Below are 60,948 nucleotides of genomic sequence, written 5' to 3'. Positions count from 1 at the left end.
TGACGATCAAATAGTAACTTCCATTCAAATATCCTAAAAAAGGGGAGAGGCATCAGAAAGGAATGTGTGAAGTCCCCATGATTAGCAAAATGCCATTGTGTGATGTTTGAAATTTTCATTATTTCACAGCGTAATTGCCTCACTGTTGGACTTAGATGCAAGGAAAGCAACCACAGCCAGCTCCGGTGATTGCTGCATTTTTAGAAGAGTGCACATACAGGACACTTGTTTACTCCTACAGGGCCCCACAGAGTTATGAAAATAGTTTCGTAATATCAGAAATAGCTTCCTGCTTTTTGTCAAACATCAGGAGAAGTACGCCTGTGTGATAAGGCAATGTTTGACACACAATTGTAACGTCAGCATCCAAGGGAGCAATGTCAACCTTGGTATGAATCTCATGGCTCAATACAAGAAGTGTTAATATCCAAGGAGAGTCTCAGAAGTTGACAGATTTGAGTGCAGTGTCATTTTCTTACCACTTCCAGGAGCCTCTTAACGATACAGCCATATCTGCAGTGTTAATTTCTTGGGAAATTCAGGTAGTAGCAAAGTGTGGGGGCTAGCAGAAAGTAGTACAGATCTAGGAGCAAGCAAAGGAAACACCACACGATTTTCTTGTGTAAAGTCTAGTGAAAAAACAATCTGTTCTAACATTCAGACCCCATCTTGTCCTGTGGAGTTCTGGGAGCTGTAGCAGTGCATACCTGGTCACGGTTTCACTAGCTGTAGCTGGGAAATAGATGGGAGCCACTGTGTTATTGAAACCCATGTTGATATACCATCCTAAGCACAGCCTTGGGCTTTATGAAGACCATTCCCAGCCCATGGGGCACATACATCCTCTCGTGAATGCACTGAACCACGACCACCACGATCACTGAACCCCTACCAAAAGTTAACCTTATATTAAAAGAAGAACAGGGGTGTTAAGCTTCCCTTCAGAACTAATAATGTGGTAGTAAACGGAATGAGATGCAGGTGATGCCAAGTGCAGGACCGCAACACTGATGGGGTGACGCTGAATGACACGCATAGAGAAAACAGTATCTACACTGTATTGCCATAGGGTGATTGCTGGCTTGTTAAAGTCAATGAGAATATTCTTGATATTAAAGGGTGGGGCAGTGAAGAATTTTTTTCTCTGTTTTTGCATGTCCCAGGTGCCCATGTTTATAAAATTTATAACCTTGGTCTAAGGACAAAGCCAAAAGAGTCTCATGAGCCCAAATTGCACTGCATGGCAGATAAAATCCACAGCATTTGCAAATGGGACTGCCTGAGTGCTGCTTTGTCGTGTTTAGTACAAAACCTTTTTCAATGTGTTAGGGCACAGCACCCCAAAGTCTCATGCTAAAAAGCTGATATGGTGTTTGTTAGCAGACACAGAGCTCAACTCTCATAAATGAGAGAACCCATCAAAGAGAGCTTCTAAGGTAAATACATCCTATTAGCAGGGTCTTATCTCTGCACTGTTAGATCAAAGAGCACTCCTGCACAGCTGTGCAGTGTGCAGGCACGGTTACTAGCCCTCTACAAAACACACTGGCTTGGTGTTGACTTGCAGGACTGTGAGACAGGCATCACACGTGAAACTCATGATGAAGAGTTTGGGAATTTTTAATAAATGGATATCTAATGTTAGACTATCGTTTAGGAACCTAAATGAATACCCTCACTTTCAGAACACAAAAAGTTCCACAGCACCCAAGGAATCCAAGTGAAGGGATTTTTCAAATATATAAATTGATTTTATCTGGCACCAAAAAGGGACAATACAAAAATGTGTTTGAAAATGTCTCCGGAACTTCATATGCCCTGGAATACTCACTGGCCACCAACACTATAAAAATGCTTTCAATTTGAAATTTTTTTTCTATGGCTACATCTGCTAGAGACATATATACACATATACATATAGAGACACATATACACAAAAAAAGACCAAACAGGAGGAAATGATGTATATTTGACAGCACTTCTTATACTTGAAGTGCTGTCAAATATACATCAGGCTTGAAGATCACTTCTAAAACCAGTGATTTCCAACAAGGATTTGATTCTGAAGGAATAATGTCACATCTAAGAGTTTATGAAAGCAATAGCCGTTCCTTTGTTGGAAGCAGAAACTACCCACTTGCTAGCCTATTTCAGCAATTCGATGTACAATTTGTTGTAAAAAACCTACTCTGCTGACAGAGAACAGGTGACCCTTGTAAAAGTACAAATAGTTAGTTACCTTTTACTTTCAGATTCACTGGGTACGTGATTTGCTCTGACTGTCCTCTTTCATTCTGGAGTGACGGCTGGAATGTTCTGCTGTGAACAAAAAGCATAATAGGGATCACAGGGATCAGGTGAATTCAAGGCCACAAACAATGTCACGTAATCAGGAATGGCGGACTCTGCATCAGTCAACTTCTCATGAAGTCAAGGTGATGGTATCAGCAGGAATATTTTATCCCCTCCTGCTTTTGCTGGAGACCGCCCAGGGATCAAAGCAGACTGGGTCAGGGATCCCCTTCCTCTGTCTTTTGGGATTCAGTGGGGTCCCCTACTGCCTCAGACACTGAGCACCCACAGTCTCTAACTGGTGTACCTCCTGAACCTACCTGGGAATTAGGACAAAGCTGCTGTCCCCTTCTTACAAATGGAGCACGAAGGAACAGGCAGACTGTTGCATAAATTCTTAATTGTGCTTGGTTGTGTTTTGGCATTTGAGTATGAGCTCCTCCTCAGCATCATCTCCTCTTCAGCTGTGGGTTAGGCACTTGGGTACCTCTTTGGCTTTTGGCATAAATGACTTCTTCAGTGCCACATACAGACAACATGGAAAGCCTGGATCTGACAATGACATTCTTGGGCTGATTTAAAAGGAGATTCTGTCATGAAAAATCTCCCCTTTGAGATTATGTGCCTCACAAAATACTAGTAATATAACCAGAAAGCAGGATTTTCTTGCAAGATTGTGTACTACATTTAAAAAGATTCATATGTTCTAATAAGATGAGAAGAGAGGGGTGAAAAAGCAGAATAAATAAGACTTTCATGCATTGTGGTATTCAAAAAAAGCTCAGCATCAGCTTAACACAGCTTTCAAATTTGTCAGAGGCAGAGAGGAGCTGAAATAATTTTAGCCATTACTCCCCATGAAGGCCACACCTTCATGGCAAAAAAGGCACGTTTTTACACTGGATTAGTTATCCAGCTTGAATCAGGCACACTGTGCATACACGTTATCCAATCTTTACTTACATGATCCCATGTCTGTCCTCTGCAGAGGCTCTGCTGCACTCAGTCCACAAGGCAGAGATGCAGAGGAACTCACTTGGACTCACCAGATTGGATGAGTCTATTAATTCCAAGTCAAGAACACAGAATGAATCCAAGTGCCTTTTTCAAGCAGAACAGTGGGAACAAACAATGTTCAGGAGAAAATGAAGCTCAAGGACTGAGCAGGAATATTATTAAGTTAATAGGAAAAGCAGAGAGGTTCAGGGGAAAGAGGGGAAGGAATTTATTCATTAACTTGTCCCACCATTGTGGGGTTTGTCCATTTGTAAGCACTTGGACCACAGTCCTCCTCCCCTCCCTTTGATGCACTGACATAGGGTCTGGCCCTGCATAGCAATTTATGCCTTCCAATGTACAAGGTAATTAATCCTTCCAGTCTTGGTGAGGCAAGAGCTGTCTACATGGCTCAAAGGCTCTCTCTACTGATGGGGAAACTGAAAAAGAGAGAACTGACTTTCTCCAAGTCACAAAGTACATCCTTAGCAGAACTGAGAAGGGTTCAGAAAACTGTAGGGTACAGAAATCCCAGTTCTGAGCTCAGCCCACACATACACAAATCGTATTTTTTAATGTCTTCTGCCAGTCACACTGACAGAAGGGTTCTGGGATCTGCTGACTTCGTGTCCTGGCAGTTCCTCTGATAGGATTGGTGCTCCCCTCCCTGTACCATCAATTCATCTGGTAGTAGGATAACTGTTTCAGGGTAATGATGACATACACAAACAAGGTCAGCAGCCTTACAACTAAGAGATTATTAAATTAAAGCAAAGCAGGAGCTAACACACCAAGTTACCACAGTGTCCCAGGTGCAGACAGTGCAAGAAGCTCCTCTGTGTTTGCTAATTGGATAGCAGATATCTCTGTTTATACAGGCTGCCAGATGCACCTAAAATAGACATCTATAAATTATTCTCCTGCCTAAAATGAGACTCAATGACACTCATCTGTGCAGGTATAATTTTATTTTATACATACTTGGAACTAAACTCAGCCCAGCTGCATGTCAACATAGATAGTCTGCCATGAAGAGTCCTCCTAGAACTCATAGGATGGGAACAGTTAGCCTCATCCCAGTCTGAATTTGTTCAGCAGTGAGATACAGGGACCTTAATGACAAACACACCCTGCACTGGGAAGGACAACTGGGACATGTTGTCAGCTAGGATGTCAGTAACACTACGGAGAAGCAATCATTTAGCAACACGTGAGCCCACAGGTGCCAGAAGAGCTATCATCTGCCACTGTATTTAGAATAGGAAGTAACTGTGGCAAGGTTTGTTTGTATTTTTTAATAGCAGACAGTATAGATAAAACCACAGAACACAGCAGAAGAAAGCCCCTCACTCTAATACCTTTATCTCTTCCCAGATATCACTGTACAATTTAGATGCTGCCGTTAAATCTTTGCTTGCACACAGCAAGCCCTACACAACAGCCCATATAAAAACAGGGATGCTTTTCATTCCCTATCATTTATTCCACTCGACTGAATGTCCTCCACGTGCTTGTCGGTCTCATCCCTCTGTTGGGTGGGCACATATACACACAGAGAAACTGCAGTATGTTCTTAGCCTATTCTTAAGCAGCCCACCCTAGACACAGACACACAAAGGGCATTAATAGCACAGACAATAGGAAAAAGAATCCCATTTGCTGCAACTTTCTGAAGTTTCAAGTGATTTGTGAGCTGTTTCAGCAGATGGAGCCATTGCAGTATACACCATGAACTGCCAACTAGGCCAATTCAGCGTGTTCAAAGGAAAAAAAAGCTTCTTCCTGCTGTGAGGGTATTTTCAAAAGAATCCTCAGCTGTATCCTCTGTATCCAGGCAAATGTGTGTCATCCAGGCAGCTACATGCTCTTTTAGCAAATGGTTTACCTTGTCCTGAATGTCCTATGACTGATTTTTAGATCTATAGGATCATTAGTAAGTATACTTTAGTATTACAACTTAAGCTTATGGTTTTAAAGTGCATTTGAAAGCTGGCAGGTCCCCAGATAATGCCCACTCAGTAATTCTGGTACAAAGAGACCAGTCTTTGGCATGATAATCAGCTGCTTCTCATTGGTGCCAAAATCCATTTTTTTTAAAGGTCAGATGTCACTACCATGTGGAAATGGCATATAGCTGCAGTTGCTGAACTTTTACATTGCAGGATACCCCTGGCTGGTGGAGTGAGGAGGTTTTCAGAATATTTACACACATGCACACACATATTGAGGAAAGTAATACAAGTCAAGTTTCCAGAAATATATTCATTTATGAGTATGACTCTTTAAAGGATCCAGAAAGATAACTATGGTCATAAACTTAGGCATAAAACAGTGAGCAATTCATCGTCCAATCAGAATTTGAGGTAAATGGATTAATAATCTCCAGCTCAAGCATCTAATTAAGAAGCTGCATTCATCAAAGTCTTCTGTTGACATTATACGTTACTGAAGGGGAATTGGGATTGAATATCTCCTTGGGATGCAGACTCATTACCATTTTCCCTGACGGAGGCTACACACATATACAAGGAGCAGAGATTATTACATGTACTATAAAGGACAGAATGCCTTCAAGAACTGAGCCCTTATGCTTTGCATGCTGTGTAAGACCCGCTCATAAGCTACAGGAGAGTAACTTATCAAGTCTGTCCCATATACTTTTAAATGCTTTGTAATTTTGAGTGTTAAAGATGGTACAGCAGCTCTTCCATAGTGACAATCACATCAGTTCTGGGACATGTTGCCATGATACTGCTGGGCTGATGGTAAATCAGGGTAACACTTCTAGCCCAAACCAAATCTCTCACCTAGAGATAGGGCTTTCACTCCAGAGATCACCACAGCAGGGAACTTCACACTGAAAGCAAGTGAAGAGGCTGCAATAGCAAGTCTATACATTCAGCACCATGAACCTATGAAGGACACAATGGCATGCTATCACATTGCCCAGGGACAGCTTGGCCTTATGAGTAATGTGCTGTAAATCAAGGGGAATTTGGTGAAATTGAGAGCTCATGGAAAGGCTGGACACCAACCAAAGTTAGGCATGCAAGGCATTTCTGCCATGCATTTCCACTAAAGTCTGGAGGTCTAGCTTCTAATGTAAAATTCAGTCCCAGGCTCCAAATCAAAGCCTTCTCATTGCACTAACTCCTGTGGTAGTTTTGGATTGCAACAGCTATTGAAATTGAGGCCACAAAGCCCTTCTCACTGGGGAATAAATCTAAATTTAGACCCTAATCTTCAAATGAACATATGAAGCTGATCTACTTCAGTGCATTACTAACGTTCTTTACAAATATATGATGTCTTAAAGGCATTTTGCTTCCATCAGTGTATATGTGGCAAAGAGTTGGATTAAAAGGATGGATTCTGTTAGAAATATCCATCATTATACAGTGCAAGCACAATCAATAAGGAATCAATTCACCCACCTTTTTAAAATACCTTTCTATAAAAACTGCTGGAAGTGCAAGCAAAAGAGAAGTTGAAAAGAAGGAAATCATAAAACATTAAGAAATAACTGTATCATACACTGGTGTGAAGACGCTGTTGGTGTGTATGCTCAGAGGCTGAGCTTGCTGGCAGCAATGGCAAACTAGAACTTCTTTGGGGATCATCAATCAGGCTGCTGCAAGTCAGGAGTTGCATTTATGGAGCTGAAGTTTCCGAGCCCAGGCACTCAGAAGAGGTTACCTAGAAGTGACAGAGTGAAAAGGTAAGACTGCAAATAAGACAAAACATATTCCTGGCCAGCTGCTAAGCCATCCTCCTGGGGAAGTCTGAGCTCTCTCATAAGAAGACTTCTGTGGATGAGGCAGCTTGCAATGGCATCACACGAAAAAGCTGGGCAGAGACTCTATAAGAATCCACAGTTTTAAACTGCTCCTGTAGAGTTGTCTGTGTAGTCCAAGAGTGTCTCTTCAAACATTTTTGTGTCAGCCTGCTGAATTAGGGAAAGGAATCAATACCACCTCTCTGACATCTCAGGAGGCTGGGTTTCCATGAGACATTAACTCTGAAACCTAAATGCAAATTTAAATTCAGTGCTTTTAAGGGTGTCATTCCTAATCAATTTTGTAGAAAGAGCTAACTGTTTTGGTGTGGACCGTCAGAGTGAACTGTGATGATGCCATTACCTCCTCAACTAATTATTCAGAATAAAACAATGCAAAGGAAAATTTAAAAGTAGACGAACATTCATGCAGGGAAACAAGATGAGCAATGTTTATTAGGAATGGGAGCTAAGTGTCTATTTTCTAGTGCTTGTGATGGTTTGACCTCAGCCAGCAGCCAAACACCCTCCCAGCCCCTCCCTCACTCCCCTATCCTGCAGGATGAAAACAGAAGGAAAGTGAAAAGACTCATGGATCAAGTTTAATAGGGAAAGCAAAGGCAAAAAGAGGAATTCATTCACTACTTCCCATCAGTGGGCAGATGCCCAGTCACTGCCTGGAAAGCAGGGTCTTAGCATGTGTAACCATTGCTTGAGAAGACAAATGCCGTGACGATGAATGTACCACCTCCCACCTTCTTTCCCTGAGCTTTTATTGCTGAGCACAATTACATATGGTATGGAATACCCCTTTGGTCGGCTGTTCCAGCCATATCCCTTTCCCCATCTCTTGCCCATCCCCAGTCTACTCACTGTCGGAGGGAGCAGAAAAAAGCCTTGCCCCTGTGTGAGCACTATTCAGCCATAGCCAAAACACCGGTGCATTATCAACACTGTTTTAGCCACACACGCAAAGCAGAGCACCATACAGGCTGCTATGAAGAAAGTTAACTCCATGCCAGGCAGGTCCAGTACAATGCTCCGTAATAAAATATTCCTAATGTTTAAAGTCAAAGTAGGCTTGAATGCACAGGATGTTATAAACAACCTATTGCAATTTTAATCAATTGCATTAGACCTTTATTTTCAAGGTTTGACTCATGCATTTCATATTGTTAACATTTCAGATATGCTAATCACCTCTGTGTTTCCACCCTTTGTGGAAAAGGGGCAACAAACTGCTGTGTGCACCAAGAAGTTCCCAGGTGCACCCGAGTTCACCACCCGTTCTGACACTGGCCCAAACCCTCAGCTGAGACACATCAGCAGGTCTCACCTGGTTGAGATTTTCATCTCCTTCACTTGGTTCTATTCCAAACAAAATTTCTACCATGTGAACAAAGTTTGTCTGTACAGGAAACCAATAAGCCATGGCTACAGTGCTGTGAAGTCCCTCTTTGGTACCTCATGTCCCATTGACAATTACCTCCTAAAAACTGTTGCAGAGCCGAGCCTTGGTCTGTGGAATGAGCTCATCAGGAACCACAAACCCCATTACGCTTCACCTGAAGTAAAAATGACTATCATCCAGTCTGGCATCTCTATTAGAAAGCCACAGAAGTGTGGGCATTTAGAAATGAAGCAGAGAAACAACTCTGCACTGCATACAAGCCTCAGAAAGGACGTAAGGGAAAGGCTAAAATGTAAATGACACATTACTTAATGCACTCCGAGGCTCCAGGATGGAGGGCATTAGTCAAAAGCAAAGCATTTGCATTGAAGCACCAATCAAAGAAAGTTTAAATCTTTTTAAGGACTGTTCATTATAATATTGAGAGATGCTATAAACAAAAAAAAGTCACCATTGGTGAACAGATAAAACTGCACTTCCTGTAGTGGATTTACATCTATTTATGCCATGGAGATATTTGGTCCTGAAATTCTGTGAGATGATACGTTTTTGAACTCCATATTTTGCAAATAAGGTCTAAAACCATCACTCATCTCAATGAGATTATTCTGGGTTTGCCAAACCTTCCCCACTGAATGTGCTTTTCTGTTATTTTACTAGCTCTGCTTGTAAATACAGGATCATAAGAAAATGAGAAAACTGGAAGATAGGCAGTCTCTCTCGGAAGAGGTTAAAACCCTGCCAAAAATCCACATCTGGGATTGTGTGATAAAGCCTGCCACTGAGTATAAGCTACAAAATCCAGAGAAAATACATTTGCTTTTAAAATATCTCATGGGGTTTTGTCACTTCTGAATATAGCATTCCTGGATATTTAGCTGATGACACTTGCACACTGCTGACTTACTGGCAATGAGATACATGGCTGGTTACTTACAGGGGTGTGTCATGAAAACCAAGATAAACTTTATAGGATCAAAGAGTAGTCCATGCCTGAAAGCGAAAAGCTGTCAGATTCGAGGATCGACTGTGACAGGGTGTTCTCAGAACTACAGAGCCACTCAACTGCCAGATGATGCAAGCTGCCTGTCTTGTCTCTTCTTCGCATTCCCCCACACCATGAATCACTGGACTGCTTCCAGACAGGATGTTCAAAATGAACTGCATCATCCCCTTAATCCTTTGACTCCAAGGGTTAACATCTCAAATTCTCCCCAGACGCTGCGCAAGCTCCCACTACCTGGGATCGCTCGCCTGGTCAGGCAGGTGATAGCGGGTAGGGAGGGTGGATCCTGCAGGACTCCAAAGGCATGCTTTCAGCAGCTCAGAAAACGCTGCTATCAACCCACCTCTTAGATGGCTTCCTCTCATTCACAGCAGCTACCTCTCTGCCTCCCAAAGATGCCAGGAATGCAAGCAAGAGACTCTGGATTTGCTCTGCTCCTCATGGACCTCCTGGCTGTTATCATATTAATAGGCTTTTCCACTGGGGCACAGAATTTTTGGTGTGCTAATTCTGACTATAATCACATTGTATTAGCCAAATTCTCATTATGTGTTCAGTGTAATGTGACACTTCTATAGTGGTTTTTTACATTGCAGGATGAAAAAAACCTCTTCACAAGCTACAAACAAGATTCTCTACTTTTTGGCCCAATGTAGTATGCTCCAGCAAGGTGCTGTTAGATTTCACTTCCCATGTGTGATCAGAATAAAAACAGTGCGGATCTTTTCCTATTCTAGCATGCCTCAAAAACATGGGACAGCCTGACCAGGTATCCACAGTCCAGAAATGAAAAGCAGCAGATTTAATGTATTCAGAGATTCTGCTGGCCAAAGACAACAAGCCATGGGCCAAAAGGAGCATTCACACTCTGGCCAAGCAAAGGGAGATCCTGTTCCTAAGAACCCTGGAATATCAGCATTCTGCTCATCCAGCGTGGATGGATGAAGGGCTGGAACAATGCTGGTAACACTGAAACCATGGTTCAAAGAGCACAGGCAGTTGAAAATATGAAATGTAGCTGACTGCCATCCTCTCCAGCTATTGATCCTGGGTCACTGATATAGACAACATGGCAGATAAAGGGAGGAGAAAAAAAAAAAAGGAAAAAACCACCAGATACAAGAAATCTGAATGAAGGCAGTGAAGAAACTGGTAGCATTCATGTTTTGGTAACTTAATGAATTCAAGCGCTTAGTCTAGATCTTGAGAAATAAGTAACATTGCCTTTTTTTTCAGTAACTCACTTAAAACTCTCCAGAGTAACGTGGAGAAAAGTGAAAGCCTAGAATGAAGAAAAAAATTACCAGGATATAAAGAGAAAAATATTCAGAATATCTGTAGTCAGCTATTACAATTGCTTATCCAAGTCTGAAAGACAAAGAATAATATTTACTTTTTTACAGGGGTAAAATTTGTAAGTTTTAGCTTGCTTTTACTGGAAATGTCCTGGATAGCTCAGAAAAAAAGCCCAACATAATTTAGAAAGTGAAGGTCATATAGCACCCCACCCCTCTATCTTCCTTTCAAACCAGTCATCAGTTTCTAGTTTTTGTGTAATTACTTAAAAAAAATAAAATAAAAAAAAAGCTTTCTTCTGTAAACAAATATTGATTATTCATTAGATGTTTTTTTTGTCTCTGGGCATTGAGCAGCCTTTTGCTGAACAGAATTGGAATGCTTGCAATTAATTGGAAAAGCATAATTTCCAGTATCTCCCTACAATATTTACTGCAAATGGTGAGACATAAGAAAAAGGAAATTGCTGATATTTAATGTTTTATACTGTGGAAATTATTCACTGTTTTCTTCAGCAGCTTGAGTACTTTACAGGTAGGAATGGGTCTCTCTCAAGAATGAACATGGTACTTGTCTTTCATCCATGTCATTTGAATGGATGTAAATGGAATAAATTTTTTTTTTTCTACTCATACTATCACAGTGACCCACAGACACCGAAAGTTTGAGAAATGCCCCCCCATTTGTATTTACTGCAGATATATGATTCTGCCCAGTAATAATCTGTTTCCTTAATTTCTTGCTGAAGGCAGTTATCACAGTTATCATTTTCCTACACTTCTAAGCAAAAACAATAATAAATTGCCATCAAGGGAACCCCAACTGCAAGAAAACACCAACAATTTTGCAGTATTCCCATTTAAATCATAAAAAGTTTTAGCAACATGGCACCACTCCTCAAAACAAGAAACCTTCAAATTGCTGCTGCTGACTTAACTGTGACTTTCCACTTACCAGCAAAACTACACAGTGGTTAAAAATGCCTTCAAAGTTGCTGAATCCTCTCCTGCATAGTAACAGAGATTCACACAGTGAATGACAGCTGCGAAAAAAATAGAGGAGTTCTAGAAATGCTTGTATTTTCACTTTAGTTGTCAAAAATGCTGTTTGCAATAGCAGCTCTAGCATCTGGTTTATCTTACCACTTCAATACTCCTTTTTAGTAGGTGATTAAAAGATTTTGAAATTCATTCTACAAGCTGGCCAGAGTCCCTGCTAACCTTGCTGCCTTCTTGCTTGACTAGAAGCTGGAAGCCAGAGACCCTTCCCATAGGATGACTGGCTACCCTAAATCCCTTCACTTCTTGTGGCTGTTCTCCTACATGCAAAGTGTGACACAATCCTCCTCCTTTCCTCTACGTGGAAAGGAATGATAACTTTGAGATGTAAATATGAATATGGTGTATCATTAATACTACTGCTGAATCTTTCACATTTGCAGCTAAACTGAACAGTGAAGTGACTACCTCCTTGGTTTAACTTTTGCTGCTACCCCTTTTCCTTCAAAAAATAAAGTTATACTAGACTGTAGAATCTGTCTCTTGGAGAGCAGTATTTATTCATATGACACAGCACTTAACTCTCTGATAATCCTACTGAAGCCACTTGGTTTGCTTGATTCATATGCCCGTATTTGCACAACAAAGGGGTTGAAAAAGCTTGTATCAAATATACAGTAGGGCATTACTTGCAAATAAGAACTCCCACTGCCCCTGTCGAGTCAACTGATTAGGAAATGCAAATTTGTTGAGTGAAAGCTCCAGGGAGGAAAGGAATGATCTAAGTAGCATCAGAAAGCCTGGGGACATGGTCAAAGGGTATATGCTACAATGTGTTGCCTCCTATTAGCTGGACACAACAGAACAGAAAGCTCCTCTCTCAGAAGTGTGCACACCACATGCCTGATTTTACTCCTGAACTCAGGGGCCTTCAACCAGGATTAGACAGTGAGATTCTGGCTCCACTGAAGTCAGTTGTCTCATCTCGGGATCTTAAGACAGCCAAAATGTCTGCCAGCATTTCTGATTACCTGATAACAAACACAAATAAGAAAAGCAAGTCATCCTACAATCCTATCTGGTAATTCAGATCCTATGTGACAGGGGACAAAGGCTCAATTATCAACCTTAGTTTGTGCTGTAGTTCAGTCCAATACATTGAGACTGATGATTCCTCTCTCACTGTGACCTTAAAAAGTAAGGTGAGGTCACAGAGAGTGGTATTTCCTGCTCCCATCAACATCCTTCAGCTTTTTCAGTTGTCCTATTTCCTGCATTTAATGTTATTTAAATTACCCATGATGGCAGTATCAGCTGACTCTGTCGTAACATCACATACACATGCTGTCATAACACATCTCAGCAGCTGTGCAATACACATAGACATCATCTTGCTCTGATCAAACGGAAGTCCCTAGAAGAAGCAGGGAACATAATTTTGCTTCTCTGAATTTATCTGAGATATTAAATTAGCTGAATTTTGTGGTATTCAAGATTTAAGGCATACATAGATGGAATGTAACAGCTGTCCCTTTATTTCTAAGTTTTCATTCTTTCCCATACTTTGAAATCCTCTCAATTTATCTATTGTACCTGGGAAGTAATTTGGGTTTTAACCATCACAGCTCAAGCTTACTTCTGTCATATTTTGCTCTGTCATTACTCAGTTTTTGGCATATGCCTTCGCCTCCTGCCTCTTTTGCTTCACCTCTGCCTTCTCTCAACATCTTTTTCCCTGTCTTCTTCTTAAGTACTTTTGCTCCTCTCTTTACTCTGGTTATTGAGGAATTCTGTTATTCTTTGTCCCTGTAAAGCTACAGGTTCTGATTCCCCTCTCAGAGTACTCCTGCTAGTGTAGCTGCATGTGACTCATTACATTTTCACCTTACACAAATGCAGGAGGACAATGAAGTCTCCAGTTTACAAATCCTCCAAGTACAAAGAGGTTCATTTATGACATTCCTTTTCTTCCAGGAAGGTCTTGAAATCATATGTATGAAAATATAATATGGTTTAGGATGCTGAGATCATTATGAATATTTTTATACTAAATTCACACACAGGCGTTCAAGAATAAGAAACCTGCCTAATACCTTTCTCAGGGTGAGAAGGCAAACATACTACAAAAAAAGGGTGACATAATTTTGTCTACCAAACCCATCATTCTTTAAAATTCTCACAAAAGAACAACTTTTCAACTGATTTTACATGAGCATAAATGTCTTTCCCTTTGTGTTCTTTCAACTTTGCCCAGTACCTTAGGCTTACTGCACCTCTGTGCCTTATTTCAGTATCACATGCTACAGGCTGAGGCATCTTCAGACACAGGCAAGCAGTACTTTTCTTTCTTTTTTTCCAGATGTCTTACTTCTGCACCCTAGAAAATGAGCATATTCCATTTGTATAGTTCTCTCTTCTCGTTCACAGTGCAAGCTTTCATATTTAGCAGAGATTTTGTTTCCTAAACCTGATTAAGCAGGGAATATTTTTACTAATCCAATTCAGCAAATTATATTTTTATCAGAACTGCCCTTTAGAAAGAGCTTTTGGAAATTGCTCTGGAATTAATTTGGAAAATGTGCACAAATAGAGGGATTTCTTTTCCAAACAGAAAGATTTAATCTCTCCTTAGGAAAAAAAGTGAAAACAAGACAGGGCAATAGTTAACATTGCTAACTCTAATATAATGTCTGTTTTCTGTGCCATAGGTAGAAATTCAGCATCTTACAAGAGATGACCTCTTATATTAAATATCTTTTCAGAAGCATGCTTTTCCCTTACAGCTGTTGTCAGGATTTAATGCATCTGACTAATGGAAAAAGGGACATTCTAAAATCAGCAGTGTGCAGGCATCGCGTTACAAACACACATGCATACATTCTTCTGCTCCTGGGTTACGATTTCTGACACTTGTCTAACAAAGTATTTAGATTTTTGCAAATCCAGCATGCTACAGTTCACAAAAAGCTTGCCATTTTTCTCTTGGCTGGATATTTAAAGCATATACTGTCATACTACCCAAGGAATGCATAGGTGATGGAGGTACATCATCCTAAGGTCTGTCTCCACTGCCTGTGCTTTATTTTTCTTAGTACAAAATAAAATAGCACAAAATTTAATTAGCTGGTGAAAATTTGATTATTTTGACTTTGATCAAGATATTAAAGAACTAGCATGCTAATTAATGAAGACAAAATAATATCAAATCCCAGTGGATCCAGCTTGAGCAAACAGCAGCATGAAGAATGCTGAGGTTGTAAGAATCAAAACATAATTGAAGAGGCACTGCCTTACGCCTTAGTCATGGATGGAAAATGTCACTGAACCACCAAATCCCCTATAAATAACTCCATCATTATTTTTCAGGGACACTGTCAGGTCTCTGGAGTTTCAACCCTGCTCAATTGTTTGTTTTTCTTCCTTAGTGGAATAAAGACTGAAATATTTACTAGATTATTTAAATGTTATTTTGTAGACCACTGTATATAGAAAGAGTAATGTTTTCAGCATATACAGCTTATTGAATACCAAGAAAACTTCAATGTGATGAAAAATGAACTAATTTTGTAACACCAAAATGAGAAATAAAAAAAATATCAGCACGTCAGGTTCTAATATGAAGTGAAATTCAGGTAAAACTAGGAGGTAACCACTTCTCTTATGCTTATACAATCAAACCCAGAATTTAGCAGAGGGTATTTGATTCTGCCATCAAAATATCACTTCATTTCTTATTTTGTAGCACTAAAATACTTTGGGATGTAGCTGTGGTATACATAGCTCATTAACACCAAGTCCTGCCTGGTCAGCACAGCCACATCTGTCAGCCTGCTCCTGTACTCTGCAAACGACGCACACCCTTAATTGCCCAACACACAGGGGTAACTAACCGCGCGAGCAGCACTTGTTTGCCTTTTCATACAGCCAACTGGTAGGTTCAGTTGAATGTGTTTGAGGTGCAGGGTGATCCCTCACCTGCCAGGACAGCTGTTCCGAGGCACCTCACTGCTGCTCTGCCTGCGGGCCCTGCCAGAGGACAGGGGCTTTGTCAGCCAGCACCGCCGGCCCTGAGACGGGAGCAGGCTGCTGCGGGGGAGCGCTGCTGCCCGTTCAGCCCGGCCCGCCTGCCGAACGCCCCCAAGGCACCGCTTTTACCGAGGCCTGCCTGCAGGGCAAAGGCTGGCGGCCGCAAGGAACTGCCCAGGGCGCAGTCGGGAGCCGCCGCCACAGCTGTCCCTTGCGGTAACGGTGCTGGCGGAGGACAACCGCCGGCAGCGGTAACGGTGCTGGCGGTGGACAACCGCCGGCACGGGCAGGACAAGGCCCCGTCAGGCCCGGGGCTCGACAGCTCGGAGCCTGGGGCTTGGCCCGGCAGCGCCTGCCCGGGCCCTGCGGCCGCCAGGCGGGAGGGCGGCGGCGGCGGCGGCGCCAGTGCGGCCGCGAGAGGAAACGCCCCGCCGGGCCCGGGGCCGACCCCGCGGCGGCGGGCCGTGTCACAGCGCATGCGCGGCGGCGGCGGCGGCGGGCGGGCACGGGGCGGGTTTGACTGGCTGCGCGGGAGTCCCGGCGCGCTGGGGCCGCTCCGGCGCTCGCTCGCCCGGCCATGTCCGAAGCGTATTTCCCCGTGGGACCCGGACTGGGCCTGGAGGAGAACTTCCTGTCGCTGGACGACATCCTGATGTCGCAGGAGAAGCTGCCGGGCCGCGCCGAGAGCAGCCTGCCGCGCCTGGCCTTCGCGCTGGGCCAGGGGGCCGGCCCTGGCGACGCCATCCCTGAGGTGACCGGCGGGGGAGCGGCGGGGGGGGAAAGAACTACAACTCCCAGTAGCCACTGCGCGGGGGCGCGGGGGGCGCTGGGAGCTGTAGGCGCGCCGGGCTGGGCCGGTGGGGGCTGCGCGGCTGCCGCGCCCGGGGGTAGCCGGGGGTCGGCGGTCGCGCCCCCCATCTCTGTCCGCGCGTCCCAACCCCCAGGTTTTGGGGTCACTGAAAGGAAACTTATGCTCCTAGCTCCTTTTTAAGTTCTTTTTGCATAGTGTTTTGTTTTGTTTTGTTTTGCTTTGGTTTTTTTTTTTAAACTTTTTTCTTCTGGTGTTTAATAATATGACAATTATTGGATTATATAAAATAAAAAAATAATCTGCTGTGAGAGCATTGCAGTAATAACCGGTGCCTCTAAAGTGTGTCTGGTTTATATTACAATTACAATAGACTGTTTTGTAAACAGAACTGACTGTTTCTAATACTGGATCTGTATTAATAAAGTTCACTATCTTTGGGGTCGTTTTACATGTATTTTCATGGCAAGGACAACTTCTGGTTTTTTCTCATTCTTGCAGGGATCAAAGCTGGAAATACCTTTGTGGCTTGCAAAAGGTCTGCATGACAGCAAAAGAAGAATAATTTCTGTGGAACTGCCAAAGATTTACAAGGAAGCCTGGAGGACAGTGTTCAGCGCTGATGCCAATGTGGTTGATCTGCATAAAATGGGGCCATATTACTATGGATTTGGCTCCCAGCTCCTGAATTTTGACAATCCAGAGAATCCTGAGATAGCTCAGACTATCCTGCAGGTGAGTATCTGAACTAAGTCTTGAAATTTGGTTTTACAATTTTTCTGTCTTCCTCCTGTTCCCAGGCACTCAGCAGTCTTCAGGAGAACTACCCAGTTTTAATCCAAATGATTTCTGGTTTGAGTGTGGATTTCTAGGTCAAGTTGTAGGATGACCCTTTTGCCAACGGCACAGTCTAGTGGTGGAAGCCTCTAGTCTGCATCCAGGAATGTAATTTTAGCTGGCAGTTTCCACACTGTATATACAGTATTTCATAAAATCCTCCTAGAGGAGACGTAAGATTATTTAATCATGCCCTTGCTTCAAGGCAGAATTAATTCACCCTCTGTTATTTCTGGTTTTCTACCTTGTTTTTAAAACTGTAGTGATGAAAATTCACACTGCTCTTGGCAATCTGTTTCAGTGCTTTGCCATCCTAATCTTAGGTTTCCTCTTATGTCTAAACTAAAGCTCCTTCGCAGCAATAAAAGTTCTGTTCTGTTTGTCTCGTACAAAGTAAATGCTGAGGACAGATTATTCTCTTCCTTCCTGCAGCAGTCTCAATTCATTTGGTATCTCTTTGTGGGTTATGCTTTCTAACAGTAATTGTCCTTACTGTGCATGGCTGGTATCTTTCCTCCACTGTGACGTGCAGTGCCCTGAAGTCTGCTCAGGACTTGTGCCAATGAAAACAAAAAGATTACTTTGTCAGTTTTGTAGGCCATGATGATCTTTGCTCAGCATGGTGCAGCATCTTGTTTTTCACGATAGAGTAACAGTGATATGTATTCGGTTTACAGCCCACAGTAAGACGGTAGGTTTCATATGCAATTGTTCCTGCATTTGTACAGTTCCCTATTTCTGCCTTCATGTAAAATTAACATTAATCCCAGCTGAATTACATCCTGTTGTTTTCACACTATCTTACTAATTTGTCAGGATCATTATGAATTAAAGAGTTTTGCTGCCCAACTTGCTTACAGTCATCCCTCCTCCTTCTCCTTCATGTTGTTTCCTAATTCAATAAGCATACCTTCAGTTCCTTTAGCGAGCGTATTAATATATCAAATGGTACTTGGTTCCAGGTAGACCCCTGTTGAACTCCACTTGATGTATTCTTCTCTCCTGACAGGAGCAGTGGGTAATTGTCTCTACTGACCACCTACACATGGTTTAGCTAAATCTTACAAGAATGCCCCATGGCAGATACCTGGCTGCTGCTTTTCCTCCCTTTGTAAGGCCTAGCATCTTGTCATAATAGAGCTAGGCTGGTCTCTCAAAGCTTCATCTTGGCAAGTCCATTCTCTTTATTTTCTCGCAGAAGTTAATGTATAGTTTATTTGTTCCATTCTGTTTCCAGGAATTGATACTCATGGATTTATAATCCCCTGGCTCTTCCTTCCTTCCTCTCCATCTCCCCTTTCTCTTTTAAAAGATAGATACCATCTTTGCCAGCTTCTGGTCTTCTGTGCTTCTTGAGCTTTTAAAGATAACCACTAACAGCTCTGAGATTTCTTCAGCCAGCTCTCTAAGTAGTCTGGGATGATTGCTATTTTTTTTTTTCTTTTTTTTTTTTTTTTTTTCCCCCTCTGTTCTTTAAATGAAGGCTGATGCGGAGAGGCTTTCAAGCACTGCTGCTTTCTTGGAGTTGTCCACTGAAAGCTTTCTTTCTGCATTGAGGAGGTGACCGCACCTTTCCTTATCTTTTCTTTTTCTGCTGATGGACATCTTAGGAAAAAAGCCATATTAACACACATTACTTGTTGACAGAAAAATCAAAGCACACAAAGTATACTTTATTAAAAGCAAAGAAGAGGGGATTTGTTCTGATTTAAAAAGTAAACAGAACACCAAAAATAAAAACTCTCTCCCAATTATTTGGGAACTATAAATGTGTAGTATAGCTGTTTTGTGTCAAGGCCGAAATGAGAGTTATTAATATATTTATTCTGTAAGTAAATCTCAAAAATACTGCAGTTCTGATAATTCTGAAATAGCAAAGCACAGTTTTCAAAGTTTTAACCTTTTTTTTTTTTTATTATTCCCAAAAGCAAAAATGAGGAGGGAAATAAAAATCCTTAAATATTTCTTGGTGCTTAGCTTTTTAAAATCTTTATTAGTTGTAGATTTGGTTTTTTGACTTTTTTGGTGTTTAAGTGTTTTTTCAGCATATTGAATCCTTTACATTGGCTGTTTGGCTTAACTTCCAGGCTGTTCACAAGTCGCAGCTTGTATGTTCCTGCAGCAGCTGCTGTGGCATGAGATTCATTCCACCCGCTCTAAAGCAATGATTGCTTGTGAAGTGAGATGAAATAGATCGTAATTGTGTTATACCTTGTGGTCTGCTCAAGCCTGTCATTAGGAAGCAGCCAAAATCTAATTCCATGTTTGCTTCTCATCCAGTGTATCAGGCACTTGCTCTCCCAGCTTGGGCAGGAAATGGTTTGTCTTTGTGTCCAAGGTTAATAGGTGCTCTGCTGTTTGCAGACCCTTGACTAGTTGTCAGCTAGAGCCTACACCTTTGGCTTTTCAGTTTTGAAAGGTCAGGCCTCTAGCATTTGAGCTGAAGAAGCCTCTGTGTTACCTGTCAGTAATTCTGCTTATCTCTGTTAGACATTTATTAGCCGTTTTCGTCGTATCATGGACTCCTCTCAGAATGTCTACAACGAAGACACATCAGCGCTGGTGGCTCAGCTGGATGAATTGGAGCGAGCCTTATTTCAAGCTGGCCAGAAAGGGCTGAATGACTTCCAATGCTGGGAAAAGGGACAGGCTTCTCAAATCACAGCTTCCAGTCTGGTCCAGAATTACGGAAAAAGAAAGTTCACAGATGTGGATGGTTAAAAGCCTGAAGAACATGCAGCTATGATGAGGGACACTGAGAGATTTACAGTCAGTCACAGAAGAGAAAGATGAATCAGCTTTGGAGAAGGACAGGCTCTCTGTTCGTTAATGGGAATTCTTCTCTATAATATTTTTGGATTACAGTAGTGCAAATTTTAAAGGCAGATGGCAAGGGTATAAAAAACAGATCACCTTACATCACTGAATAGCTTTGCAAGTTACTCATACCACTCCTGAAGATTTGCAGTTAATGTGTTTACTAGGTGGCTGAAAAGGCATGACAGGATTTTCTAAAAGGGTGATTAATATTTATTATTCTTTATCTTCCAAACTGATATTTACAATAATGGATCTGTTTGGAAAAACGTGTAACTCTGTATTTTGTGTATTATATTTCGTGTATTTCATCATGCCCTTCCCATTCCAACCTCCTGGGATCAGCTGTTTCCAGGTTCCCTGTTCTTTGGAGAGCCCCAACGATGTGGAAAAAAATGTGGTACAAACCGCTTTGAATTTTTTCCCATTTCTTACACACTGAGGTGCAACAGGTACCCTTTGTGAGGCAGGAATGTTTTCTTTTTTGACTTTTGTACACAGTGTTAGTGCCTCGGAGAAAAACTTCTCTTCTAACCCATGTAGCAAGCGAAGTGGCTGTGCAGGTCTCGTGCTGCCTCATCCTCTCTCCCTTTTGGCCCTCGTGGGCTTGATGCTGTGTGAGGTGGGGGATGTTCTTGTTTGATGTCAGGGGCTTTTGTGATGGATGCGTCTCTGTGATGGGTGTTAAGCTCCTCCGTGTGTTTTACAGAGGAGGCAACAGAAGGCAACAAGGAGTTCGTCCACACCAGATCAGAAGCAGCAACTTTAATGGAAACTCTGACCCATTGTCAACCCATGAGCCATCTGTTTTCCCATGAGAAATTCCGATTACTAGATTTGGTTAGTAGAAGGGACAAAGCAAATGAACTGAGTTTCCTTCCTTCTGATCAATCTAAGTGATCCTAGCAAGACGATCCTAGTAAATGTCATTCTTGCCAGTAGGAGTGACTGGAGTTGGAACTTGCTGAACAGCATTGTGGTTAACATCCTGTGTGGATTCCCTAAAAATTAGATTATCTGAAGTCCCATTGAATTGGAGACAGAAAACAGATGGTTATCTCTCTAGGACGTAGTTCTCGCAGTCCTCAGAGCGGTTGTCCTTTGGAAGCAGGTATTAGGCATCTTACAGGTGCTTCTAAGCCTCTAGAAGTTGGACTTTGAAGAGTACCTAAGTGGAGGAGCCAGATCATAACGATACTGAGCACTTCCTCTGCTGTGGGAATCACTGGGAAGCGACAGCCAGATCCAAGTCTTGGAGGTGTTCTTCCTGGGCTTGCGGATGCACCTGGATATTGGATACTTCAAAGTGGAAACCTCAAGTACAAAGGGTGTGTGGCCATTCCTTGGCCAGAGGAGTGAAAGCTCTCCCTCTGGAGGTGGTGAGAGGGGACACCATGCTGACTTCGCAAGCACACTGGTACCTCTGCCTCAGCTGCACAGGGCCACAGGAGACAAGTTGGAAGCTGTGCCTAACAAAGTATTTCAAGTACATGCAAGACCAAATGCTGCTGCACTTAATGACTTAATGCCACACAATAGCCTATACATTTTGACGCAGCTTTTGTCTATTGTCTGTTTCTGGATTTTTATATCGAATAAATATTTTGTAAGGGGACACTTGTAATGTAAAATGTCTGTTTTTAATTACTCTGCAGCAGAAAAATCAGTCATAGATCAGAAAGTGCAGGTCTCTACAAAACTGTGGCCATGATAGATAAATCATTCCTGCTTATGTAATTCCTCTTCTCTTACAGGTAACACAGTTGGGAACTATATTCGTGCAGTCATGGGGCTGTAGAAGTAGTTCCTGTCTGGCTTTTCCCACGTGGGTAATAGCTGTTTGCTCAAGTTGTGAGAGAGATACTACCAACCAATGAATAAGCTATTGATTTTATAAATTGCATTTTTATGAAACATGAGACGGAGGGAGGTGGTTCTGTGTTACCTTTGTAGAGTGGCGGGTAGTGGGTGGAAGTTGGCTGTTTCTGTGCTTGTACCTTCCTGCTCTGTGTGCTGTAGCATAGATTTCATCTAGCATGTCAAAGCTGCGTTCAGTGCTTCAGCTGCAAGGGAAACAAGTTTAAGTGCATCTGTCAAGAGAAGCATTTTTGAATTGGAAGGATGATTTTACTAAGATGGTGGCTTTGAGATCTAGTTGGTTTATAACCAAAATCACTAATTCCGTCAATTTCTGGACTGGTTTTGGTAACTATCCAAACTCATTTTCCTACATTTGCAAGAACATTTTTCTTCTCTACTGCTGGGTGTAAAATCCAAGCAGACGGCTGCTCATTTGTAAACATTTTGTGCAGCTACTTTCAGAGTGGGGAGAAAAAAGCCCCCTGAAGTAGTCCTCAATGTCACTGGCTTTTTGCAAGTAGGCAGTGTAACCCTGAGTGTTTAGGAATAAACACTAGTTAAGACCCTTAAAAAATCTGGTCCTGTAATTTTAAATTACAGTATTTGGTGAGTAGATTTGATATTCTGTTGATTTTTATTTTATTATTATTTATTTTTTCTTTTTTTCCTTGCTGGCTGGAATGCTTTTTTTCTGTCCAGAAATACAACAAAAGAGTGCTCTATACTCTTTGTGAACACAAACTGTCCTTGATTGCACCACAGCAAGCTCTAAGTTAGAGGAGTTTGAACGTGTGTATTTTCCGAATGGCACAATAAATCCCCATTACAGAACTATTCAAAAGAGGTCTGAAAAGGACTTCTAAGTGTCATTTCTCCCCATGTCCCTCAGCTTTTAAACTGGAGGACTACTGATGTTTGAGAAAGCAGTCCATAGATACATTTTACAGTATTGCCACAATGGTTTTCATTGCAATGAAATACAAAATAGGCAAAATTTGAGATGCTGATTAGTTATATGTTCACATAAGAATATTTGTTTGGGTTTTAATTGCCTGTTTTTGAAATGTATGAGCTGATCTGGCCCAGTCCTTCCCCTAAAGTGAGGAGTTGGACTCGATGATCCTTATGGGTCCCTCCCAACTTGAGATGTTCTGTGATCAGCCCCATCTCAGGATGATGTTCGTCCAGCCAGGCCTTTAGAAGCCACCTCTGCAGCAGAACCCACAGTGCACGGCTACAGTGTATGATGAACAAAGTTGGAGCTGCACACCAACTGACACAGCAGAAAACACAGTCAGTCGAGGTTCCCGATGGTGAATTCCTGTTGGAGTGGTTAGTGAAACTGAAAAATTTTCCTAGAGTTTTACACTAACTTCTTGTGAAACTCACTTCCTCTTGCTTCTCTCTTCTCTATATTTTTTTCAAACAGGTGAAGCAGCTGTGGAGGGTTGACCTCCAGTTAAATACAAAGAGCTCTGCAACCAGCACACACATTCTTTCTCACCTAAGTTATCCCTTTACAAAATATTCATGTCTCTTCCTTGGTCTTCTTTGCTCTAAACAATGTCTTAGTTTGTTTTCTGGCATTGATTTTATTTTCGGTCAGCAGAATGAAGTGGTTGATTGCTTCTGCCAGCCTGGAAGCAATAGGTGGTGTCATTCAGACAAACAGCAACCAGGAGGAACAGCAGCAAGAAAGGTTTTTACAGCTGACATACTGTAACACCACATATTATTTTTATGAGAGAAATACTGGCACCTAACGGAGCACAAGCCTTTCTGATCTTGATCAGTGATTTTCTACCCATTTTCTGGTGACCAGCTTCATTCCAAATTTTAATTGAACCAGTTGCTTGGCAGAAATGTGATGTAATTCAGTAGAGGCACAGTGTGAATGCTTTCTTCACACAGAGCTGCTTCTGTCTCCAGATGTGCTTTTTATAAAACACATTGTCTGGTAGCACAGCATAGGGCTCAGGAGTTCATAGTTTTACTGAAAAAAAGCTATTCATCTAGGGCTGCCTCTGCCTGGCAGCAGGCAACTCAAATCTGTTCCTTGCCTCAGTTTCCTTTTCTGATGAACGGAAGCGACAATCCCTTATTAAGAGTGTGTTTTGTCCTCTGGGTTGTAGGTGGCGTCTTTATGACAGCAGATACACCAGCCAGATTTCCCAGCTCTGCTGCATCTGCCAGAGCTCAGATGCTTACTCGGTAAGTGCTTGTCAGAGCTAAAAGATTCCCCTTTTCAGAAATGGCTTTGGTTTCCTTGATCAGTCCCATTAAACCTTTATTGTTAAGCTTCTTCAAGACTGCCACGTATTTGATAACTTACAAGAATAAGAGAAGTGCTTTTCCCACTCTCTGCCCTTCTCTCTTACCTGAACAGCCACTTGACCCTGCAGAGGCTGGCCAGGTGTGCAGTGCTAACTCTGTGTTCCAGATCTTACCTGCTCAGAAGTGCTTTGGCTGGAGTTGCTGGCAGCCTGAGCACTAGATACTGAGCAGAATTGTTGGCGGGACTTTGTGTAAAAACTGATGGAAGGATGACAGATTGCCCTGGTTTCATCATGTCACATGAATAATGGGGGAAGACCATGCACACTTCCAATTTACATCTGATGGGTTTGCTTTGCAAGACTGGCGTTGGGAGCTGAACCCTAGTAGGTGTAACATGCTTTTCTGTGTTTGGTGCTGATGAGGCAATGTGATTCAAGTCTGGGTCAGGCAGGTGATGGTTTTGAAAGAAGCTGTGCCAGTTTGGGTTTCCCTTGAACATGTCTCCTGGGTGAAGACCATCTGAGTACTTGCCTTGAGTTGTATCTTCAACCACAGTGTTGCTGAGTGAGAGCTGCTTCCTACATCTAGGTCCAGGGGGCTTTTGGGTGTGGAAACAGCTTGATGGCCTTTGTTCTGGAGCTGAACCTGACGTGGTGTCAGCAGGACCCTGGGGATGTCAGCAGGAACCCGTTAATGTCATGCACATGTCACTATGGAGAGGATGCCAACCTACTGCAGCTGGGCTGGAGCTGAATATTGATGTTACTAGCATATTGAGTTTTTATCTAGTTGTTGTCATGTCCTCTGACCCTATGTGCACACAAATCAATCTGATCTTTTCAGCACTAAGATACTTCTGCAGTGAATCAGGGTCAGTGAAGCTGGAAGCTTCATACTGTGCTCTCTGCTCCAACCATATTGTCATCTCAGCCTGCCTTAGATGCACAGTTGGGTTGGAGCTTTATACCCTGCTGGTGTTAGGTAGTTTTAGAGACACCGTCTTCCTCCATTTCTGCCAAAGTCTGTAACCTCTGCTGCGGGTTGAAGTGCACGTCAGATTTCCCCAGTAGTTCCTAGGAGGGGTTGGAATGATGACGACAGGAAGGCCGTGGCCTGAGAGGACCTGTGTATGCACTGCTTGTCGGCAGCCAGGAGGGAGGGCATGGAGCTTAATACCTTGTTTCTGTGCAGGTCCTACTGTAACTGCTTTAAGGTTGTAGGTAGTGAGAACCCTGTTTGGCTTGTGAGATCAAACTAGGCGTCTGAGTGACTTTCTGTTGTATCTGCCAGGCGAAACACAAGTCAAATGAGATGGAGTTTAGGTTGCTCGACCTTGTCCTAGATTATGCAGACAGGAAGAGTTAATATGGTTGGCAGAGACAATGAAAATGAAGTTTTACTGATCGCTGCATAAGGAGGGAAGTGGTGAGAAAGCTGCCAAGAAAGAGTAGCAGAGCAGGAGATGGACAGACACTTGGCTGTGCCACTTGAGTCAATGTGAGATGTGCTGGGTACTACCTGAGTGGGTGTGGAATGTGCCTTGTGCTGGAGCGGCCAGAGCCCCAAAGGGTCCTGGGGCACTGGGTGGGCTGGGGAGGCGCAGGCTGCAGGAATTAACGCCCTGACTCCTGCTGCCTCCTCCTTCACAAAGTGCTACTTGCTTATTCCTCAGATGGGAAGCCTGAGAAGTGGAGTTAGGATTGAGTGTGTGTGTGTTTAAAGGCTGTGATTCACAGAGATCAGAAAGGCAAGAGACCGACAGTCTGATCTGTCTGCCAGCCTCAGCCAGTGTTCAACATGTATCATCCAGAAATTCAAAGCCCTTCTGCCAGGGACAAATTTGCCATCCTGGCTGTGGTGGATGGAGCTGTGACTGTTCCCATTTCTACAAGTTGTCCTCAGGAATTTTTTGGGACAATGAGAGATGAGGAGAAAAAGTAAAGTTGCATCTGCCCTCTTCTCCTCACCACTTGTTGGAGGGAGCTCTCCTAGCGCCCACGGAGCAAGAAAAGCAGCCCTGGAGAAGTTGCCACCCATGGTAGCCCTGGAAGCATCTGGCCATGGGAGCAGTGTGCTGGGGAAGGCAGCCAGCCACACAGAGCAAGGCAGGGGGTGGCAGCCACAGCGGTCCCTTTGGGTCTGCTTGGGCAGGAGACAAAGGGAAACGGAGCAAGAAGGGAGAGGGGGAGTGTCTGGAGGCTCTCAGGAAGCAGGTCAACATTCAGTGTGGTTCTGCCCCATTTGAAGGGGTCCTGAAGTGCCTTCACTTATTATTGTAAACAGTGTAACATCTCAAGAAACAAACTGCAAGACCACTTCCAGGTTGTACATCATCGCATGATTTGTCTGAGACCAAAGACTGCGGTGAAGGGAGCTGGAGATGTGTGGGGTGGTAAAGGAGAGGAGGAAGAGAGGGACTTCAGGGAGTGAAAAAGAACCCAGAGCAGGCTTGAGACAAGACTTGAAGACAAAAAGAAGGAGAAAGACCATGAGCTTCCACCTTCCCTGGGCACTGTTTCCATTGAGTATGCCTAATGGGTTTTGATTCACAGTGGAAATTGCTCCTGGGAGCCTCTCCTTCCCTGGTTGCTGAGGGCTGGCCAGGCTTCCCTGTGCAGGTGCCACACTTGCTGGGAGCCCAGCAGAGCTGACCCTATGCCACTGCTCTTGTGGGGGCTGAGCGGCACGAAGAGCGGTGCGCTGCTGCCGCTGGACCACTCCTCAGCTGTTGTGGAAAATTACAAGGGGCGGCACAGCCCCAAAAAGCCAAGGCATTTGTTCTGGTTTTCGAAACACTTCATTAATCTCATTGACAATATCAGCAGGTTCCTGAGATTAGCACGTTTCTATTTTTGAAGAGCTATTCCTCGTGGTAGGCTGCCAAAGCAATGCCAGCAGCCTCAGTATCCTTTCTATCTGGATTGGCAGAACACTCTGAGGTCTTTTGCCTTTTGTTAGCCTTTGTGAAGCTGTATAGCTGCAGCTCTTCACATTGCTCCCCTACACCTTGGGGGAAATGTACCTTCTTCAGGTTTTCCAGCTAGCCCTCTGGCAGGGCAGAAATCCCTTGTGTTTTAGGACAGAAGCCACTTTTCTTGTAGGTGCTGAGTCACAGGCAAGGCACGGGCAGCACCTGGGCTGAGCAGGGTTTGGGCTGTGAGGAGCACATAGGGACAGGGATGAAGTTGGCAGAGTGCAGCGTGTACCACCTCAGGGTGCTCACTGGCTGTGCCTAGGTCTAGGTGCGGGGCTTCAAACACAACTTCTCAAGGGAGTAGCGTGTTGTACTGATGGAACAGATGAGGGATGTGGCTGCCTCAGTGCACGTTCCTGGGCAGGGCTGCAGCTGCAGCGCTGCATCCTGCAGTCAGGATGTGGCTGGGGATGCGGAGAAAGTGGCTGGCATTCCCTGGGGGAAGGTAAGGTTCCTCTGCTCGTCAGCTCAGCCCCCTTGGAAATGCAAGCCACGGGGCATGCTCCTCCCCAGCTCCAGCTGGAAGGTGTAGGAACACAGCAGCACCCCACAACCAAATCCATATCATACTGGTATTCTGTCTCCTAAGCGTGTCTTTAATGCCTGATGTTGTGATATCAGAGCTGTGCTTGAGTCATGGCACTCAAATGCATTGTGAGCTGCTCTTGCCGCTGTTTCAGGCTCTGTTTCTCATCGACAACTATGCATTAAAAGCATTTTACTTTCAATTAGCCTACAAAATGGAAGGGGGGGACCCCAGGGGTGAGGATTGCTTTAAAGCTTGGAAGCCATCTTCTTTTTATGTTGGGATCCTGTAAAACCAGAGAAAAATAGCTTCACTGTAAGAAATCCCAGTTTGCCTGCAGGTGAGCTGGAGAAACTGCAACCCAAAAGACAGTCTCAGCCTTACTCACCTCCAGATTTCTCTGTGCTTGGAAATGGGCAGTGGTAAGGAGATGCCTCCTGAGGGTCATGATGGTGCTGTTCCAGCTCTGTTGTGATGCTGCAATACAAAAAAACGTGGCAAAAAGCAAACAGACGTTGCAAAAGCCCAACCTGTGCTCTCAGCGTGTATGGCTTATAAGGCTTGGCCTGTCTCTAGCTGTCCTGTTGGTTGCTCGAGGACGCTGGGTTCTCCCTATGTAAAGCAGAAGCATGAGGAGGATTATGACAAACCCTCGCAAACAGGAGGCTTTTGCTGGACATAAAAGGGAAGATTTTTCCCTGATTTCAGTCCAAGAAGCTGCCAAATGCTTAGGATGCAGTGTGACTTTTTTTTTTTTCCTCGGGCATTAGAGCAAAAGGGGAGTGAGGACATGACCACATGACAACACAGTCCTGTAGCTGGGGGCTTGGCAGCGATGCACTTGGGAGGAAGCAGTAAAGTAGATACAGAAATCAAGGCACCATCAAAGCAATCCTCAAATGTGCTGTGGGACCCGCTTCTGCAGGGCGGGCGTAGCTTGGCAAGCAGGCTTCCATCACAGCAATGGTTTAAGATGAGTTTCATGCCTTCGCCTCACTTATAAATACAAGACTTGCAATTTGTTTGGGTGTTTAATTGACACCTGGGGGAGTGCAAGCTGATGGATCCTGCAGCCCCTTTCCTAAGTGTATTTTGTGCTTATGGGTGGCTGAACAGCCACTTTTACTGCTGGGGGGCAGCTCTGCAGCAGGGGTCAGGGAGTGGGGGGGCTTTTGGGGGGAGTCATGAACAGGGCCTGGTCTTCATTAACAGAACAACTGTTGGAGCCAGACCCTTTGCAAAGGCTTTCAAAAGAGAGTCTCCCCTCATGCTGCTGGAGATCCAAGGGGTGCTGGTGGAACAGAGCTGAGCTGAGCTGGGTGCAGCTGGTGTTTTCCTGGGCCGGACCATACTCTGTTGTACAGCCCCTCTGAATCTCAGCAAGCTCCAGTGAAACCAGCAAGGTTACTCCCAAGTTTGCAGGCTTTATTGCAGTCATGGTGGATTTACCAAGCTCTGCCTGGAGGCTGAGCTGTGATTCTTTTCTTTCAGTTTAGGCTCTCAGGTGCACAAATGCAGCTCTAGCTGCCTGGCTGTGTCCCATGCTGACACAGGCAGAATGGGGTGAACAGATCATTGCCTCCCTGGATGGCCAGGCCTTCTTGCTGCCAAGCTGCTCCCCTGATGAGCACTGTTCTGGATTTACACCAGCACCCTCCAGGTGCAGCCCTCCTCAGGCATGCAGTGTCATTTAGCCCCTGAGCATCTCTGCGAGGCGATCCCACCCTCACCTGTGGGGCCCCCCTGGGTCCTGGCTGGCCAGGTTGTGCCCAGCACCCTGGGGCTTCAGCTGAGTTGGCAGGGCAGGATGGCCCAGGGAAAGAAAAATCATTGTGAATCAGGCCTTGGGAACAGCATCTGCTTTGTGGCAGTGACCAATTTAATCTCCTTAGCAATTGCCTCAATCGTAGAATCAGCAGGATGCTAATTAATTGAGAGGCACTGAACAACCGGCATTGCGATCCTTCCTAGCTTTAAGTGGAACCCTTTTAGGTTTGGCAGTTGTTTCTGGCTGCTCTCCTAATGAGCGGGCCTGTCTCGGGGCAAAAGCCCTGTGTGGGCTGTCTTGACACCAGTTACCTAGCAGCTGCCCACCTCTCTCCGCTGGCTCTGGTTGGGACTGTGCTTGTCCACACACCAGTGAGATGGTGCCACATCTGTGTGCTGCCAGGGAAGTGCCCACATCAGCCTCCTGCTCCCAGCTCTTCAGCCACTGGAGCCAGCAGACCCCTCACCCTGCCTCTCCACAGCCCCTCTGGCCTGGAGCCAGCCCAAAAGCCCACAGGCCAGTTAAGCCCAGCATGTTAATTGGCTGCGACAGCTCATTTTGTTATCTTGCATTTAGTTATTGATGGGGTGCATATGACTGCATTCACAGTGAAGGTCAGTGCCAGGCTGGGCCAGAGCCCCTTCTTTGGTCCACGCCAGGCTGTGGGATGGGGCTCCAGAAGCTCTGCCAGGGCCAGCTTTAAACTGGGGGTCCGGTCACGCAGCCAGCAGCAACACCACCAAGGATGATTTCGCCCCAGGGATATGTAGCACCTTGCTGCAGGAGGACACACAGGCTGGAAAAGAAGTGAGTTTGAACGGGTATTTGTTACTCACTGTTGAAAACCACTCTTTCCAGGACTGTTTGACTCAAGGACTGGATTTAAAGCTGGGAGGATGCGGAGGCCAGGACAGCACCTGGTATCTGGCCCTCCTCAAACCAGTTTGGTGACTTGATCTTAGTTTTGTCTTGTGCTTCTCCCTTAAGGGACAGGGCTAAAAAGGGTGGGAGAAGAGGAGGCAGGGAGGTGGGTTCTGTGTGGCTGAGTTGGTGCTCCCACACACACACCTCAGCAGTGCTCCTCGTGCCAGGTGGGGTCCGGGCTGCTCTTAACGGGAAGCTGCTGAAATTCGGTGCCTCCAGCTTGGGCGGGCATGGCAGGGGCTGGGGGGCAGCAGGCTGGTCACCCTGAGGGGCTGGACCTGATGGAGGACTGGCAGCTGTGGGCAGGGCAGGGGGGCATGTTCAACTCCCCACTGTTACCCAAGTGCCAGCACTTTCATCCTGGCTAAAAGTTGGGTGCTTTGAGAAAAGGACTCTAGAAATGTCAGCTCCTGCTTCCCATCATTGGTGGGTTAGGGTGTCCTCGAGTTCCCCCAGCTTCAGACAGGCACAGGGAGATGCTCTCTGGAGAGGAGCAGTTGCTGAGTGAAGAGGCAATGAGGGATCGTGAGGACACATTGGTGGGTTTTGGTTAAAAGCTCCAAAATCCTGGCTGAGTCACTCAGACATAATGTGCCTTTCCAAGGAACTGGAGAGCTGTGAGAGGAAGGTTTATGGTCCTCCAGTGAGCCACAAACCATGGGAGGAAAGGCTGAAGACAGGCCTCTGTGCTGGAAAGGGCTGTGTTGCAAAAGGGTGATGCTAAGAGTTAACCTGCTGTCCTGGGACAGCATGGGATGGTGCCAGCCCTCTGCCTCTCTCCCAGCATCTTGCCAGGTCCGTGGCCCAAATGCATCACAACAAGAGAGTGCATTAGTGAGAAGTGGGATAAAATCGTTAGGATCGATGGATCCCCCCCCAAGCTAGAGGTATTGATCAGCTGTGGGCCAAGGAGAAGGTCAGGGGCAGAGCTGGTATGGTGCAGGCAAGTGGAGCTGGGTGTTTGGCTGTTCCTGTGAAGACTTTTGGGACTAGCAAGGGAAGGGCTGTGGGTGGCTGCTTGGGCCCTTCCAGATGCCTTCTCCTGCCTGGGAGAGGACTGGCTGTGCTGGAGCCCTTTCTACGTGTGCTGCTCTGCCCTGCTGGATCCCCCTCCCTGGCCTGGGCACCCTGGCAGGAAAGCTGATGCCTGGAAAACCCCACATGCATTCCCTGTGCTTCAGGCTTCTCTTTTTCTGACTGTGACCCTAAGGAAGGCCCCAGCCTTGAGGGCAGAGCTGGCACCACTCCTGCCGGCCTCCCCCACCCAAGCCCAGGGAATTCACTCCCTGGCTGGTTTTGCCTAAGGCTTTACTCTCCCTCCTGTGTGACAGCCGCTCCTTGGCTTTGCCACCCACGCAGGAGCCTGGGCCAAGGCAGCAGCCTGGCTCTGTCTCAGATGTGCTGATGAGGTCCCGGGAGTTCGCGCAGGGCAAATGGAGCAGGCTTGGCTCGCCTGGCTCAATCTCTGCCTGCACAAGGAAGGGAGCACCACAGCCACCCAGGGCTGCTGCAGCCATCTGTGAGACTCACTGAGGCCCACCCCCCCCGGGGACATCTGTATCTGGCCAGGCTTAGGTTTGAGCTAGCGCAGCTTATTTTTATGGGCAGCCACTGATGTGTCCACTGCAGGTGTCATGGTTTGGGCCTGGTCGGCAGCCAACTACCACACAGCGGCTCTCTCTCCCTTTTCTTCCGGCAATAAGAAGGGACAGATAGCCAGGCTTGGGGTTTGAGATAGGACCAAGATGGGGAAAAAATCCCCCTTTATGGGCACGAGCAAAAGGCAGACTCATTAGGGGAAGGAAAAAAAAGAACATACATTTATTACAGACACTAACAACACATAACAGAGTAGGACAGTGAGAAGCATTGCCACATCTTGAGAACACCTTCCCCCCACCCCTCCCTTCTTCCCGGGCTCAGCTCTGCTCCCGATATCTCTACCTCCTCCCCCAGTGGCGCAGGGGCAGGGAATGGGGGGTGCAGTCAGCGCTGCCACTTCCCTTCTCTTCAGTGAGGGGAGTGTCCGGAACTTGTTCCTCCTGCTCCATCGTGGTCCCCCTCTCACAGGAGACAGTCCTCCACAAACTTTCTCCGACTTGAATTCCTCCCATGGGCCGCAGCGTTCCCCACACTGCTCCGTCATGGGTCACTAACTTCCTCCGACTGGATTCTCTCCCACGGCTGCAGCCCTTCCCGAGCTGCTCTGGCGTGGGACTCCCCTGCATGCTGCAATCCTCCCAGCACTGAATTACAGCAGCGGGGCTGCCTTTTCCCATGAGACCCCGGCCTTCTTCAGGCACAGAGCCTTGATAATTCAAGCAGGAGCAACAGGCCATAATTCAATGTCTGCTCCACCGTAGATCTTCATGGGTGGCAGGGGGGGCTGCCCTGCTGTCTCCCCACAGGATACAGGGGGGTCTCTGCTCCGGCACACCTCCCCCCTCCTTTCTTCCTCCGTTCCTCCACTGACCTTGGTGTTCATGCAGCTGCAGCAACTCCTCCTCACAAGTCCCACTGCCCATCACCACGTCCCTTCTTAAATACATTATCACAGAGGTGCAGCTGATGGGCTCAATTTTCCAAACAGAAGTGGAGCTGACTTGGAGCTGGGGGAGCTTCAAGAAGCTTCTCACAGGGGGCTGCCCCTGTAGCCCCCTCCCCTGCCACTAAAAAAACTCCACCACTCACTCACTCAACTCAGGACAGCAGGTGATGGGTATCTGCCACCTTCCAGGGAGAGGTGGTGGGTGCCCATCCTACCAGGGCTCTCTGCAGTTTGAGCACAGAGGGGAGAACCCAGATCCAGTCTTACGCAGGGATCAGCAGCATCTTGCTATCTCAGTGGGAGGGTTGCTGGATTCACCTGAGCTTGCTTCTTTCCAACGTTAGAAGCCAAATATAATCTCCTTTAAAACGTCTGTCTTGCCAGTGCCAGTTCCCTGCGCACCCTTGGGAAAGTGGTCTGTGTTTTGAGACCCAAGTGCCCTCAGCTGCTGGCATGTCTTTGTCTCACCCCGAGACACCCTTGGTATGTGCTTGTGAGGCTCCCTGGTACCCAGGCAGGAGTGGAACCCCCTCCCCACCTCCCAGCTGAGCTGCACATACCCAGCCAGCAGAGAGGTGCAGCTCACACACACCTGGCCCCTGTGTCCCCAAATGCAGTTGGTTGTGACTGGGCAACTGTGGAAATCTGAGAACAACTGGGTGTTCCCACTCCATCACCCTCCCCTTAATCCATTGTGGCAGCTCCCAGCCAGAAAAAACAGCTCTTGGAAAAGGCATTATCCCTCTCTCCAGAGGAAGGTAAGAGTGGGCAACTTTGCTCCATCACGATGGGTTGATGGGTGCTGTGTAATTGAAAATGCTGTTTAATGCTGCCTTTGAGAACGTGACAGTCTGGCCTCTGAGGAGAGAGACCCTGCTGTCTCTGCTCTGTCTCACGCCTATCAGCTTGCTAAACACATCTGCACACACGCAGTCACTCTGAACAGCTTGGCTCTGCTCTGCTGACAGGTATTTATTTAAAGCGTGGCTCGGCTCTGAAAAGGGGCTGTCACAGAAGCAGGGCCAGGCACTGCTGCTGCCTGGGAGGAGGCAGGAAGGGATGGGGGGGCTGCTCAGGAGAGATGGGCAGGAGGTTGGCCTGTGGGCCCAAAGGCGTTGGCAGCCCAGCAAGTCACAGAGGGGCTGCAGGTGGGCTCTGCAGGCAAGGACCTGGGAAATAGCACCTCCAGAACAGGTGTCTCCTGATGGTGGGAGAACTCATCATATGCCAGGCCCGTATCCGCAGCCATCTGCCTCTCCTGGTGACTCTCTGTGTGTTTTGAGGCACCTTTTGTCCAAAGCAACACATTTGCTGGTGCTAAGACACCTTGACAGCACATTGGCATCCTTCATTTTGCATTGAGTGCCTTTCTCGGTTTGTTCCTGGTGCAGCTTTGAGGGGTGTTGGCGGGGGCACACTGCAGTGGGGGTGGAGGTTGCACCTGTTTTGGTGCCTGCAAAACTCAGGGGAGATGGGTGAACCCTTCTGTGGTTTCCATGCATTTTGATAAAGCTTGTGACACTCCTGGAGGTGGTTTGAGATTTTGAGATGGAGAGTCTTGGATGCTCAGCTCCTCCCTGGCCACAGTGGGCTCCGTGGAGCACAGTGCAGCAGAGGGATCCCCTCAGCACCCACGCCTTCAGCCTCCTCTCTGCCCCTCCTGGGACAAGCCATTATCGGGGCAGTCAAGGGGACGTTTGTACCCACACTGCCCGCCAGATGCATCTGATCCCCCTTGCTCTGGAAAGCCATGTGCTATCCCCTCTGCATGGTGGCAGGAGTGCAAGAGAGCGCTGGCTCCCGAGGGACCCCTGTATCCTCTGTTGGCTCTGGAACAGCCACAGCAGGCGCTGGAGCGATGCCTGGTGCGTCAGCCCCACTGGGCTGGCATGGGAGGAGGAGGTGGGGCCTGCCCCTCCACCTTCTACTCACTTAGGAGTGGGGATATCTCCCTCTGGCTCTCCAGACCCACAAAGTGCAATGCCTAAGCTGAGATCAGAGTCGAGCAGCTTCATTGCAGGGAGAAGGGAGTTCAAGGCAGCACGGTGCTGCGTGCGTGCTGAGCTCCAGGGCCAGATACCTCCCTCTGTAAATCGACTTTGCTCTGCTGCGTTTGGCCGATCAACACAGCTGATGGGCCCAGACCTTCAATTCCAGGCCGAGGTGCCCATGGAGAGGCCACTCTGGAAGTGGCCGATGGCGAAGTCCCTGGGGCTGCCTTGTTTCTGGCTCAAGAGTGCAGCTGAGCCATGGGAATTTTTCTTGGCGGGTTGCTGAGTTTTTTTTTTTTTTCCTGGCTTTTGGACAAAATCCTCCCATTTCCCTGAGGCAGAGGGGCTGTGAGCGCAGGGAGGAGCAGGGCTCTGAGGAGCAGCCATCCTGCAGAGCAGGTGGGCGGCTCGAGCAGCGAAAGGGGGGGGACTCGGGGTCTGAATGAGCACGGAAACTTGAATGGGGCCCAGCCCTATTAGAGGGATGTAAGAGAACATCTTGGTAAGGCAGAGCCCACAGCCAGGGTGGAAAAATACTGGTAGCCCCGTGGTGGGAGAGCAGGAGGCAGCCGGGGGCAGGGGGAGGTTGGTGGCTCACCAGCCCCAGCCCATGCTTTGTGCTGTGGTGGGGGAGCAGACAGGGCACAGTGCCTCTCTGCCCTGGGCCGGGGCATGGAGGCAACGCAACGCTCCCTGTCCTGGGCTTGTGGGCTGCATTGCAGGGGGAGGATGCTGAGCGCCCTGCGGGATTGCATATTCCCAGGCAGCGTCAGCAAAATGTGTGGTGTTAGGCTGGGGAAGCGGCGTGGCTGGCTCCTGCCTGTTGCTGCCTGCAGCCCAAGCTGTGAGCACATGCACCGTCAGCGAGGGCCACATCGCAGCCAGCCAGTTTTCTGCATGAAGCCCAGTGGTTCTGGGAGACCGACCCACCCTGGGATCAATCTGGGGGCAGGGCTTGAGGGGTCTCTTTTGTGGTGTTCAAGGTCCAATTGCTCCGCTGTCATTCTGGCCCTGAGTATTCTAGAGCCAGCGAGCTGTGGGCCTTTCACTGCCCTGTGGGTGCAAGGCTGGGGCAGATTGTGCCTGCCCTAGGGTGGACAGGTAATGGGATGCAGGATGGGGCCCATCACCAACAGCCAATGCTCCATCACCGCTGCATCGAGCCCAAGCCAACCTGGTAGCCCTCCTGCTATGGCCATGGCTCCACAGTATGTGGTCCCATGCCTGTGGAGCAGCTCTTACTGGCAGACACCTCTGCCTCAGCACAAGCACATCCCCATGGCCACCAAGGTCAACTTCTCACTGCTTTGTGTGCACTGCTGGTTTCTGGAAGATGGCTCCTGGGCATTTTTGGAAATGGGCCCTCGGGATATGTCTCACCAACTGCTAATTCTCCTTGGTTTTCCCCCTTTTGAACATCTTGACTGAAACAACCCATCAAAGGTCTGGGGCTGAGCAAGGCAGAGCCAGCAACCACATGCTCCAAACAATGTCTTTGTTTAAGGGCAGCAATAAAAACATCACACTTACGCACAACCAAGGCTAAATTTAGCTCTGACTCCTCTGCGCATTGTCACTGGACTGCATGTGCCTCAGGGTGGTACCTAATCCCTGCGAAACCCTTTGATACAGGTGCATTGACTGTGCCAATCCCCTGCCTAGCCAACACGGGCACCCTGCTCCGGGCTGCTTCTCCTCCTGCCCCCAAGTTAGCCCTGTGTGCGGCACAGGACACACCCTGGGGCTGTTGGTCAGGCGTCAAACCCTGTCCTGCCTTGGAGCTTGGATTCAGATCATTGCTTCCCTTGCTGGTCATCTCTAGGGGCTCTGCCGGAGCTGTGTGCTCCATCCCTTGCCGGCTGTCCTCCACGGGATGGGTGCTCGCGGCACTGCCAGCTCTGGGAAGGGTGGCCAGGGGGTGTGGAGGTATCTGCAGTGGCGTGGAGGGTCCCAGCTCACCTCTGCCAGGTCGAGACAGCGCTGGGGTCCTTGCAACAGAAGCTTTGGGGAGGAGCAGGGCTGTGTTGGGGTATTTTTGTTAGAATTTTATGGTCTTATCCCTCTTCATGAAATCTCTCCAGGTTTCTTCCAGAGATGGGGTAAATGAAAAGTCCCAGGGCCCTGTGTCCTGCTCTACCAGCAGTGGGATTGCTGGGTTCAGCAGTTCTGGCCCCTCTGACTCTCCACTTGCAGCTGTGTCTGCTGAGGCAGCTCCAGTGCTGGGGATCCTGGTTAGAAGGGTAGCCCATTGCTCTCAAGCTGATCTTGTTCAAGAGAGGTGACTCTTGGAGAGGTAGGGGTTCCCTGCTGGGAGTTGAGCTTTTGCTGGAGTTTTGCTCTGAAGCCCCAGCAGCTTCCCCACCTCAGTTCCCTCTTCCCATCCACCCACCCCGCTCCCTGACACACCATGCTGAAAGCGGAGCTGCCATAAGGCTGCCTGTGGATAAGGCTTGTGGGCCTGGTGGCCCCTGCCCGAGCCCAGCTGCTCTGTGCCTCAGTTTCCCTCCCAACAAATCCTGCAAGAAAACCTCCTACGTGGAGATACGTGAGCCCTTCGTGTGGTTGCTTCCAGCTTGCAGTGGTGCTCAGTACAGACAGAGAGTATAAAACCCCATCGCTACCCCTGCACGTAACCTTGGGCTGCAGGGAGGATCTGTGGACCCTGTCACTACACAGGGTCAGCCGGATCTATCCCAGGGCCTGGGACTGCGGGCTGTCCACTGCACTCGGGCTACGGAGCCATGACTCAGAGCAGCTCCAGCCAGGGGACAGAAAGGAGCTGCCACTTTTGCATCAGTGACGACAGCCCCTCCTGTGCTCCCTGTGCTGCTGCTGGCATTGGCAGTGCCATGGAAAATTACCCTGTGCTGCTGGTGGAGGAGCAAACCCATGCAGCAGGGAGGGAGGGGGGGGTTGCAAAATGACGCTGGCTGGGGTGTGTCCTTGGGGAACACACCAGACGCCCAGGGTAGAGGGGTCCAGCTCTCAGCCAGGAGGCTTAAAATGGCATCTGCTGCTGCTGCCTGGCTTGGCCCACTCTGCTCACCATGGGGAGGACGGAGGCTGGCTGGGGACGAGGGGGTGAATGGCATTAGGCTGGCACATTCTGCTCCAGCCTGCCAGCCCACAGCAGCAGAGCAGAGGCTCGGGTCTGGTGAATGGCACCGTGCTTCTGGCAGCCTTCCCTACACCACTTATAGCCGAACTGACCCTGCAGCACCCAACGTCTTCCTCCCGCTTCTGGCTCCCATCCTGCTGGGGTGGCTGCCCGGCACACCCTGGCATGGACGAGGTTGCTCCCAGGCTGCGTGGGCTTTGCAGGAGCCCAGCCGGGAGTTCCCGTGCTGCTGGGGAGGCCAGTGGCTGGCTGCCAGCACAGGTGGGGACCCCAGCCCTGAGCGGCATCGGGGGGACAGCTCACTGCAGGGGGTATTCAGAGCTCGGTTTGTCCCCTCAAACCCACTTGTTTTGGTGGACCGAGGTTCAGGGTGTTGGCCTGATGGCCAGCCAGAGCTGTGTCCATCACCACTCAATTGCTTTGATACGTGTGGCAGCACAAAGAAGGTGGCGATCTGGCCCCCGCCCCAGGAGACCATAGCAAAGCCCAGTTGAGAGAGACCAAGGGGTTCAGCTGTGTCAGTACTTGGTGGATACCCCTCTCTGGGCAGGCCCTGGGTGCTGAGGAACAACCCTTGTGCTTGACATATCCCCAACATGATCCCCCCCTCTTTAAGGCAAGGGACGAGACATCCCTCAGACAGCCGCGGCCCGGCTTCAACATCATCGCTGACATCTCTGGGCAGAGGGCTCCTTGGGTCCTCGAGAAGCACTGCTAGCACAGCAGTGCCTCGAAATGAGCATTAGGGGGATGTGACTAAATGCTGGGTGATGACACCAGTCTGCAAGCAGCATCCCCAACCCCCCAGCAAGGTCCTGGCGTGTCCCTGTCCGGAGTTGTGACCTCCCTGCTGCTGTCTCTCAGGAGCCAGACCTCTGTTCGACTAGCTTAGTGTCGCATGGCTGAGCTAAAAGCATAGGGAAATCCATGTGGAAAATGCCACATTGACCTGCATTAAAAGTGCAATGAAAAACAATGTGGAAAAATCTGTGCTGTAGAACTCCCTCAGTTCCCTCTACTCATGCAATTTGGGGTGTGGAAGGCTTCACCAGCAGGCGATTTCTGAACCCCCACATGGGATGACAGCCCAGTCTCTCCAGATTAGAGCATGGAGAGCTTCTGCTCTTTCCAAGCCGAATTAATCATTTCAGCCACATGGCCCTGCTCCTTTGGCAAAGTAGCCACAACCTCCTGCTCTACCCCAAACAGTTGCTGCCCTACACCCCAGCATCAATATGTGGCGGGGTCATCACCACCCCGGACATGGCTTCCACTCCTGGGTGTCCTTCAGACCATGGCTATCACCATCCTCACTCCCGGGCACCCCCAGACCATTGTGGCACTGTTCTGAGGACCCTCACTGCACAGGTCCCCCTTACCCTGGGACCAGTTGGGCTGCTTGACCATGACCATCCGATGCGCAGAGGACCCTGCACGCCCATGTTCCAGAGGACCCCCCAGTCCCTTGTCATCCTTATTCTTGTTCCTGGATACTCCCAGGCTCTTTGGTCTTCATGGCCCCACTCTCTGGGACTCCCTAGCCCCCCTGGCCATAATGGCTCTGTTCTAGGGTATCCTTGTTGCACAGGACCCCTCTTGATCTGGGATCCTCCCCAGGCACCTTCATCATCGCCATCCCCTGCTCTTGGGGACCCCCAGACCCCATACCTGGGCCCCCCCAAGGCTCCCACTTTCCCTGCTCCTGGGACCCCATAACCACAGGGACCCCATTGGCCATCATCGTCCAGCCCTGGGACCTCAATGGTTCCTTACAGGGTGATGTGTGCCACCCCCCCGGCAGCACTCCATCTCCCATGTAACCCCCCCAGCAGTGCTGCACCTCCCGTGTAACGCTCCCCCGTCGCTCCATCTCCCGTTTACTGCTCCCTCCCGCCCCCCCCCCGCCCCCAATCCCTCGAGCTCCCGTTTTATTCCCCTCATCGCTCCATCTCCCGTGTAAACACCCCCCGCCCCCCCTTGCTCCATCTCCTGTGTAACCCCCACACTCGTAACCGCACCCCCCACCCCCCCGCCATCTCTCTGTCGCCTGTGTAATCCCCTCCTCCCCCCCCCCCCCCCCCCCCCGGCCCAGGCCCATTGTCCTCCCGGTTCCCCCCGTTCCCGGCCCCGTTCCCGGCCCCGTCCCCTCCCCTTCGGCCCCGGCGAGGGGAGGAACCGGCCCGGCGGGGGCCGTGCCCAGCCTCGCCCCTGCGCCGCCCTGCGCGGCTCGCACCGGCACCGGCACCGGCACCGGCACCGGCACCGGCACCGGCACCGGCACCGGCACCGGCTCCGCTCGGTCCCCGCGCCGGGGGCCGCCCCCGCCCCCTCCCTCCGCGCCGCCCCGCCCGCCGGCGCCGCCGGGCCCCGCCGCCCCGGTATGAAGGCGCTCCGACACAAGATCGAGCTGCTCACAGGTACGGCCCGGTCCGGGCGCGCTGCGGCGGGGCGAGGCTGGGAGGGGCCGGGCGCTGGGGTGCCGGGGTCGGGAGAGGAACGAGCTTTGACCGCCCCCCCCCCCCCCCCCCCCCCCCCCCACGTAGGAGATGGGGCTGCCGGCCCCCCACGCCCCCGCCGCCTGCCTCTTCTCCCCGGAGCATGGGCTGCTGGCGGGGAGCGGTGCTTTTTTGGGGTGCGGGAGGTGACGCCTGGGGAGGTGCCAGGGCTGCAGCGGGCAAAGCGCAGCCTGGTGGTGCTGGGGGCGGGGGGGGGAAGTGGGGAACTGAGGAACTGAGTCGGCAGCCTCCTGGCACGGGGGGCCACCAAACTGCCAGCTGGGGTGTGGGGTGGTGTCTGTGGGACTGCTGGGGAATCCCTGCAGCACCCCCAACTCCGCCAGCCTCCCCTGGGAGCCTCCCCCGGTGCCTGGGTGCCCCGAGGACAGGGCTGGGGAGGAGGTTGCTCGTAGCAACAGCTGCTGCTAAAGAGCCTGCGTCCCCCCAGAGCGCCCCCCCCCCCCCCGCCACCGCTGCCCCCTGGGCCTGGGATGCTCAGCCCCTGGCACCGGAGCCCCTGGCCTGGTGGGTCTTGCTCAGTGACCTGCCCACTCCTGCACTCCCCGGTTGGACCACACCTTTAGTCTGGGTTGTGGGGGGCTGCTGGGGTGCAGACCCGTGCCCTCCCCATGCGGGCAGAGCAAGCTGTGGGTGTCTGGTCTGCACTGGCAGGGTGGGAGGTGGCCGGGACTGTGTGTCACACCGGGGTCTTCCTCCACCCCGTCGTGGCTCCTCAGCGACCCTGCTAAGGGGGCGATGCTGTGGGCACTCTTCCATGTCTTGGACTGGGCTGCAGGTTCCCTTCCTCCCTCTCCCCGCCTTGCCTTGGCTTTGCCGCCTGGCAGGGGCCAGCACTTGCTCCTCCAGATTTGCTTCCCCGTCTGTTATACCCTGCTCGGTTAGCCCGGAGAATCTCTGCCAGCATCCTGTGGGTGCCATGTCCGTGCCAGGGCAGGATGCAGGGAGTCAATGGGGAGACTCCTGTGAGGCTGGGGCATGATCCGAGGTATCCCTGCCTTCCGACCAGACACAGTGTCAAACCCTTCCCATGACAGCCTCGTCATGATAAAATAATATAATAATAACAACAATAATAATGTATTTCCTTGCCATGAGCTGCTTCTCCTCCAATAAGCCTGCACTGGGCTTCAGATCCCCAGGGAAGGTGAGCCAACACGGCTGTTTCTGTCCCCGTCTATAGATGCAGTGTCAGGGCCCCGGCGGGGCAGAGCACTAATGTCGCACCGTTTTTGGGACCGATTTGGGATTAGGGAGAAGGCGCCTCCTAACTCTGCCCAGGAAATGGTGGCACTGCACTGGGAAGGCAGAGCGGGAGCTGAGATGAGTGCTCTTGGGGTAGCACCCTGGGGGTAGGTGCTGTCGGGGAGCATTGTTGCGAGCTGGAGGGAAAAGGTCTCGTTGCCAGCCACATTGCCCTGGAGTGCGATGGGAGCCAAGTTGTTTTGGCTAGGAGGCCCGGAGCTGTGGCTTCCTCACCAGCCCTCTGTAGTGACAGTGGCCCGGGCAGGCTGGGTGACACTGCCCACAGCCCCACTGCTGTGCTGGCAGGAGCAGGGATGAGGGTACCTGTGGGGTGACATGGGATGCTGAGCACCCACGGGAAGCCCGCAGCATGGCTGTGACCCTACTCACAAGCGACTCCCTGGTGTACTGATCCCTCCCCCCCATCCCCAGGCTCAGCACCACTTCAGGAGACTGTCCATCCTGCGCTGAGGATGCTCGCTCACATAGGGTTCTGCCGTGTCCCTTGTGAACCAGCTTCACCGCCGCCATGTGAGCAGGGTCACGGGGTTTTCCTCATTGCTCGGCCACCCTCCCTCCCATATTAGCTGGAGGCTTTAATTAATAAAGGCATTTATCATACGCTGAGTGCTGTTCCCAGCCACCCTGGGTCTGTGGCCACATGGTGGGTTGGCACGGTCAGCCTGGGACACTCCTGCTCTCTTCCAGACCCAGCTACCGGTGAGGCTGATTTTCCTCCCATTTTTTAACACTGGGATTGTGCCCCAGGGGATCGCAGGGTTGCTTGGTCGGTGGATCTGCAGGCTGCAGCATCTCGACTGCTCTGGTGGGCTGCAGGTGAGGTCTGTTCCCTTGCGCAAAGCCATTTCATTTCCCCAGCAGCGGCTCAGTCTGGAGCAGCACGCCCCAGACTTGTGCCTCTCCACGGGGCTGTCAGCACCTCTCCTCGCTGGGGGTCTGCGCGGCCCCCAGCCCGGCGGGACCCTCTGTGCAGGTGATGACGTGGAGACCCCTGGCGCTGGGCGCCCTGGCACTCCTGGGAGGCTTCACAGTGGTGTTTCTCCCTTCAAACAGTTCTGGTCTGTTGGATGGCTCCCAAGGAGCAAAGTAAAGCGCGTTGTCTGCAAAAGGCAGCCAGACGGCACAGCCCACTTGGCTTTTGAATGGAAAACCTGGTTGGATGAGCAGAAACCGGCTTTGGAGGGGAGTTTATGACCAGCTTGTATATTCTCGGTAGCCTTGCAATGCTGGTGGCATTGCTTGGCCTTTCCACATTGCTAACCTGGGCTGACCCAGGTTTGAAGGTGGACAAAGCACGGAGGAGGCTTGGCTGAGGCTATGGGTGAAGCAGGGTCTGTGTCTGTTGTGGTGCTAGTGCGGCCTGATCCCATCGCCGTGTCCCCAGGGAGATTGCAAAGGGTGGATAGTCAGTGGAAGGGTTGTGGGAGACCAGTGCTGGCCCGTTTGGAGCAGCAGCAACTCATCCGAAGGCTTGGCCGTGGGGAAGGGGTGGAAACGGAGGTGGCGAGGGCGAACGCCTGAGGTCCAGGTCCTGCCTGAGCACAGATAATCCCCTTGAGCTGGGAACCGCCAGTTACACACTCCGACTATACACAGGGGAGCCTGGATTGTCCTCTGTGTCCCCGATGTCTGTCTCCTTCTGTGTGCAGTCAGCTGCTGGGGGGCACAGGCATCCCCTTGCTCCCCTCTGCTTTCGAAGCTGGCTTTGTGCCTCAGGGTGATTTTGGAGGTGCTGTTGTTGTGGGATACGAAGTCCCAGTGCCCTGGTCAGCAGCAGCCAGTCCCATACCTCTGCTCCACGGTGAAGTCTGTCCCTGCAAGCCCTGGGGCTGAGCTGCCAGCTGGCCAGCACTTGCTTTGCAGGCAAGGAGAAGAGTTTGGGAGCAAAGGCTTCATGTTTGGTTTTCTCTTGTCATTGCAATACAAACTTCAAGCTGTCTCTCTGCTCCCCTGCTTCTCAAAGCATCCCTTCGCCTCCCAGCATGGCTGAGAAATATCAGCCCTCATTCTGGCTGTTCAGGGAGATCTCCCTCTGTCCCATCCATAGCCATCTGCAGCCTCAAACCAGCCAGAATGTTGGATTTTCTCTCTCTGACCAATGCTGGAAGCTTGGGTGGGAATTGGGAAGTTCTTGCCCTGGGCTGAGTGCTGACAGGGGTGTCCAGACCAGGTTGCTCTCCCAGTTTGCCATGCACTGGAGACAGGTCTGTCCTCAACTGGGACAACTGGACCTGGGTGGGAGCTGGGAGCCGAGCTCTGCCAGGCACCTGTGCTTCGCCCTGCCCTGTGCCTGCATTCAGCTCCCAGCGGAGGGGCTTGCTGCAGCCCCGGACAAGCCAAAGCACCAGGTTCCCAGGTAGCTGGGTAGAGTGACGCTGATTTAGGTCCCATCCCCGTGGGCAGGGAGACGCGGGAGGCTCTGGAGGGGCTGGGGCAAAGAGGACCGAGGCAGGACCTGCCCCGACATCTCGCTTGCCCTGGGCAGGGCTGCTGCTGCAGGAGATGACCATGGCGGGGCTGCATGAGCTGTGCTTCACTGAGGAGAAGCCGTTGCTGCGGGGTCAGGATGCCGAGCTGGTGAGTCTGGTGACCCCACTGGATCCGTCTCCTGCATGTGGGGAGCTTAAGTGGGAGCGTGGTGGGGGTGTGCGCTGGTGTTGGGTGCACGTGTGTGCACATGTGTGTTGGTATTCGGTGCGTGTGTTTGTGCAGATGTGTGCTGGTATCGGTGCCCATGCGCGGGTGAGTACAGGTTCTGGTTTGGTGTGGTGATGTATATGTGTGTGAAGATGTTGCACGCACATGCTAATATACACCTGTGTGTGTGTGCACACGTGCAGGTAGTGCATGCACGTGTGTGCAGCTATTGTAGATGTGTGTGTATGTGTGCACACGTGTGGGCATTGTGTCCCCCTGCAGCCAGCGCTGCCCCGGGGAGTGGGTGCTTGTGGTGTCAGGGGCTTCGGGAGTTGGGTGGGAGGAGGGAGTCGCAGGAATGAGGTGCGGTGGGAGATGTCGCTGTCCCTAACAGCTCCTTCTGTCCCCAGGAGAACTCGGATGTCTTCCTCTCCACTGTGGACACAGACTGGAAGGTAAGAGCAGCCCTTGGGGGTGCTCCGCACCACTGGGTCCCGTGTGGGACAGCAGCCTGTGACTGGGGAAGGCTGTGGGGTGCTGAGCAGAGCCAGGGGTCTTGCTTTCCCCGCCTTCCATGGGGACATAGTGCCTGGTCGGTGCCTGTGCACGGGGCTGCACATCAGTCGGGGTCCCTGGCGGGAGGGGACAGGCAGACGCTGTCAGACATGCTCTGTGCTGGTGCTCGGATGTGGCTGGCGGGCACTTGGTGACAGGCCCGGGACAAAACCTCTTTAAAACAGGCAATTTCTTCTCAGGAGGGCCGAGCTGCTTTTCCAGCCCCTCTGCCATTGCCATGGCAATGGTTTCCTGGGTGATGCCAGCTCCCCCCGCTTACATAAGGATGTTTGAAAGCCTCTTTATTTTTTGGCGGGCTGGGGCATTGCCCCCCCCCTACCACCCACCTCACTTGGAGAGCAGGGCCCTCGCGCTTCCCCGGCTGGCACCTGCCCACCTCGTACCCCCGTTTCGCCTCCTCCTCGGAGCCCTGTGACACGGCCTTGGGGCTTGCAGGGGCTCAGCTCATGTCTGGCTCCCGTGTTGGTCTTCATCGCCCTCACACCTCTGCCCCAGCTCATCCCGCACCAGGATCCCTGCAGAGACTGAGGTGCCAGTAGATGGGGAGGGAGAGCAGTGGGGCTGCCAGACCCACACTTGCTGCCTGTCCCTCTCCCAAAGCATCCCCCCTGCCAGAGGACACCAGTGACCTGGTGTCAACCTTACAACCTGGATTCAGGTTGTATGTTGTGGCTTTTCCAGCGGCTGGGACCACCGGGAGGGTGGACTTGGGTGGTGCTGGCAAATCCTGCCAGGTCCAGCACTGAAACAGCAGCACCTGCATTTCATTCGTCCTGGAGAGGAGCAGGGGGACACCAGGTCTCTGTTTTAGCAGGTCCGAAGTGGTGCCCAGGCTTTTGGGGATGGCCCACTCAGCCTCCGTCACCTGAGTGGGTGGCAGGGTGCAGCCAGGTGGGGAGCAAGGACTTTCATCAGGATGCTGAGCGGTGGCTTCTGTGATTCACAGAGCAGGAGATTTCTGGTGGCCCTCTTCGAGGCCACAACATTATTCAAAAATGGCAGTGGTGGAAAAGAAGTGCGTCCTTCCCAGCAGCTCCAAAGCTGGCGAGACGCTGGGGCTGGGAGCAGCAATATGCAGGGCTGGGCCACTCTGTTTGCTCAGGGTTGCTGTTGACCACGGGAGGGGAAACCAAACCTCCTGGTGTCACTGAAGTGCGGGTGAGGAGGGAGAGGGAGATGAGGAGGAAGAGGAAAGCAGCAGTTCCAGGCTGCCCAGAGCTCCCGGTAATGCCATGGGCAGCGGTGTGGCTCTCGCTCGGCTGCGTGGGGGCAGGGCTTGCTTGGCACACAGGGGATGTTAAAGAGCAATGACTCTCCTAGGATGATGTTTGCATGTCAGCGTTTCAGGGTTTGGCCCACAATGATGCTGAACTGTGTCCCCCCACGGTGCCCAGGTGGAGCAGGTCCAGACAGCAAATGCCACAGTGATGCTCCTGCATGCCCTCAGTACCTACAAAAATGATCTGCGTAAGGATCAAGGTGGCTTTTCCCAAGCCAGCCAGGCCCTGCAGCCTCTCGGTCCCCCCGCCAAGTGTCTCCTCGTGGGGATGGAACAGGCTTCCCAGGCTGTGCCAGGGAAAGCCACTCCTTTCCCTAGCTCGCATGTCAGTTCCCTGCAAAGGCTGGAGGCTGCCTGCCCTTCCTTGGGGAGTTTTTATCCCATTTTTTAGGGTCGCCTCCTTGGGGTAATTCAGTCCTTCCCCCAGCTTAACTCCACTGTCCCTCTGCTCTCTTGTCAGGATGCTCGGGCCTGGCTGGGGCAGTGGGGGAAGCAGGGATCCCTTCTGCCACTGCCAGCCAAGGTAAAGCCCTTGGGGCTGCTGGCATAAGCCAAGGTGCAGGGGGACAGGTGTGTCTGCACCAGGACCTGGGTGCCCTGGCCCTGCTGGAGCTCTGGGCCACCCGCCAGGTGGATGGGCTAGTAGCCAGTGGGGTGGTGATGCCATTTAATGCCATTCAAGTGGAGCCAGCCTTGCTCAGACCTCCCATCTCCCAGCTGCCCTTTTGCATTCAAGCCTTAACTTCAGCTTTTCCATCCCTTCTCCCGTCTATTTTGTCACTTTCTGTCTTCTTTTGCCTGCTCATGCCCCTCTGCATCTCTTGCTTTTTCCCAGAGGCTGTGGCTGCTCATGCTCTTTGACTCCACAGGCAGCAGAGCTGAGGAAAGCAAAAATGACACCCAGACCCATGAATGGCTTTGTACTTGTGCCAGGAACCACCTGGGATCCGGGCTTCCCCCTCACAAGCAGTTCTTCTGTTAGCAGAGATGCATCTCTCCAGGCTTGGGTGTGAACTTGCAGCAGGACAAAGCAGTGCAGAGGAAAGTCTCTTTGGTGGAGGCAAAGTGAATGCTGTCCCTCTGCCTGCTTGTCTGTCCTTTCTCCCATGTCCAGACCCCCCTGGCTGCCCAGCCCTGACTTGTTTGCAGAACACTGCTTTCAGTGGCTCCCCACCAGCTCTGGATGATCGTTTGCTCAGGTCAGGGAAAGGGCTTTCCCCAGGAAAAAGTAGCTCAGCCCTCTTATTAGACATAAGAGACTCCACAGGAACAGGCTTGCTGGGCGTAGCTGAGGACATGGGTCTCTGCCATGCAGGGATGCCTGTGCATGTGCTGGCAGCTGGACCCCTTCTGCCCAGGGCTGTGGCACGTGCCAGGGCATGGTGGAAGCATGCCGTGGTGAGCTGCTGGGGGGGGGGATGCAGAGGTGAGGGTAGGCTCCAGCTGACGTGGAGCGTCCCTGCGGTGGGCAGGGAGGCTGAGGGTCCCGGCTGGATGCTGCCCCAGTCTGGCACTGGTGTGTCACTCTCTAGCCCCTTTGAGCAGGTCCCAGATGGACGGTGGGACTCTTCCTCCACCCATGGTTGCCCAACTTCGTGCTGGAGTGGCTTGGGTGCTGGCTGTGCCAAGCCGGGCAGTGGTGCTGGGCTGGGCAGGGGCAGGCAGGGTGCAGAGGGTGGCACCCAGAGCCTGCCAGAGGGTTTTAGGGCTGTGGTGGCATGAGGCTGTCCATGGGTGCGAGCTGCCTGCTCGCCCCCTCATGAAGCCTCGCTGGAATCAGAGCAGAAACCATCTGCCTGCATGCACGTGCGCGTGGGAATACACACGTGTGTGCGTGCGCACACGTCATGCATCGGCCCAGGGACAAGCTCCGACCCCTTGGTGCTGCTGGGTTGTCTTTCCTCTCGCCTTATTTCCCTGCCACCAGCAATGTCCGGTTGGGGCGAAATCCTGCACATCCCCCCTGTGCCAGCATCCTGCAGCAGGCAGGACGACCATGCTGCTGGGTAGGTAACACCGGTAACTGGGCAGCGTTCATGTGTGTACACGTGTGTGCCCCTCTGTGCACACGTGCGCAAGGTTCTGCATGTGTGCAGGTCATTGTGCACCCATGGGCATGAGTGATGGCCGTGGCATACACGCTAAGCACATGGGAGAAGGATGCAGCAGGCATGCTTCTTATTATGCACGTGACCATGCACATACATGTACCGGAGCATGAACCAACGCAGACACACAGGGGCCAGCCCTGTGGGGGTATACAGGAGCAATTGATGGGGTGCATGTTCTTCAGTGTGTCATTGTATTTATTTTTCCAAAGTTTGCATTCACAGACATGTGGGGGGGACAGAGTTTTGCCCGGCCCCTGTGTGTCTGTGTTGGTATGTGTTCCTGTGCACGTATGTGCATGGTCACACGCGTGTGCAGAGCGCACATGCTGCAGCCCTCTCCTGTGTGTTCAGCGTTTCGTTTACCCGTGCCCATTCATAGGGGTGTGTGCACGTGCCTTGCCGCAGGGCCTTGGTCTGAGCTGCTGCAGATTCAAGCATGATTCTGCGTGTTTGTGTGGGGCTGGACCCGTGTGTCTGTGGGTGATGCGTGTGGGTCAGCGTTGCTGGGCTCTGCTGTGGCAGTGCTGTTGCAAGGGGTGTGAGTGCAGCCCGGACCAGGCACCCCTGCCTGTCTCAGTCTGCTGAAGGAGGGAAGATGGAGCAGGTACTGCACAGTGCCAGGCGTTTTTTCTTCATAAACAAGGGGGTTTTGAGGCCAATTGGAGCATGAATAATTCCCGCAGCAGCCAATGGCTGAGTGCTGGCTCCATCACAGCGCTCGCCTGCAATGGAGGCCAAACCTGCCGGGGCTGCGCGTCGCATCGAGGGGGAAGGGAGAGGGAGGGCTTAGCGCAGGGCTGGGGCTCCGCTATAAATCAAGGCAAGGGGCTGAGCCAGCGCAGAGCTCTGCTTCACCCCAGCCTGCCGCACTGCTGTGCCCCACGCCAGGACCCCGTCCTTGGCCCACCTGGCCCACGCATCCTCCTCCACCCGGTTCCTCGCCATGCCTGAGTGCTGGGATGGGGTAGGTACCACCGTTCCCGTGATTGCTGCCCTCCCTTCCCAGGGCGTTTTGCCCCACTACCACCTCTGCTTGCCCAGGCTGGCCCTTGTACCCGGCAGGGCTCGGTGTGAGCCAGGCAGGTGTTGGTGCAGTGGCGGGGGGGGACCTGGTTGGGGAGCCCTTCCTTCCCCCAGCCCCACTGCTGCATCCCTCAGGTGCCGCAGGTTTCGGGGACGCATTGTCCTTGAGCATGTCCTCCCCGAGCCCAATGGAGATGCTGCGCCGAGGCTGAGGGTGAGCGAGCGCAGCCGCAGCAGCTGCGGGCTGTGCTGGGGCTGGCAGCTGATGGCGGGGGGGGCACACCGCCCCTTCTTCACCCGCAGAGTTGCAGAGGGTCTCTTGCCATTTTGGAGCGGTCTTTTGGATGGTTTCTGGCCTCTGCGGTGATGGCAACACCCGGTGGCAACAGGGTAGTGTGGAGCAGGGGGGCGAGCGCAGTGGGAGCACTGCAGTGGTAAGCGGGTAACCTGGACAGGGCTGGGCTTTCTCAGGCACCTATGGGTGCTGTGACCCCTATGCCCGTCCTTGCCTGGGCCAGGGTTGTCAGTGCCTCCCACCCCCTGCAGCCTGCGTCCCCCGCGTCCCCAGCGATCCCAGCCTCCCCCCATAGCGAGCATCCCTGCGGCAAAGGGCAGGGCTGTGGTACCCAGCGATGCGGCAGAGGCTGCACCGTGGGCAGGGATGTGCCTGGCTTGGCGGCGGGGGCTGGGGGGGAAGAGGTAGCAGTGCTGGGGAAGGAACCGCCACCTCGGGCATGTGATTTGGGGAGGGGGGGGGGATTGCAGGCTGAGCTGTTGGAGCTGTGACGGGGACTGCAGGCACGGTGATGGCTGGAAGGCAGCCCCGCACCCAGGATCAGACCACATGGATGCCTCCTGGTCTGTGACCTTGGGCCAGGCCCTTCCTCTGCCTCACTTTCCTCATCTGGTATTGCGGGGATGACTCTGTTCATTGCCTGCTGCCTGATACAGCCCCGAGGAGTGGGGGGACAGCTGTGGCTGAGGGCTGGGGTCAGGGTGCCCTTGGGGAGCTGAGCGCTGTCTTCACAGAGCCCTTGAGCTGCCCTCAGGCACCGTGTCCCCCGGGGGACAGTGGCTCTTGGTGAGAGGAGGCACTGCGGTGAGGTGACCCTGTCCTTAGGCAGTTCCTCCCACCTGAGGCCCGTGTCCTTCAGAGTCCTTGGCGGTGTGTAACCCGCAGGAGCGTTCACGTACCTGCTCCCCTCCCACCAGCCCACCCACGGGGCTGCCAGTACCAGCAGTGAGGACTGTGCTGGTTGGGCACCGTGCCAGCACCCCCTGCGCAGCTCTGCTCGGGGTGTGATGCTCCTGCACCCACCAGATCCCAGCTTTGAGGTCACTGCCAGGGGTCCGGCTGACAGGCATGGGCGTCTGGAGGGGACCCCTGGGCCCTTGTCCCTGGGCTGACCTGGGCTCACAGCCTCAGTTTCCCTTGCTGGCTGAGGATGATGGCTGTGAAAGCAAGGTTGGAGCCGTCCCAGCAAGGGAAACTGAGGCAGGGGGTAGTCCTGTCTCTTATGGGGGCACATCCATTTCAGACCAAGGGATTTTAAAAGTTACTTTAGCTGTCATTTTGGGATCTGGCTGCAGCGTTTCCTGGGGTAGTGATCGGGGTCTGAGCTCTGCCTGTTTGTCCCAGGCATGGGGAATCCAGGCCAACTGGGCTATGCTGTGATTCCCCCACCCTGTTGCCAAAACTCCCCCAGTTTTAAGCCCTTGAGGATCTCATCCCATCCTGTGGTCCACCTGTCTCATCCCACACTCCTCCTCTCCAAGCCCTCTTGGATCATCCCATCTCACCCCAAGCTTCTACCCCTTGTTCCCATCCTGTGGTCTGGTCACTATACACCCGTCCAATCCTAAATATTATTATCCTATTCCCTTCCCCTTCCCCCTTCCCCTTTCCCCTTCCCCTTCCCTTCCCTGACAGCTGCTCCTCTTTCCCTCGTGTTCCCATGGGACCCAGCCTCCCGGGGAAGCAGCGGTGAGGTGTAGGATGGTGGGGCAGGAGGCGACGCCTTGGGGCAGACAGGCAGACCTCACTCCATCTCTCCTCTGCCTCCAGGAACATGACATTGAGACCCCCTACGGGCTGCTGCACGTGGTCATCCGGGGCTCACCGAAGGGGAATCGCCCGGCCATCCTGACGTACCACGATGTGGGCCTCAACTGTGAGTGCTGGTTCCTGGGCCATGGGGTACAGGGGCAGGTGGGAGTGAGCCTGGGGCTGCACAGGGTGCCGGGACATTAGCCAAAGGCCCCAGCTCAACTTCTTTGCCTCTTCCCATTGAGGCTGCTTTGGATCTCCCCAGGCATCTGAAAGTACCGGGAGGGTTTTGATGCTCATCTGAACCCGAAGCCTGGGCCACGCATAGCCAGGAGTGCTTGGCCACCCTGGTGCTGGCTGTCTGCCTGCCCACACCGGGCAGGGATGGGACACGGGGGGATGCTGGGTCGGTCCCCACCACTGGCCCGTTGGTATTCAGAGCATGGACCTGGCTGGCAGCAGGGTGTAGCGGGTGCTGAAGAGGATGGGGACTAGCAGGGAAGGAGGAACCTTGACAGGCGGGGAAGGAGGGATCCTGAGCCGTGGCTCTAGATGTGGGGGTGCTGCGCTCTCTGTTAGCTTGAAGCCTTGGACCTGCACCCCAGACCCCTGCTCTGGGCTGTGCACCCCTGCCCCCGGCCAAACTAGGGTGCCTGGTGCCCTGTGGGTGAGGAGAAGCATCTCCCCCTCCGCTGGTGGCTGAGCCTGAGTCACCAGCATTCCAGGTGAACTGCATCACCATCGCAGCAGCACTCTCGTGTCCAGGGATGTGTCATGTTGGTTGCAATGGATGACCTTACAACCTGCCTCACCCCCATGTTTTGGGATGGATGTCCTGGCACCGATGCCATGGGTAGGAGCCTCCAAGCCTCAGTGATGGCTATATCCCGCTGCAGCAGTGGTGGCCTGTCCACTGTGGCACTGGGGCCATTTTTTTGACTATTTCAAAGCATGGAGATTTTCATCTGTTTCTCAATCCCATGTTTTCTTGAGCCCCTCCCGGGGATTTTAGGTGGGGCCAATAATGCCCCAGGCTGCTAATTCTGCTGCCGGCTGGGGCTGGGTGGTCCTGCAGCTCTGGGCTTTGCATCCCCCAGTCCCATCCCTCCAAGCAGACAAGGCTCACCCCAAACTCCTCATCCTCCTGGCTGTGTCTGTCCATCCCCACGCCTCCCAGCACCAGTAGGGATGTGGCCTTTTCTAACAGTGGCTGTGGTCTCTGTGGTGGGGATGAGGAGCCTGGAGGGAAGGGGATGGGAGAGCTTTGGTGGCACGTCACCTCCCAGTTGAAGGGCAGCGGGAGGGCAAGGGGCATCTCTCCATGCTCCCCTGGCCCACCAGAACCCTGTGCCGGGCGCTTGGGCTCTGATTCCTGCCTGCCCTTTGACAGACAAGCTTTGCTTCAACACCTTCTTCAACTACGAGGACATGCAGGAGATCACGAAGCACTTTGTGGTGTGCCACGTGGACGCGCCAGGCCAGCAGGCAGGAGCCTCGCAGTTCCCTCAGGGGTAGGTGCCAGCTCTGGGGATTGCTACACCTGCTGGGATGTCCCCTCCCTTCCCGTCACTGCCGGGGCAGTCATGCCCTGCCTGTGGGTTTCTCCGAACCATGCCAAAGCCTGTGGCAGCCGACTGGCCCAGGGTAGGCAATGGGCTGGTTTGTGGGGGGGTGGCATTTCCTTGCCCACTTCAGGCAGCCCAGCTGCTCTGTCCCAGCCTTCCTGCGCTGCGAGGGTCCCGTAACTGCCGTCCCGTGCCTCCCTGTGCTGCAGGTACCAGTACCCATCCATGGACCAGCTGGCTGCCATGTTACCCAGTGTGGTGCAGCATTTTGGGTGAGTCAGCCTCTCCTCCATGGCTGCGGGCTGAGGGTGCTGGGCAGGGAAATGGGCAGGAGGCAAGGGTCTGGGGCTGGGGGAGGTTGTCCCTGTAAGCTGGCACCCCGAATGTCTCCTTGTGCCCCCATGCTGCGGGTAGAGGTGTGCCCCAGGGAACCCATGCTGGAGCCCACTGTCCCCCTACACACACCTCTCCGCTTTCCAGGTTCAAGTACGTGATTGGGATTGGTGTTGGGGCAGGAGCCTACGTGCTGGCCAAGTTTGCGGTAAGCCTGGGGCTGGGATGGGCTGGCCCTGAGTTGCCTGTACCTACTGTCGGCCTGGGGCATGGGGAAGAGTGGGAGCTTACAGCCCCAGGGCAGGCTGTGCCACTGTGAAGGCTCCTGGAGGGATGGGGGGGCCGGGACGGCAGTGCCATGGCCGTGGTGGCTGAGCAGTCTTGCCACAGGTCTCCCATCGCTCCCAGGACAGGGCCACGCCGGCCCCACGCAATGCCTGTGCAGTGGGCAGCAGTGCTGGTGCGGGGGGCTGCCCCGGGCGCAGCTCCCCTTCCCACTGAGCATCGCCCCTCTCACTCACTGCAGCTCATCTTCCCTGACCTGGTTGAAGGACTGGTCCTCATGAACATCGACCCCAATGGCAAAGGCTGGATTGACTGGGCAGCTTCCAAGGTGGGCTGACCCCCCGCCCCCCCCGCCCCGCTGGCCCCGGCTGCTCCCTGGGGCTGGAGCCAGCCGTGGCAGTGCCGTAACTCCCTGTGCTCCCTCCACAGCTCTCTGGCCTCACCAGCACGCTGCCGGACACCGTCCTGTCCCACCTCTTCAGCCAGGTAAGGGCTGTGCATCCCGCTGGCCCTTGCCACCGGCCCCAGCCCCAGCCTCCCAGCAGGGCTGTGGCTTCCCCTGCCTGCTGGGTGCCGCAGTGCCACTGGACCTGGCCCCTGGGCAGGGACGGGGTTAGTCAAGCCCTACCTGCACCCCTCCCGCCCGATCCAGGGCTTAGCCTTGACGAGCGTGCGACTCCTGCCTGCATCCTGCCTGGGTGTGCTGCCCGCAGCACTGCCGTGCCCAGCTGCATTGCCTGGCAGACCCCCCCCTCTGCCCCGCTGGCTGGCACGGCATGAGCAGGCTGGGGGGAGCGGGGTGTCTCCAGGGCACCCAGCAGCACTGGCCCTCACCTCCATCCCCTGCCGGCACAGGAAGAGCTGGTGAACAACACGGAGCTGGTGCAGAGTTACCGGCAGCAGATCGGCAGCGTGGTGAACCAGTTCAACCTCCAGCTCTTCCTCAACATGTACAACAGGTGAGCACCGCGGGCGGCCCTGCCAGCGGGTGCCCTCCTCTCTGCACCAGGGCGAGGGGCTGCCGTGCCGGTGGGTGGCCCCGAGGGCGCTGTGGGAATCCTCAACACTGTTGGGTGCTGCCACCACCCTCCGGTGCAGGCAGGCAGCGGTGCAAAGCTGGCCGCCGGTGCTGGCCGGGGATGCAGGAGTGGTGGTACCTGTGCCGAAGCCTTGCCGTGCCCCAGAGCCCACGGCCGTGGGTGCATGTCGCCTGGTCTCCTCCAGCTCTGGGTTCTGGCGCAGGCCTAGGGGACGGGGCAGAGATGCCATCCCGTGCGTGCAGGGGGTTGGGAGCCTTGCTACTCTTCCGGGTGCTGCATCCTGTGGCACGGGCTCTGCTTGGGTCATGGCAGAGATGGCCATGGGGTCCTCCCTCCACTGCCGGGACAGTGGGGCTGGGTGCTGCTTCCTGGAGCTGGCAGTGCCCCAGCTCTTGTGCTATGGCATCGGTGGCAGCACCTGCCAGTGGGCTCACATTGGCCCTCTTTCTCCTCCATCAGCCGCAGGGACCTGGACATCAACCGGCCTGGGACTGTGCCCAATGCCAAGACGCTGCGGTAAGGGTTGTGCTGGCGTGGCATGGGGGGCGTCAGGGCAGTGGAGTCCACGCAGCCCCATCCCTGACTGTGCCCCTTCCTCCTCTCGCTTCCAGCTGCCCTGTGATGCTTGTGGTTGGAGACAACGCGCCTGCTGAAGAGGGGGTGGTGAGTGATGGAGCGGTGCCTGTGGGGTGGCACGCAGACAGTGCCCACGTGTGGGCAAGGTCGTGTTCGCTGCCTGCTCAGAGAAGTGTGAGCTCCCATCTGTGGGAACGTGTCCCTGTGCAAACATACCTGCTTGTGTAGGCGCGTGTGTGCACGTGCATCTGTGCACGGTTGCTCTACCTGGAAACCCCCCCCTTCCTCGTGTGCCCACGTGTGCTCACAGCGTGCACACTCGGATGCGTCGGCGCGCACACTCCGTGCTTGGCCACACGCCCCCAAACAGCTGCCAGCTGCACCCACATAGCTGTCCACACTTGCACCGTCAGCCACAGGTACTGTGCAGGTGGGCGCATCTGTACATAATGTGCAACTGCATGCACACGCCCCCCCCTCCATCACGTGTACCTCTATGCATATGAGCACACTTGTGTGCTTGTACACATGTGTGTGACACACAGGATGCCTCACCAGCCCCCCTTCCTCTCCCTTTCCAGCCCCCACCCTTGCCCAGACACTGGCAGGAGGAAAGTTCCCCGTGTCCCACAGCAAGGGGTGGTGGTTCTGCGGGCTCAGAGCTTGCCTAGCACCTTGTCTCCAAGTGGCTGGGGTGGGATGTGCCAGCTGGGGTGCCATGGGCCAGTAGTGGTACCCAGGGCGACTTCTGCCAGGCTCAGGGTCCCCCAGGGTGCTAATATCATCCCTCTCACCTGCAGGTGGAGTGTAACTCCAAGCTGGATCCCACCAACACCACCTTCCTGAAGGTAGGCAGGGGGCAGGGGGCAGCTGGGAGGTCCCTGCTGTCCATGAAGTGCCCTGTTGCCCTCTGCCCCAGGGTTACAGGGTGTCCACATCTCCCCATTCCGGGTCTGTCCTGGCCGTGGGGCTGGGGCTGGGTGGGGAGAACAGGGTGGCCCCAGCGGTGGCATCCTGCCAGCAGGTACCAGGGGACAGGGTCACCCTCCCAAACTAATCGGGACCTTCTCTCTGCAGATGGCTGACTCCGGTGGGCTGCCCCAGGTCACGCAGGTGAGCCCCTACAATTTCTCCAGTTAACTGGGTATACTGGGCCCTGAGACATGCACTGGTGCTGTCCCTGGCTAGCTGGAGATGAGCTGAGGTGGGCGTAGAGGTCTTGTGCAGGGGCTGCAGGAGGCGGCTTGGGGCTGAGCGGGATGTGGGCCCCAGCGCTGCCTCAACTTGGCCTGCTCTCTCCCCGCAGCCCGGCAAGCTGACCGAAGCCTTCAAGTACTTCCTGCAAGGCATGGGCTACAGTGAGTGCCAGGGCTGGGCATGGGGCTGGCGTGTGCCTGCGTGTGCATGTGCGTGTGTGCCCGTGTGTGCGTGTGCTGACCCTGCCACAGGAGAGGAGCCCGGCAGCCCCGCCTGCCCGTCCTGTGGAGAGCTGCACGGGCATCTGCGGCGTCGGATGTGCAGGCGTACAAGGGGTCTATCCATGCGTTTGTAGGGCTGTAGGGTGTACAGGCTCTGTGTGCACATAGACATGCGTGCAAGGGCTCTGTGTGTACATACGTGTGTGGACAGGGTCTCTGCACATGCGTACGCACTTATGTGTGTGTGTGGGCATGCATGAGCAGGTGCTGTGTGTGCACATAGACGTGTAGATTCCACGTCCACAAGTCTGTGTGCATGTGTGCGTACAGGTCGGTGAGCACGTGTGTGTGTGTGCATCCCTGTGTGTGTGCACATGCGCGAAGGTCCATGTACACGTGTGTGGGTGTGGGTGTGTTTGAAGGTCCACGTGCCCATGCATGTGTCTGTGCGTGTGCAGGTCTATGTGCACACATGCAGGTCCGTGTGCATGCACACACAGGGCTGGGTGGGGGCTCCTGGCCCCATGGAGCAGCCAGTGCAGCTGACCCTCTCTCTCTGCCCTCCCTGCCCTTCTCCTGCTCCATCCCTGCCAGTCGCCCACCTGAAGGATCGGAGGCTGAGTGGAGGCACAGGTACCGCTCAGTGCTGCTTGGCCCGTGCCCGCTGCTGCATGGTGCCCGCCTGGCCTGTGCCCTCGAGCTGCCTGGGCACCTTTGGGAGCAGCCTGGGTGTGGGGCTGGCCCTTCCTAGCCAGGTGCCCTCTGCCTCGTTCCACTTTGCCTGAGGTGGCATCCTGAGACAGGGCTGGGGGCTGAGAAACGGCATTCGGAGAAGTTCCCCCAAGGCAGGCACAGTCTTGGCAGTGTGCCCGCTGTACCTTCCTCCAGCCAGCCAGGAGCTGTGCCCGCTGGGCATCCTGGCTGGAGTTAGGGTGTCACCTTCCCTACACATCCTGGGGAGCTGGGAGAGCTCCCATCACAGCTCATTCCTTCCCCGGAGTGTGGCGGCCAGGGGTCCCTGCTGCCCCATGCCCAGTGGTCGCAAGCCCAGGAGATATGCCCAGTGTGCAGCCTGCCACAGGGCACCCTGTCCCTTCCCCACTCTCCCTTGCCATCCTGGAGCTGCTCATGTTGTCACAGCCCCGCATGCTGCAAGCTTGTGCCTTGGGGTCATTCGCGTCGGGGAGCGGGACCAGTGGCTTTGCTCGTGTGAGGCAATGTTGGCTCAGGTCCTGATGGCTTTCGGAGGGAGCTGAGCACCCCGGCCGTCTCTCTGTGCCCGTGCAGTGCCATCCGCCAGCATGACCCGCCTGGCACGCTCCCGCACGGCCTCCCTCACCAGCGCCAGCTCGGTGGATGGCACCCGCCCACGTCCCTGCACCCACTCAGAGAGCACCGAGGCCATGGGGCAGATCAACCACACCATGGAGGTATCGTGCTGAGGTCCACACCTGCTGCCGACGTCTCCTCCAGAGCCATCTCCCATCTGTCAGCATCCAGCACCCACCCGCCCCATGGACATCCTCCACCAGGGCCCTGGCTCCTTCGGGGTCGATTCGTCTTCTTTGCCATTGGCCTCATCCTCTTGTCTAGTACTGGAGAAGGAGAGGGGCTTCGCTTCACTGCCTCCCAGCTCCAGCTCCTGGCTTTGTCCAGCAGTCACACATGGTTCTGCATCGGTCCTCACCCTCCCCAACATCAGCTTGGCCCTGGCTTGGGAGTATGGGTGGCAGGTGGACGGGGCCGGGATGGGGGAGCAGGGGCAGGGTGATGAGTTGGGGACAGGATGGTGGGATGGGGCAGGACAGCAAACTGTGGGCAGGACAGAAGGACATGGAGAGGACACAGGAGGTAGGCTGGTCCCCCAAGGTCAACCAACGGCTGGCCAAACCAGAAGAAAGACAGAGACAGGGAGCGGCGCTCACTGGGAGGTCACTGGGCCCTTCCTGGGGATGCAGCTCCCATTTCTTCCCAACGACCCTCCCTGGGAAGAGCTAGAATGGGATCCCACCCCGGGCCTGCTGCCCCAGAGCTAGCTGAGCCTTGTGAGAAATCACACCCCAAACTGTCTCCTCGCCCTGGTCGTGTACCCCGCGAGCCACCTCGGAGCATGGGGAGAGGTCTCAGCTCTGATCCAGAAGCCATTGGGGCAGGAAGGTGGCATGGGGGTTCCCCTGCCTCTGCCCTCGCCCGTGGTGGCACTTCCTTAGTCCTTTGTTGCAAGAAGGACAATCGCCACCTGCCACCAAAAACGCGCTGGGAGGGAAGGGGGGAGCTGTGTCCCCTGACCTGCTCGGTCCCTGCCACACTGGCAGTTCTACTCCCAGCTCTTGGGCTGAGGCCGCCAGGCCTCAGACGCCGCCGGGTTTGGGGATGTTGCATGGCAGATCCCCCTCCAGTTTCGTCCCAGCCTGTGGGTGTCACCACAGTCGAGTCATTAGCAATAAGATGAGACACTCCCCCCCTGCAATGCCCTCAGTGCCCTCTGCCCCGCAGGGTGCATCCCCGCAAAGCGCTGGCAGTGTGGGGTGACCCCTGGACCTGGGGAGCACCCCAGTGTTGGCTGGCTTTGCCCACAGGTTGGCTTTGCCCACAGAGCCAGCCAGGCTCACCATGGCCCCCCAAATCTACACCCCTCATCCTCAGCATCTCGCCCGGGCACCACATGGGGCTTCTCTCAAGGGCTTGGCTCCCCCAGGGTGTGGGGCCCCCCATCTGGCCACCGGCTCCGGGTGGATCCAGCCTCTTGCGCCCGGCATGGAGAGCCATGCCATCGTGTAACCCTGCTGTCGGCCACCCAGCCTCTGCTGCTGCCAGCAGCCTACCCCACAGGCAGAAAAGCCCAGCCCCTCCAGCACCCAGGGTAAGGGAGCCCCTGGCTCTGGCAATGGGTGCTCATGTCTTTGCGGGTGGTCCGCAGGGGACCCCAGCAGGGACTTATGGGGGACCCCCCGGGTGCCACCACTGGGTGAGCAGAACCAGCCTGCTGGGAGCAGGTCCCACCCAGCCCCCCAAAAGCACTGCCCCCCCCCAACCCTGTCCCCACTCCCCAGTGAGGGGCACAGAGGTCCTGGGGCTCCCAGCGGGTGTATGAGGGCTTTTGGCTCCGAGACCCGTGCCCTGCCCAGCCCCTCCCATAACACCACCCCAAAACACCAGTGTCCCTATTTGTCCCCCACTTTGTTCTGCTGTGTGCTTCCTTCTCAGTGTGACTCTGAAAGCTATGTAGCTCCTTTTTACTGTAGATACCGCTGCGATCTCTTGTTTTCTCAGCGTGTCCTTCCAGATATATATAAAAATACCTATACATAATATATATAAGGGTTTGTCTGATCCCTGACCTTTTGGGGTTCAATTCCCCCTTGCATTCTCATCCAAGCAGTGCTGTGTGGTTCTCCTGGAGGTGCTCTGGCCGTACTCGCCTTTGGTTCCTCACCTTGGTTTTGTTGGTCAGTTTGGTTTTCTCTGGTGGTTTGTTCTTTTGATTTTTCTTGGTTTTCCTTTTTTTCCCGGTCACAGCAGAATTTAATGCGTTTTCCTGTCTGAGCATAACCTGGTTTTGTCATGGCGGGCGGCATCAAGGCTGCCACACTCACGAGATGGCAATATGTAAACCGGATTTAACTAACCTGTTGCTGTAGAGAGGATTTACTGTGTTGGAAAAAAACCCAACAAACTAATAAAGATGTTAAGAACCTGCTGTGCTGGAGGGAAATGAGTCCAAGCCCATCTTGGGCCTGCCTGCAGAGATCTGGTGGGCAGGGAGGACAAGGGGTACACCTTGGCCACCAACCCTACCAGGAGCTACACTGCTGGGAGAGGGGACCAGAGTGTCCTTGGAGGAGAGCCCAGGACCCCAGGGTGCATGTGGAGGGGAGTTGTAGGGTGCTTTGGCTTTGGGGCAGCCACAGGCAGAGTTCCCCATATGTTGGGAGTGGATGGAGACTGAAAAGCTGCCAGTTGTGGCCCAAAGAGGTTGGATCCAAGGGGTGCCCACTGGGGAAGGAAAGACCCATGGCTGCACAACTCTG

At 52.3% G+C, this 60,948-nt stretch overlaps 2 protein-coding genes and 1 long non-coding RNA gene across 8 annotated transcripts; 2 read left to right on the top strand and 1 right to left on the bottom strand.

Moving 5' to 3' along the window:
- Nucleotides 1-485: 485 nt before the first annotated feature.
- LOC116961529 lies at nt 486-16,040 on the bottom strand. Of its 2 annotated transcripts, none has more exons than XR_004407019.2 (4): nt 15,750-16,040; nt 6,823-6,984; nt 2,240-2,319; nt 486-583 (listed from the first exon to the last, which is right to left on the bottom strand). It is a non-coding gene; the product is annotated as an uncharacterized LOC116961529 (long non-coding RNA). The 2 variants fall into 2 exon arrangements; XR_004407020.2 differs by having other exon boundaries at nt 2,240-2,316.
- Nucleotides 16,041-16,278: 238 nt separating this feature from the next.
- Nucleotides 16,279-21,893, top strand: GINS3 (GINS complex subunit 3). Its single transcript, XM_042797739.1, has 3 exons — nt 16,279-16,551; nt 17,110-17,343; nt 19,936-21,893. The coding sequence occupies exons 1-3, from the start codon at nt 16,378-16,380 to the stop codon at nt 20,164-20,166; spliced, it is 639 nt and encodes a 212-aa protein (XP_042653673.1). The 5' UTR covers nt 16,279-16,377; the 3' UTR covers nt 20,167-21,893.
- An 18,639-nt stretch (nt 21,894-40,532) lies between these two features.
- On the top strand, nt 40,533-60,617 carry NDRG4 (NDRG family member 4). 5 transcript variants are annotated; one of them, XM_042797737.1, is made up of 18 exons: nt 40,563-40,665; nt 42,715-42,843; nt 44,513-44,604; nt 45,075-45,119; nt 51,719-51,824; nt 53,091-53,211; nt 53,475-53,537; nt 53,746-53,806; nt 54,125-54,211; nt 54,313-54,369; nt 54,739-54,842; nt 55,383-55,439; nt 55,535-55,586; nt 56,300-56,347; nt 56,577-56,612; nt 56,806-56,857; nt 57,512-57,550; nt 58,205-60,617. In XM_042797737.1, the coding sequence occupies exons 3-18, from the start codon at nt 44,530-44,532 to the stop codon at nt 58,357-58,359; spliced, it is 1,158 nt and encodes a 385-aa protein (XP_042653671.1). In that variant the 5' UTR covers nt 40,563-40,665; nt 42,715-42,843; nt 44,513-44,529; the 3' UTR covers nt 58,360-60,617. The 5 variants fall into 5 exon arrangements, with proteins under 5 accessions (XP_032848699.2, XP_032848700.2, XP_042653671.1 ...); XM_032992808.2 differs by lacking the exon at nt 42,715-42,843 and having other exon boundaries at nt 40,533-40,665; XM_032992809.2 differs by lacking the exons at nt 42,715-42,843; nt 57,512-57,550 and having other exon boundaries at nt 40,534-40,665.
- Nucleotides 60,618-60,948: the final 331 nt, after the last annotated feature.

The sequence above is a fragment of the Tyto alba genome, unplaced genomic scaffold, assembly GCF_018691265.1.
Source record: "Tyto alba isolate M040663 unplaced genomic scaffold, T.alba_DEE_v4.0 Super-Scaffold_26, whole genome shotgun sequence".
NCBI lineage: Eukaryota > Metazoa > Chordata > Aves > Strigiformes > Tytonidae > Tyto > Tyto alba.
Note: the sequence above shows the minus strand (reverse complement) of the source record. Positions and strands in the feature narration are given on the sequence as shown.

Coding starts and splice junctions, on each gene's coding strand:
- GINS3 (XM_042797739.1), top strand. CDS start 16,378: ATGTCCGAAGCGTATTTCCCCGTGGGACCCGGACTGGGCCTGGAGGAG. Junction 16,552..17,109: donor CTGGCGACGCCATCCCTGAG/GTGACCGGCGGG, acceptor TCATTCTTGCAG/GGATCAAAGCTGGAAATACC. Junction 17,344..19,935: donor TAGCTCAGACTATCCTGCAG/GTGAGTATCTGA, acceptor TATCTCTGTTAG/ACATTTATTAGCCGTTTTCG.
- NDRG4 (XM_032992808.2), top strand. CDS start 40,629: ATGAAGGCGCTCCGACACAAGATCGAGCTGCTCACAG. Junction 45,120..51,718: donor CTGTGGACACAGACTGGAAG/GTAAGAGCAGCC, acceptor CTCTGCCTCCAG/GAACATGACATTGAGACCCC. Junction 55,587..56,299: donor CGCCTGCTGAAGAGGGGGTG/GTGAGTGATGGA, acceptor TCTCACCTGCAG/GTGGAGTGTAACTCCAAGCT.